Source organism: Stenella coeruleoalba (assembly GCF_951394435.1).
Source record: "Stenella coeruleoalba genome assembly, chromosome: 9".
Taxonomy (NCBI): domain Eukaryota; kingdom Metazoa; phylum Chordata; class Mammalia; order Artiodactyla; family Delphinidae; genus Stenella; species Stenella coeruleoalba.
The window spans coordinates 98747978-98803695 of record NC_137155.1 but is presented as its reverse complement, the minus strand read 5'-3'; the positions used below and the strand labels follow the sequence as shown (position 1 = coordinate 98803695).

General features: G+C 44.4%; 3 protein-coding genes and 1 pseudogene across 11 annotated transcripts; 3 read left to right on the top strand and 1 right to left on the bottom strand.

The window, feature by feature from the left end:
• The first annotated feature begins 324 nt into the window (after positions 1 to 324).
• GIMAP2 (GTPase, IMAP family member 2) lies at positions 325 to 4874 on the top strand. 5 transcript variants are annotated; one of them, XM_079932408.1, is made up of 3 exons: positions 325 to 1339; positions 2224 to 2259; positions 3266 to 4874. In XM_079932408.1, exons 2-3 carry the CDS (start codon positions 2232 to 2234, stop codon positions 4225 to 4227), a joined length of 990 nt encoding a protein of 329 aa, XP_079788534.1. In that variant the 5' UTR covers positions 325 to 1339; positions 2224 to 2231; the 3' UTR covers positions 4228 to 4874. The 5 variants fall into 5 exon arrangements, with proteins under 5 accessions (XP_079788534.1, XP_079788533.1, XP_079788532.1 ...); XM_079932407.1 differs by having other exon boundaries at positions 1295 to 1339; positions 3263 to 4874; XM_079932406.1 differs by lacking the exon at positions 325 to 1339 and adding an exon at positions 1606 to 1954.
• A 9145-nt stretch (positions 4875 to 14019) lies between these two features.
• On the top strand, positions 14020 to 29801 carry LOC307192013 (GTPase IMAP family member 5-like). Of its 2 annotated transcripts, none has more exons than XM_079932411.1 (3): positions 14020 to 14456; positions 24937 to 24985; positions 26902 to 29801. In XM_079932411.1, the coding sequence occupies exons 1-3, from the start codon at positions 14451 to 14453 to the stop codon at positions 27786 to 27788; spliced, it is 942 nt and encodes a 313-aa protein (XP_079788537.1). In that variant the 5' UTR covers positions 14020 to 14450; the 3' UTR covers positions 27789 to 29801. The 2 variants fall into 2 exon arrangements, with proteins under 2 accessions (XP_079788537.1, XP_079788538.1); XM_079932412.1 differs by lacking the exon at positions 14020 to 14456 and adding an exon at positions 20848 to 20999.
• A 5183-nt stretch (positions 29802 to 34984) lies between these two features.
• On the top strand, positions 34985 to 35462 carry LOC307192017 (ubiquitin-conjugating enzyme E2 C-like; annotated as a pseudogene). The gene has a single exon. The product of its transcript is annotated as a ubiquitin-conjugating enzyme E2 C-like (transcript).
• A 7349-nt stretch (positions 35463 to 42811) lies between these two features.
• On the bottom strand, positions 42812 to 52839 carry GIMAP8 (GTPase, IMAP family member 8). Of its 3 annotated transcripts, XM_079932403.1 has the most exons (6): positions 52731 to 52839; positions 52119 to 52304; positions 49809 to 50469; positions 48135 to 48180; positions 45260 to 45886; positions 42812 to 43565 (listed from the first exon to the last, which is right to left on the bottom strand). In XM_079932403.1, the coding sequence occupies exons 3-6, from the start codon at positions 50418 to 50420 to the stop codon at positions 42889 to 42891; spliced, it is 1962 nt and encodes a 653-aa protein (XP_079788529.1). In that variant the 5' UTR covers positions 50421 to 50469; positions 52119 to 52304; positions 52731 to 52839; the 3' UTR covers positions 42812 to 42888. The 3 variants fall into 3 exon arrangements, with proteins under 3 accessions (XP_079788529.1, XP_079788528.1, XP_079788530.1); XM_079932402.1 differs by lacking the exon at positions 52731 to 52839 and having other exon boundaries at positions 52119 to 52543; XM_079932404.1 differs by lacking the exons at positions 52119 to 52304; positions 52731 to 52839 and having other exon boundaries at positions 49809 to 50767.
• Positions 52840 to 55718: the final 2879 nt, after the last annotated feature.

Genomic DNA, 55718 nt, shown 5'->3' with positions numbered 1-55718 from the left:
TTGTTTGTCAGGATACTTATCCAATAACTTTCTTTTATAAACCAAAAATATTTGGGGTATTCAAAAGAGCAATATTTTAAGCTTTTGTTCTGAAAAAAAAGTTTTTATATAGGTACTTTAGTGAATTTTACATGTGATTTAGAAAATCGATGGGCTTTGAATTTGATATTGCATTATTATATTATTATATTATATTATTATATTATTATATTGTGTTTTCATAAAAAACAATAAGAAATAGGTCCCTGTTAGTATTTTGACACAGAATCGTTTGTTTTTAGGAAGAGATTACTGATATTAAGTAGAAGATGCATAGTAAAGGATGTGGAAGAATGCAAAACGGTGATAATAGTTAGTGTGTGACGAAGCAGTGGTGTCCACCCGTGTCCCGGGACTCCACTGCGTTTCCAAACCTCTCCTATAATGAGGTCGGGGCCTCTGATTGTTTCTCATCAGTGGTTGGGAGAGAAAGCAAAGTGCACCACTACTAATCTGGGATATTTAAAGGCTATCTAAGTCCCACATTTTCTCTGCCCCTGCTGTGGTGAACGTCATATAAATAAGGGAAAAAAAGCATTTGAGTGATTTCAGCTTTAACCCCTTGGGTCATTCTTCCTGAATGTAGAGACTCAGATTATTATTGTAGACACTGCCTAGATCATTGCTTCCCAGGGGTGCCTCCCTGACATTGCAGAACTGGACAGGAAGGAAAAGCAGGGAAACCATGAGTGAGTTATTTCCAAGTGCTCTGATGGACGTGACTGTTACAGTCAGACAGACATGGGCTTCTCCCGGGTTCCCCTTTCTGTACCCTCCCCGCTCTGCACAGTGCCCTGTCCTGTGCCCCTCACACCCACGCTCTTTCTGCCCCCAGCCCAGCGGCACTTGCCTTTAGGACAGTCACTGCTACGGTGTGGATGAGGTGTCATTCCTCCTGGGAGGAGTTGAGGGGTGTTCATTCAGGCAAACCTGTAACTGCGGGGACACAGCCCGGGTGGGAAGGAAACAAATCTACCCGCATCCCTGGCGCCCCGTTTCTTCCTGTCCAGTTTAAATGATTCAAACATTGTTTTTTTCACTATTGAGAAAAGACAGTCCATGCGACAACAAATTATTCATTAAACTTTGCCATTTTAACTATTTTTAAAAAGAGAATCAGACACAGACATGTGCTGGGGCTCACTTGCAGTGAGGAAACTCAGTGGAGATTCGAGAGAGGAAGAAGCAGACTAGGTTTCCGGTTTTCTGGTTTGTTTGGTTTTTTTTTTTCTCTTCAAGCTGAACGGGCAAGTCACAGATTTCACTGGGGAGGCTTCTGTTTCTTTCAAAAATAACTCAGGTAAGTCCACACTCAAGAAAGTTCTGCAGTGTTGATTTCTAGTTCCCAGGCTAAAGAAAAATTTTTTTAACAAATTTGCCCTATTTTCAGGGAAACAATTTAGAGTGATGGCATCTGGCTTAAGTGAAGCCAGTTTACAGGACCTGTCAACTTCATGGAATTTAGATTACCCATTACTGGCAAAGAGAGCTTCGTTTGCATAGAGCCAATAAAAAGTGCTAACTGGGAAGAATTTGGTCATTAACTCATGCATTTTCTCTGCCTTGTCGCTTGGTACCGGCTGCCAGTTTTAAGAAACGTTTCTCTGAGTAGGAAAAGGAACTAAATGGCAAGGCTTCTACGTGGAAAGAGGAAAATTCAAGTAATTAACGGATCAAATGAAGTGTATTTCTGGTTTAAAGGACAGTGTACTTTTCTGGAGTCGTGTTCTTAATTCATTGAGCCTCTCAGCAAGGACGCAGCGTGGAGGGAGGGGCTGGGCGAGCTGGAGAAGGATCGAAAGAAAGAGCAGTCTGAACCTGGGACCCAAGGCAGACCTAGAAAGGACGCAGAGGGAAAGGAAGGTGTGTGGCCACGGAAAGCAAGAGTGGGCGCAGAGGTCCTTCAGGGAGGAGGGTAAGTGGAGGAGAGGTGGGCATGCAGATAAGAAGAAGTAGGTGGGGCGACAAGCCAAACCCATCTTCTGACTCACTGGGTTGACTCTGAGCAAGTGACTAAACTTCTCTGTAAAAGAGAGATAGTACTTCTTTCCACCCACCTCCTCAGCTTTGTGTAGACAAATGAGGCATGGTTGTGAACGTGTTCTAGAAATATAAGGTTCTCTCATGAGTCGTAACTCAAAAATGATAGTTTTTTAATTGGTCTCTGGTCTCTCTGTCCCTCAGGAACTGCCATGGGCCGAAAGGAATGCAGTCACTCTGGTAAGAAAGTGACTTCCTCTCTGTGCCTGTTTACCCATCCTGTGCTTATGTTGTATAAAAATCATGCTATACTTTGAAGCAAAGCATAAGTGAGCAGCAGTTTCTTCACTAGAGAGGATCATTTCACAATGTTCATTTCAGTATTTTCCTGGTCTAACCATTTCGCTGGTGGTCGGGACCACACCTCTGCCCAGCCACGGTCAGAGGAGCCGTCTCTGGTCCTGGAACAGTCAGGTTACTTTCCCCACCTGAAGACGGAACCCACTGTCTTGGCTACCCGTCTCTCATCTCCAGAAAATTTGCCTTTTACAGGGCCAGAACTGGATGATATAGGCAAATTTTGAATGACAAGGTATGTTTTTAATTCTAACTCATCCTCCAAATATGTTTTTCTAGGAGCCAACATGGCAATGCCCTGCAGACCTAGAGAAATCTAGAGTTTTAAAAATCATTATTTTATTTGATAATAAAGTTAGCTTCTATTTCAGAAATACCATACATTGTGAGAGTATCTTTTCCCAGACTTTTCCTTATCATTAAAAATATTCCATTGGCATGATCAGTGTGGGAATAACGAAGCAAGCTTCTTCTTTTTTTTTTTTACCTTTGTTTTTTTTAATTGAAATATAGTTGATTTACAGTGCTGTGTTACTTTCAGTTTTACAACAAAATGATTCAGTTATACACACACACACACACATACGCATATGAATAGATTTTTAGATTCTTTTCCATTGTAGGTTATTACAAGATATCGAGTATAGTTCCCTGTGCTATACAGTAGGTCCTTGTCGGTTATCCATTTTATATATAGTAGTGTGTATATTTTAATCCCAAACTCCTAATTTATCACTCCGCTGCCTGTTTCCCTTTTGGTAACTGTAAGTCTGTGAGTCTATACCTGTTTTGTAAATGAGTTCATTTGTATCATTTTTTTTAGATTCCACATATAAGCGATATCATACGGTATTTGTCTTTCTCTTCTAAGTAAACTTGCTCTTAGCAGGACCATATACAAAGAGTCAACAAGCTCAACATGCCGGAGGATCAGAGCTGAGAGTCATTCTGGTGGGCAAAACAGGAACCGGCAAAAGTGCTACAGGGAACAGCATCCTCGGGAAGGAAGCATTTGAGTCCAGACCGAGTGCCCAGTCCTTGACGAAGACTTGCAGTAAAAGTCGGGGAAGCTGGGGAGACAAAGAGATGGTTGTCATTGACACACCAGACATGTTTTCTGGGAAGGACCCCTCTGAATCCCTGTACAAAGAGGTACATAAGTGCTACTTACTCTCCGCACCAGGACCCCACGTGCTGCTCCTGGTGACACAGCTGGGCCGATTCACCACGGAGGACCAGCAGGCTGTGCAGAAGGTGAAGGAGATCTTTGGAGAGGATGCCATGAGGCACACAATTGTCCTCTTCACCCACAAGGAAGACCTCAAGGGAGGCTCTTTGATGGATTACATCCATGGCTCAGATAACAAAGCCCTAAGCGAGCTGGTGGCTGCGTGTGGGGGGCGAGTGTGTGCCTTTAGTAACCGCGCTAAAGGGGGCAATCGGGATGACCAGGTGAAGGAGCTAATGGACCTGACTGAGAGCCTAGTGATGGCGAAGAGGGGTGGCCACTACAGCAATGGGCTGTACAGCCTAGTAACAGGGTCAGAATGTGCAACTGTGCAGTCAGAGGAAAGATTACAGGACTTCAAAGAGAGCTTTGTGAAGTACACGGAAATTCAGAGACGTCCAGCCATGGCCAAAGCCCTAATCCTAATAGTGATGTGTATTCAGGTGTTTGTCAGATTGCAAACTCTGTTATTTCGTGTCTTGCACGGAATGTGCAATTTCTTTTACCGCTTACTGTTTACCATGTGCCATTTATTCTGTCGCTTACTGTTAATTATACCCCAAAAATTAATGGTAATTTTTAGAAAGATCATTAGACGGGAATGCAAGACTCCTATATTATAGTTACAATCAGTGGTTCTCTATCCACTGTCATTTAGTGGGTGAATCACACACTGTACCTCCCTGTAGAACACAGTGCCTGACAGCACCAAACATTTGAGATTCTGTGAAGTGCTTAAATCTTAACATCATTCTATTTGTCAGTAAACCAAATGATTTTAAAAGTTACTGTTTGTATTGAAATATAGCTTTTGATACTTGTAAACATAAAATTCCTCTCATTTGCAAATCTCTAAAGTCAGTTTTATGTCCCTAAAAACTCCTTTTCTTCTTTATACTTACTATTTCTACTGAATATAACAAAAATAACAATACAATTTCTACTGGGTACAGTACAATAACAAGTAAGCTGTAGAATTCCTGAGATCACATGTCTTTAATTCTGTGCTATGGTTCTATCCTCAGAAGATGGTAAGTGAACACGTGGCTCATTTCTGTAACACAACCAATGCGTGCTCAACAATCACACGCGGACACACTCACACATCAATAGTCTGTTTTATGTGCATCAAATTTGCTTAACATTGAAAGAGGCTCAGCCAGACTTTACCCCTGGTGCCCATTCCCAGTTAGCATTGAAACTCACACAGACGCTTACGCTTCAGACAAGATGGTGGACTGAATAGTTTGGAGCACCATCCTGTTAAACGCAACTAGAAGTTTTAAAAATAAACACAGGGCTTCCCTGGTGGCGCAGTGGTTGAGAGTCCGCCTGCCGATGCAGGGGACACGGGTTCGTGCCCCGGTCCGGGAAGATCCCACATGCCGCGGAGCGGCTGGGCCCGTGAGCCATGGCCGCTGAGCCTGCGCGTCCGGAGCCTGTGCTCCGCAACGGGAGAGGCCACAGCAGTAAGAGGCCCGCATATCGCAAAAAAATAAATAAATAAAATAAAATAAACACAATCTTTATGACTGATGAGCTCACTAGGAAAATTAGGAAAACTCCAAGCATGAAGCAGACAATACACATAAAAAGGATGTGGAGCTAAAAGGGGAGTTGAGAGCCATGAGGACAGGCAAACCCAGAAGGCAAGGTTGACCTACAGACAAACGCCTACATCAATCCCAAGATGAAGAAACTCAACCTTGGACTGTTGGTAAAGTTAGAGAGCTGATTCTGAGGTCTCTGATCCCCAGACCCAAACCTATATTAAACTTTCCCTAATATTATAAATTCTAATATTATAAATTAAATTTAAAGTATTTTTTAACCAAATGTAAAATATTCTGTTTTTTTATTTCTTCTTATGTTCATTTTTGTATGATGTGCTTTTCAAGGAATTTTTCCATTATACTTAAGTAGTTGAATTTATTTGCAGAAACATAAAATATTTTATCATCCCTTTAATATGTACAAGAGCTAAATTATTGGGTTGGCCAAAAAGTCCGTTTGGGAACCCAATACTTGTTCCTCTTCGAATTCTGATATTGGCAATTTATGATTATTTCTTTTTGTTTGATCAGCCTGGCTAGAAGTTTAATTTTATAAGTTTTACAAAAATCTAACTTTGATTTTCTCCTTTATATTTTCTCTGTTCCATGCCATTGAGCACTTTCAAAAATGTCTTTTGCCCAGAATGTTTTAATTTCAAAGAAGTTCAACTCATCAATTTTTTCTTTCATAAATCATGCTTTTAGTGTTTTATCTAAAAAGTCATCACCAAACCCAAGATCTCCTAGATTTCCTCCAGTGTTGTCTTCTAGGAATTTTATAGTTTTAATTTTACATTTATATCCATGACCTCTTTTGAATTGATTCTTGTGAAAGGTATAAGGTCTGTGACTAGATTCTTTTTTTTTTTTTGCATGTGGATGTCCAGCATCATTTATTGAAAAGTCTATGCTTTTACAACCTAAGTGCCCATCGACAGATGAATGGATGAAGAAGATGTGGCACGTATATACAATGGAATATTACTCAGCCGTAAAAAGGAACGAAATCGAGTTATTTGTAGTGAGGTGGATGGACCTAGAGTCTGTCATACAGAGTGAAGTAAGTCAGAAAGAGAAACACGAATACCGTATGCTAACACATATATATGGAATCTAAGAAAAAAAATGGTCATGAAGAACCTAGGGGCAAGACGGGAATAAAGACATAGACCTACTAGAGAATGGACTTGAGGATACAGGGAGGGGGAAGGGTAAGCTGGGACAAAGTGAGAGAGAGGCATGGACATATATACACTACCAAACGTAAAATAGATAGCTAGTGGGAAGCAGCTGCATAGCACAGGGAGATCAGCTCAGTGCTTTGTGACCACCTAGAGGGGTGGGATAGGGAGGGTGGGAGGGAGGGAGACACAAGAGGGAAGAGATATGGGGATATATGTATATGTATAACTGACTCACTTTGTTATAAAGCAGAAACTAACACACCATTGTAAAGCAATTATACTCCAATAAAGATGAAAAAAAAAAAGTCTATGCTTTTAGACAGACTCACAATTATAGAAAATAAACTACTGGATACAGTGGGGAGAGGGAAAGGGGGTACAAAATAGGGGTATGGGATTAAGAGGTACAAACTATTATGAAGCAAATAGATAAGCAACAAGGATATATTGTACAGCAATGGGAATTATAGCCATTATTTTGTGACAACCTTAAATGGACTATAATCTATAAAATACTGAATCACTATGCTGTACACCTGAAACTAATATAATATTGTAAATCAGCTGTACTTCAATTTCAAAAGTAAAAATAAATAAAAAATTTAAAAAGACTATGCTTCCTCCATTAAATTACCTTTGCTTCTTTGTCAAAGATCAGTTACGTTTAAAATAGCTATAGCTGGGCTTCCCTGGTGGCGCAGTGGTTGAGAGTCCGCCTGCCGATGCAGGGCACGCGGGTTCGTGCCCCGGTCCGGGAAGATCCCACATGCCGGGCAGTGGCCGGGCCCGTGAGCCATGGCCGCTGAGCCTGCGCTTCCAGAGCCTGTGCTCCGCAACGGGAGAGGCCACAACAGTGAGAGGCCCACGTACCGCGAAAAAAAAAAGAATTTAAAATAGCTATAGCTATGGTTGGATTTACATCTACCTTTACCATCTTGCTCCTGCTTCTTATTTGCCCCATATTTTCTTTTTTTTTTTTCTTTTAACAAGTTTATTTTCATGGACGTTGCAGAGAACCCTCAGAAGCTCCTTGCTGTTCTTGCTACTCCTCCTTCAAACCTGGGTCTTCTGTCTCTCCCTCCCCTAAGAGCTGCCTTTGTTGAATGGTGGCTGTGACTCAGACACTAGGCTGGGCACATCATTCCTCATTCCTGTATCACTTGTTTATTGATGGTGACGGTGTGCCAGACACCGATAGGCACTTTAGATATGCTTTCTCGTTCATCCCACAGGGCAAGCCCTAAGGGACCAGTTATTATTATCCCGTGTGACTAGTCTGGCCTTCTGCAGGGCTTGGGTTGCTGATAAAGTACTGCTCCTGAGCCCCTAGAGGCCGTGCATTATCTGAGTCCCCTCCCCTCCACATGCCCATCTATTTGTCTTCTCAGCCACACAGTAGGATTTTGTTTTATTGGAGTATAATTGCTTTACAATGCTGTGTTAGTTTCTGCTGTAGAACAAAGTGAATCAGCTACATGTATACATACATCCCCTCCCTCTAGAGCCTCCCTCCCACGCACCCCCCATCCCACCCCTCTAGGTCAGCACAGAACACTGAGCTATACAGCAGCTTCCCACTAGCTATCTACTTTACACATGGTAGTGTATATATGTCAGTGCCACTCTCTCAGTTCGTTCTGCCCTCCCCTTCCCGCACTATGTCCACAAGTCCGTTCTCTACATCTGCATCTCTATTCCTGCCCTACAAATAGGTTCATCTGTACCACTTTTCTAGAGTCCACATATATGCGTTAATATACGATATTTGTTTTTCTCTTTCTGGCTTACCTCACTCTGTGTGACAGACTCTAGGTCCATCCACGTCTCTACAAATGACCCAGTTTTGTTCCTTTTTATGGCTGAGTAATATTCCATTGTAGATCTGTACCACATCTTCTTTATCCATTCATCTGTTGATGGACGTTTAGGTTGCTTCCATGCCCTGGCTATTGTAAATAGTGCTGCAATGAATATTGGGGTGCATGTATCTTTTTGAATTATGGTTTTCTCTGGGTAAATGCCTAGTAATGGGATTGCTGGGTCATATGGTAGTTCTATTTTTAGTTTTTTAAGGAACCTCCATACTGTTCTCCAAAGTGGCTGTATCAATTTACATTCCCACCAACAGTGCAAAAGGGTTCCCTTTTCTCCACACCCTCTCCAGCATTTATTGTTTCTAGATTTTTCGATGATGGCCATTCTGACTGCTGTGAGGTGATACCTCATTGTGGTTTTGATTTGCATTTCTTGAATAATTAGTGATGTTGAGCATCTTTTCATGTGTTTGTTGGCCATCTGTATGTCTTCTTTGGAGAAAGAAGTCTACTTAGGTCTTCTGCCCATTTTTTGATTGCATTGTTCTTTTTTTAATATTGAGCTGCATGAGCTGTTTATATATTTTGGAGATTAATCCTTTGTCTGTTGATTCGTTTGCAAATATTTTCTCCCAATCTGAGGGTTGTCTTTTCGTTTTGTTTATGGTTTCCTTTCCTGTGCAAAAGCTTTTAAGTTTAATTAGGTCCCACTTATTTGTTTTTATTTTCATTACCCTAGGAGGTGGGTCAAAAGGATGTTGCTGTGATTTATGTCAAAGAGTGTTCTGCCTATGTTTTCTTCTAAGAGTTTTATAGTGTCTGGCCTTACATTTAGGTCTTTAAGCCATTTTGAGTTTACTTTTGTGTATGGTGTTAAGAAGTGTTCTAATTTCATTCTTTTACATGTAGCTGTCCAGTTTTCCCAGCATCCGTTATTGAAGAGGCTGTCTTTTCTCCATTGCATATGCTTGCCCCCTTTGTCAAAGATGAGGTGACCATAGGTAGGTGCGTGGGTTTACCTCTGGGCTTTCTGTCCTGTTCCATTGATCTATATTTCTGTTTTTGTGCCAGTACCATACTGTCTTTATTACTGTACTTTTGTAGTATAGTCTGAAGTCAGGGAGCCTGATTCCTCCAGCTCCGTTTTTCTTTCTCAAAATTGCTTTTGCTATTTGGGGTCTTTTGTGTTTCCATACAAATTGTGAAATTTTTGGTTCTAGTTCTGTGAAAAATGCCAGTGGTAATTTGATAGGGATTGCACTGAATCTGTAGATTGCTTTGTTGCCCCATATTTTCATTGTTCCTCTTTTATTCATTTTTGTGTGTTGATTTTTTCAAAATTATTCCATTTCCTCTCCTCTTTTGGACTTTTTTTTTAAAGTGATTGCTCTCAAACTAAAGTATTTATCCTTAACATATTATTCTCTACCTTGACCTAAGAGTGGACCACTTCAAAGAAGATATTAATATAAGAACCTTATGAAAGTGTACTTGCATCTAATCTCTACCCTTCCTTTGTGATATTGTCATTTTTTGCTTCTCCATATGTTAGAAACCCACAATAGGTTATTAATATTTTGCTTTAGTCTATTTCATTTTTTAAGAAACTAAGCAATAATCAAAATAGCAGTCTTTTCATATTTCCCACATATTTAATTTTTCCAGAAAACTTTATTCTTTCCTGTCGATCCAAGTTTCTATCTGGTATCTTTCTCCTTCAGCCTGAAGAATTGTGGGACAAATTTTCTTTGGTTTTCAATCTTAAAATGTCTTTTTTCAATCTTCATTTTTGGAGGGTAGTTTTGCTGGGTCGATCTTTCATTTTCCTTCAGCATTTTAAATATTATTGATATTCCAGTGTTTTCTGGCTTGCATTATTTCTGATAGGAAAGCAGCCATTATTCTTATATTGTTCCCCTCTGTGTGATGTGTCTGTTTTTCCTCCCCTAGTTAATTTTAAATTTTTCCCTCTCTCTCTTTCTCTTTTTTTGGCTTTTGTTTTTAGTAGTTTGACTCTAAAGTGCCTGGATTTGGGGTTTCTTTGTATTTCCCACATACAGTTAAAATTTTTGGATTTATGGGTTGAAGTTTTTCATCAAAATTAAAAAATTTTGGTCATTATTCCTTCAAATATTTTTTCCTACCAGTTCAGTCTTTTCTTCTTCTTCTTGGATTCAATTACATTAGACTGCTTGATACTATCCCAGTGATCACTAGTGCTGTGTTTGTTTATTTTTTATAGTTTCCTTTTATGCTTTAGTCTCAATAAATTCTCATAGGTCCTTTCTTCAATGTTCAATATGTTATGAGGTCCATCCAATAAATGTTTTCTTTTCCAAATATTTTATGTTCTATTTCCAGAATTAATACTTTTGAGTTTATATTTCTCTCATGAAATTCTTCAATTCTTAACCCATTATATTTATTTTTCTATAAATTCTTTAACACTTTTATGATAACTATTTTAAAGTCCTAAGTTCCAATGAATGAGTCATCTGTGGTTCTGCTTCTAACGTTTAATCTTTTGATTATGAGCCATATTTTCCTGACTCTTCATATGTCACATAAATTTATATTGCAGACAATAAAACTGGTCTAAAGTTTATGTTTCCCCAGCTTTGGATTATTTCATGGATAGTGCAAGTTCATTTATCTGTCTAGTGATTACTCTGATCACATCATTGGCTCCAATGCTTGAGTTGAAATGAGAATGAGCCAACATGAAATCGATTAAGTTCACTTCAGATTCATACTACACATAACCATCTCCTACCTAAGCAACATTTTATCTAATCAACATTTGAACTGAGAAAGGTGTAAGGCTCTAATCTGAAATGGCTTTACCTCACTAGCAGGGCCTAATGGGATAGAAAAATTTCTCATTATTTTCTTGACCCTTCTCCATTGCTGCTTTCTTAGGAAAAAATATTGCGATGAGAACGGGAAGAGTTTTCCAGATAGACAATTTAGCATTGCCTTTAGGATCATACAGATTCCAATCTATTTAGATAACCCACATTGTTGTCAAATGATCATCTGACTTCTCCTCCACTCTGCAAAATCTGTCTGTGACAAGCCAATACCTCCAAATGTTTATATCCACACCAAGTACTTACCCCAGGTATAGAAGGCTCCCCAGCTCTCTCCTCATCTATAAACGGCTCTTTCATATCTAGAATTCAGTTCCTCAGTGCTTCCTTGCTTCCACCATCCTTTGACATAGAGAAGTATATTTTCATTCTGTCCAATTTTTGTTGTCAGTGTGGAAGCTGAGGGCTTTTGAATCTTTCTCCAACTTAACCAGAAGCAAAAATCCCCCATTTTAATGGATTCTTTTTCTTTTCATATTTTCTATAGCTTGTCTTTAATAACAACACACTTTTCAGCTAGCATTCCACTTTTCAAACATTTGTACTGTTTTCCTCTTAATGGTTCCAGAACTATAAGGCCTCTGGTGTTCTGTTCTCAGTCCTTTTTTCTTCATATCCTACACATTTTCTCTGAGTGTTTTTTGCCCATTCTTTTGTTTTCTGGCACGCTGGTATTTCTTCAAATACACACCCTCCCAGTCCTTTCTCCTGGTCTTTTATTAACTGAAACTCATCCTAAGTTCTTGCACAAGTCTCCGTTTGTGTTAACATTTGCATCTCTCTCACTCGGAACTTTTATTTTCTATCTTGGGCTCCAGTGTCCCATTGTACATAACATTGGAATATGAAACACACAACATTTTAACTTCTGATCGGCTTATAAACTTTCGTCTCCTTTTATGTTATGCTATCAAACTAGGAAGCTTGCCCTGGTGCTTGTCCTATGAAACTGAATCCTGGATGATGCCTACTTCACTGGTACTTCTAACAAGTAAACCTTGGTTGCCACAAACTCTCTCTCTCCCACAAAAAAGAAAGTAGGATCTACATGACGCTAAAATAGTCCTTCTAAATGCTGGTGCATAGTGGCACCAACGTCTGTCAGATAGTCAGTGTTTCATTGAAGACGTATTTCCCTATAATCTCCTCTCCTGAGATGCTATTTGGGTAGTTCTTATTCCTTTGTAGCCCTGGGGATGCTGAGAGTTGAGCTCTGGCTATGTCAAGAGAACGCAGGGAGACATCAGGCATGAAGAGTGATCCCAGAAGGTTTGAACTTATTATTCTCTTCTGAAGGTCTGTTCAAGAAGGATGTTTTCCTTCTGCATAATTTTTACTGGATTTATAAGGATAGAGAAGAAAACAATGAATATGCAAATCTGAAAGGAGAAAAAAGAAGTGTGGAAATAGGGAGGAGAGGAAGCCGGAGCCCTGGATGGTTCTGAGACCCGGGAGTCTCAGGGCCTCAGCCTTGGATAGGTTTCCACAACCGATGGCAAGTCAGAGAATACCAGGGGACCAAGCCCAGAGACAATGGCAAGTAACCAAAAGCTAATCTAATCAGAATGCAGAGGGAAATGGAGACAGACAGTTACTTTGGGGTAGGAAAGCGATCCCAGAAAGCACTAGTAGGGCCGTGGGAATGTGAGACAGGGAAGGGAAAGGAGCCGACCCAGGTTGTGTTGATGAGCATCTGACCACTGTAGACAATGATAAGGGGGTTTCCACCACAGACAACTGGGTCTCCGTCCTGCCGGGGACCACAGCAGTTGGTCCAGAATATACCTCAGAATTATCTCACTTGGTGGGCAGTGCACAATTTAATAAGCAAGGAAACTGGGGTATTTACCCACTAACTTCTCACTGTCACAGATTGAGGTCTGCTCCTGGGGACCTCAGCTCTCTGATGAGTTCAGGCTGCTCCGTGCACTAGCCAAGCATCTTCCTGTAACCAGATGAATCCTCAGGCAGAGAGTCACAACTGGTTGAAGGAAGACACCACATGCACGCATGAGAACACTGAACGGCAAGGAGATGTCAAAGAGGCACTGAAAGCATCTTCATGAAATGTACATGTTGGGTGTGAAAGACTTAGTCAAGATTGGTCTATGTGGCTTGGACCGGGGTGAAGCCAGCGAGGAGACATATGCACCTCAGTCTTCAGGAAGTGCTCACTTCCAGGGCCATTCACCTGTAGGGTTGGCACTGGAGAGACCTTGGTAGTGACTGCCTCCTTCAGGTTTGTGCCCCGGACACCAAACTTGCCTCACACTAGTCCTGGCACTGCTTATCTAGTGGGAGAATGAGAGACTCCTGGCTTCAATGATGCTGAATGGAAACAATGGGAGTGTCGGTAATTCGAGAGATTCTGTCCCTGAAACAAAGAATGGAAAATAGTGGAAGTTGGGTCTCTTTCCTACCTGAAAAAATGGGCTGGAAAGAAAGATGAAAAAGCAGGTCCCAGTCAGTAGATTAGGGCTCAGGACAGCCCTCCTTCCCACACATAGGGACAGTCAACTCCAGAAAGTTTGAGTTAGGTTGGTGACCTGACCAGTCCTAGGGCCAGTCCTTTTGTAGCCTGTTCACCACACCATTGGCTCTTTTGCTGACCTCACTCTCATGACCCTCTTGAGAGAAGACAGAACAACTAGAACTGGTGACACCAGCACAGAGGAGCAGACTAAGCCTCCTCCTAAGGCTAATTCAGGAATTGTGTAAAGGTACCCATCCTCAACATACCGGCTAGCTTCAAGTCCTTCAGTAGCTGAGACTTCCTTGCTCAGATAAAACTCTGCTTCTGGATTTTTCTGACAGACTGGACCCCAGAGGAGCCCTGGCCACATGGATGTCCAGTCAATGGACAGCTGTTGAGAAAAGCTATCATGTTCTTTGTTCTGGGCCAGGAGGCTCTCTGGACTTATTTGATATGGGGGGAAAATGCCTACAGGGTAAAAAGTCATTGAAGATTAGATCACTAAACAGTTCTAGAAGGAGAGTCAGGCCTCGGGGTCCTACAACACCCTTCCCTTCCTCAGGTATGACAAGATATTTGGTATCGAGGGGCCCTGCTGGAGACACACACCACATTAGTCACACCAGGAGGGAGGTTTTGTAAGGGAAATGCTTTAAGCCCACAGTGAATGTTCCTGTCTCTTTAAGTCATCACCACCACCTAACCCTCCCTCTGCGCTTTCCAGAGCTCTGAGTCTCAAAGGTCTGAGACTTCCTCTGTGCACACTGGGAGAAAACAGCCTGCAACACTCACAACCAAGGGGAAAGCAGAGATCAGGGCTTTCTCAGATCACCTGTCAGAGTCTGTCACCAGGAAAAGCGAGCCCCGGCAAGGGACAGGAGCTGCAACCAACCAGAAGGAACATGGCTGTGAGGGCATTTACTGTGTGAGCACCTGGGTTCCACCAGGCACCATGTGGGTAAGTGAAAGCCGGAGTCATTAAGATGGGGCGTCCGGATTTGTAAAGATGTCACAAGTTTCCAGTAGAGGAAGTTCGAAAGAAGGTTTATGAGCATATTCTCCAGTCTGGAGGGCACACATTCCTGTCTGCTTCCACACTCCCTCCATACAGTGAGAGAAGTGTGTGCTGGAACCACACCTAGGAATAAACTACGTTTTCAAAGGCATTCAGCATTGCCCAAGCGGCATTTCAGCACAGACAGAAGATACTTCTGTGGCCCCGAAAGCAGTCTAACTTCAGAGCAAGTTACAATGTGGTGAGTCAGGATACCATCAGAATTCACCCCCCAGATTCTCCCTCTCCCCTCTGTCCCACAGGAGGGGACCCTCCAGAAATTTAAGAGGCCCAGAACTAGGTCTTCAACCCCTCTCCGTGCATGACCCCTTACACGTCTGCTCCCTAATTCAGGTCTCTCCCACGCCAGCTGCAGGGACACCTCAATTTCATCATCTGTACAGTGAAGGGGTCTGAATAAATAGCTCATTTCCAAACTCTGATTTGTGGACTGATTACATCAGATACATCAGGTTCATAAATCGGAATTTCTGAGCATGGTCCCCCCAGAATGGACATTTTTAAAGAACACTCAAGTAATTCTGAAAAACAGCAAATCTGAGAGGCACTAAACTACATGAACTTTGAGTTTTCAGACGATTCCGAATACAGGATTCTACACGTTTTTTTGTTTGTTTGTTTTTTGTTTTTGCGGTACACAGGCCTCTCACTGTTGCAGCCTTTCCCATTGCGGAGCACAGGCTCCGGACACGCAGGCTCAGCGGCCATGGCTCACGGGCCCAGCCGCTCCGCGACATGTGGGATCTTCCCGGACCGGGGCACGAACCCGTGTCCCCTGCATCGGCAGGTGGACTCTCAACCACTGCGCCACCAGGGAAGCCCAGGATTCTACATGTTTTACGTAGCTCAATAACTAAGAACCATTTGTCGTCCCAGATTGCAGTGGGAGCTCACCTCCTTCTTGAAAATTATTTTAAATGATTTTAAACCCCATTTCAAACGATATGGAAAGTCCAGTTGCCTATTCGAGAGTTCTGTGGATTCCCCATAACCCACTTCCTCATTTCCAGCTTTGACAAGGACATCTTGCTTCAGCTAAATTTTTCTTCTTGGCTCTGAACCTTGTGGCCTCTTTCTTCATTTCTGCTCTGGTGTCAGTTATGGGAGTTTGTTGATTTCTAGACACAAAATAAACTAATCATATTATGTGATTAGTAAACTTTACAGTAAAGTTTACCTGGGGTAAACTTTACAGAAAGCTTTGGATGGGGTGTAACGGGGGGCGGGGTGACAGGGGTGGGGTGGGTAACGGGGGGTGGGGGCGGCGGCAGGAGAGTTACTGCAGACACACTGAGAGCTTTGGCTTGAGCTCTAGGCAAACCTGCCATGTGAGTCCTTTGGCCAAAGACAGGTTACTCAGCCAACCTCTCCCTTTGTTTTTGCGTCGTTGTTGGTGCCAATAGGGGGAGAACACAGTTACCTGTAGGAACCAGGTGGGCGACATGAAGAGGTAGAATTTGAAACGGACGTTGAAGCACAGACAGGACTCAGGCAGAAATGTGCGGTGGGATGAATGGTCCACAAGGTGGGTTGGAAAAGGCCCTGAAATCTGCTGTTTGTGGAGGGGCTGACTGGGGAGGGGATTAGGTGGGAATGAGGCTGGAGTAGACTGAGGGGAGACTGTGCTGTCGTGTTCAGGCACTCGTGTGATCAGGCAAACTTGACCACAGAACGTTTAATTGTATTAAATAATGTTGGAGTGGGTATTCTACTTCAAAAAGCCTCAGGTTTGAGGCAAGAACATAAAAACCTGGAAGGGAGCATCCCACTCTCACCCTATTTAGACATATTAGGACGAGCCAAATCATGTGGTTTTCTGAGAGCAGGAGCTCTCCAGACCAGTTTGGGAAATACGTCTGATTTCCGATTTCCAAAAACAAAATTCCAATTTTCTTCTTGTTTGTTTCCCAGGCCAACAACCCTAAGGTAGGTCCTAAGTCAGTGAGCAAACTTTCTTGTTCTCAGGGTTTTCCAAAGCCCCCCACCCCACCCCTGGCTGCTGAATCTCCTGGGAAAACTTATTTTCTACCACTTATGTCACTAACATAAAATTACCTGGGAAAATTAATATCTAAAGCTTACTCATTGACATAGAGTATTGTCAAATGCACTCTGCTCCGTGCATTTCAAGGTCCTGAAAGACAAAACAAGCTCGCCAAGTGTTCTCACAGTATCATCCCAGCCCCAGACCAGGCTCTTCCAATGTCTTCCCTAAATTCTGATGCTCGGAGAGGGCAGGAACTATGACATTTTCACTGTGGTGTCACCAGCTCTTTGGATTTTGCCTGGCACATTGGAGGTAGTTATACTTATTTGATGAATGAATGATTGAACAAATGGTGTTTGGGACTCTTTCAGTTAATCATGAGAGGACAGAAAACAGCAAGAGATGAAGAAAATGACTATGGTAAGAACACGCCTCACAACATGTGTTTGCCCCCAGGTGTGAGCTCCGGGTAGCAAGGGGGATGGGCTATCTCAACACTGAATGGAGGGAAGCCCCAGAGCTTTCTCGATGCTGGGATGAAACAGCAAGAGCCCTGGGGCTGGCATTTGACCTAGATCTCTGCCCCTGACCTGCTGTGAGATACTGAATTCTTTGACGAACCTGCACCTCTGTTCCCAAAGTAAAATGAATAAACCTCCTCTGATCTCCACAGAAGGGGATGTAGAGGGAATCCAACTATATACTAGAGGGAACATGACTCACCAGGTAGAAGGTGTTAGGGAACAAGGATGGAGGGTTAACCAGGTATCTTATTAGGCAGCAGGTCTAAGAGAGAGGAGAGGAAGAGGAGGGAAAGAGGGAGGGGAGAAGAGATGGTCTCATCTTATCCTCCCAACAGCCCTATGAGGACGGCGCTACATTAATGATCCCATTTGTGCAGAAGAGGTTTAGCACTTAGATTAAGCATCTTCCCAGGGTTACACTGCTGGCTGGGGGTGGGGCTGTGATTCAGACCGAGGGTGTGGGACACCAGACAGCCCTCGTGGCCAGGCCCACTGGCCCTCCTGCCTATCTTCGGTAAGAGGGTATCTGGGGAAGTAAGGCAGAGGCCACTGAAGTTGTCAAAAACGGTCCAGCTCTGCCCAGTGTGGATGACAGATAATTTACAGCCTTTTATTTGAAGAGGAAAGTAATGTACTGAGAGTCAAGTGATTTTCTAAGGGTAAAACATGGCAAATCAGAACTGGAACTTATTTTTCCTTACTGTCCTATAGGAAGAGTTTCCTTAACCAGATACAGAGTCAAAATACCAAAATTTCTCAAAAACTGTCTAAGTGAATATATATGTATACATATTCATATCAACCACATACATCTCCTCTCACCTTTTCTTTTATCTCTTCAAGCTTAAAAATTCCTTGATCGTGTGCTGATGAAGTTTCTTTCATATTTCCATGCCCTGTTGCCTGGATCTGCTCTCATTTTATCTAAAGAGGTTCATATTTGGCTTACTTACGAGAGTTGTTTTTGGCCATGATGAGTTTTTCAAACAGAAGATTTCAAACAATGCGTACCCTCTTACATAGTCTTGTACAATATTCAGTATTGTACAATATCCAATATTGTGGTACAATATTCAATATTCAACTGCCTGGCTGGGCAGATGCCACTACTCTTTCCAGAGAATACCCAATGGATTGAATTCCCTAGAAGAGGAATTCCTGTAAGTCCTTGGGGAAGCCAGAGCTAGGCTATGATTCAAGACTCATTTTTTTTTAAGCTTTTTTTAAATTTATTTTAAAAAATTTTTATTGGAGTGTAGTTGCTTTACAATGTTGTGTTAGTTTCTGGTCTACAGCAAAGTGAATCAGTTATGCGTATACATATATCCCCTCTTTTTGTAGATTTCCTTCCCATTTAGGTCACCACAGAACATTGAGTAGAGTTCCCTGTGTTATGCAGTAGGTTCTTACTAGTTATCTATTTTATACATACTAGTGTATATATGTCAATTCCAATCTCCCATTTCATCCCACCCACCCCCATCCCCCCTTGGTATCCATATGTTTGGTCTCTACACCTGTGTCTCTATTTCTGCTTTGCAAATAAGTTCATCTGTACCATTTGTCTAGATTCCACATATAAGCAATATTATACAATATTTGCTTTTTTCTCTTTCTGACTTACTTCACTCTGTATGACAGTCTCTAGGTCTATCCACATCTCTGCAAATGGCATTATTTTGTTCCTTTTTATGGCTGAGTAATATTACATTGTACATATGTGCCACTTCTTCTTTACCCATATTCCTCTGTCTATGGACATTTAGGTTGCTTCCATGTCCTGGCTATGGTAAATAGTGCTGCAATGAATATTGAGGTGCATGTATTTTATCTTTTTGAATTATGGTTTTCTCCAGGTACATGCCCAGTAGTGGGATTGCTGGGTCATATGGTAGTTCTATTTTTAGTTTTTTGCGGAACCTCCATACTGTTCTCCATAGTAGCTGTATCAATTTATATTCCCACCAACAGTGCAAGATGGTTCCCTTTTCTCCACACCCTCTCCAGCATTTATTGTTTGTAGTTTTTTTTTTTTTTTGGTACGCGGGCCTCTCACTGTTGTGGCCTCTCCCGTTGCAGAGCACAGCCTCCGGACGTGCAGGTTCAGTGGCCATGGCTCACGGGCCCAGCCACTCCGTGGAATGTGGGATCTTCCCAGACTGGGGCACAAACCCGTGTCCCCTGCATCGGCAGGCAGACTCTCAACAACTGCGCCACCAGGGAAGCCCTGTTTGTAGATTTTTTGATGATGGCCACTCTGACCGGTGTGAGGTGATACCTCATTGTAGTTTTGATTTGCATTTCGCTAATAATTAGTGATGTTGAGCATCTTTTCATGTGTTTGTTGGCCATCTGTATGTCTTCTTCAGAGAAATGCCCATTTAGGTCTTCCAGCCATTTTTTGATTGGGCTGTTTGTTTTTTTGGTACTGAGCTGCAGGAGCTGTTTGTATATTTTGGAGATTAATCCCTTGTCGGTGGCCTCGTTTGCAAATATTTTCTCCTATTCTGAGAGTTGTCTTTTTGTTTTGTTTATGGGTTCCTTTGCTGGGCAAAAGCTTTGAAGTTTCATTAGGCCCCATTTGTTTATTTTTGTTTCCATTACTCTAGGACGTGGGTCAAAAAATATCTTGCTGCAATTTATGTCAAAGAGTGTTCTGCCTGTGTTTTCCTCTGAGAGTTTTACAGTGTCCAGCCTTACACTTAGGCCTGTGATCCATTTTGAGTATATTTCTGTGTGTGGTGTTAGGGCTTTTTTTTTTTTTTTTTTCTGCCCCGGGAGCCTTCATCTGATAGTGGCAATGTTTGCCTTTTCTTATACAACTGCATTTGCGCTTGCTTATTCCAGCAATAAAATATTTTGAGATTTTTTCTAAATTTGTCTTTTACCTCTTTTTTTTTTTTAAGTAGTTGTCTTCCAAAATGATGTAGTATTTTGTTTTAATCATTATTTGGGGTCTTCATTATTTTTATACCTTACATTCAATCTCCTTCTCGGCCCAGTTCTTATTTATTTTATATTTCCTTTCACTCTACACCATTAATTTCAGGCACTCCTTTTTACTTTGGAAATAGTGTTAAATCGTGTATATCCCTTGATTTACTACATCTGAAAACACCTAAGATCTATTCTTCCACATGCTGGCGAAATAGCTCATGGGTACGCTGAAGAGAACTGCTTACCACTCCTCAAACATCACACACACACCCCCAAGAAGAGACACCCAACCCCAAGAAACAAAAGACAAGGGTAGTCACTTTCTGCCTCCCAGCCCTGGGGAGTTTCTGGAAAGGAGGAAGGCTCCATTCTAACCTGTTCCACATCTGGGCTCCAGCTTTGCACGAAGGTAGACAAGTCCTCCTTCCTGAGAAGCCAGTGATTCTTTCCTGTGCCAAAGAAAATAACTAATTTTCTCAGTAGATCTCTTTGTAGGTGCTTTCACAGGGAGACTCAGGTCAGCGTGGTCTGTGTTAGAGTGAGAGGTACTTGGACTCAACAGGAGAGATGAGACGTTGATCTTCCGGGAATGGTGGCCGGAGAGCACGACACGCCCGCGGAGGCAACAGGGGTCTTTAGCAACGGGGGAACTGGGGGGATTGGGGCCCGTGTTCTTCTCTTTCACGCTCCAAACATCACTTCTTTGCACACGTCTTAAAGAGGAAATGGGAGTGGGCGAGGGGCTCGCGGGCTCCGACAGGAAGCATCCCATTAGGGGGGAAGCACGCTCCGAACTCGCTGCTTTCCGGTTTCCGCAGCAGCAGTTTCGCCCCATCCGGAGGGGGTGTCCCCAACTGCGGGGACAGGGGGCGCACTCCGTCAGCCCCATTTTCCTTCTTGCCCTGCAGCCGTGCCCTGGAACCTTCGGCCGCGCGCTCGCGCCGACCCGCCGGCACCCAGCCCGCAGCGCCGCGCCTGGTAAGGGGAACCCGGCGGGGGTCCCAGCGTCCTGGGTGGAGGCCCGGGGAGGAGGGACGCGTCCTGGAGGCCGCGGCTGAGTCAGGGCTACTGATTTCTCGTGGGATCTGACACCGGTTACCGTACTTCTGGGCTCTCCCATCAGTGAAACGGGGCGCCGATGGTGAGCGTTATGGGCAACCGCGGATTCCTAGCGGGAGGGAAGCGGCTTCGGGAACCGCTCACCCCGCGTTCACGGCCCACAGCTTTCCACAGCGTGGAGGTCTTTTCCGTCTAGTTGCCTACTTCTTTAGCTCTTCTGACTTTCATAAGCTTCACGGGGTTTCATAAAGCTTCACTAAGATTCTCAACCCATTTGACAGATGAGTAAACTGAAACTCACCAGGTGCCCGAACTAGGTGGGGCGGACGTCTCAGTTTTAGCTCTTCACTTCCCCGCACCAGCCCCGCCCCATCCCTGACAAGCACCACGCCCCCTGAGGCCTGGGTACCGGGAGTCTATTCCTAGGGGTCCACAGGACAAGTTCAGGGTCATTATGTTCCCGCCCTCATTGAGCCACGTGCTCCAAACGGAACCTCTCAGTGAACATTGTTCATTGATCTTCTGAAAACCAGCCCATTCTCCCCCAAATACCCACACTTTTCCTACGACACGATGTCGAACTCGACCGTATGGCAAACAGATTCCAGTGTGTACAGGAACCAACCCTTTGCTAAAGCTCCTGTGAGAGCCGCGTTATGAAATGACAACGCTAAACTCTGACACAAGTGATACCAGGAAACAGCGGGAGGGGGCAGGTGGGCGAAGGAGAATATGAATCAGGCAGACAGAAAGTATTTTTATCTTTCCTAAAACAGCATGAGAGAGCCTGCTTTCCAATGGTTTGATAAAGTAAGGTGCCGTCAAGATAAAATCAGGCTCGTGTAGTGTACAAATCAGGAGGCACATTATATGCTCATTGGCTTCAACCTCCTACCTAAGCTACATCCTCCTGCTGCTCCTGTCAGATACTCTTATAATCTCTGCCCGCATACTGCCCGCGACTCTCTCACGATTCCTGATCCCACCTGGGGGAAGATTAAGAGGGTTTTCCTTGTGGAGAAGAAATCTGCCTCCACTCGCGATTCTCCCTCTTCTGTCTACGATGTGATTGACACGTGTCACGTTCCTTCGAGTTTAGGATGTTTCCCGATCTTTTCCTAGGCTGATTCTATCCTTTTAATATTCTATGACTCATTTTAGCATCTCCATCAATATCCTTTCTGACTAGCCTCTGCACACTTTATTATTTGTTAATATCTGTCCAAAATAATCTACTCCTCGGTGGGACGTGTCTCCCCCGGCAGCCTGACCCACTCAGAAGACGGTTCAGGAGGACCGTGCGCGCCTCTGCTAATGTAACCTGAACTTTGACTGGCTTTTGTGAGGCCACAGAGCTCCATTTGGGTCACACTGATCATCAAGTCATGGGAAAACACCAGATTGCTTTAAACTGAAATACTTCCATTCCGAGCAACTTCTGGCCCTGCGATTTTACCTTTGAATAATCTTTTTTTTGCACTCAAGATTTTGCAATACAGTTCCCTTTGTTAGTTTTAGGGTAAGCTTCCAGCCTGCCTGCCTCAGTTTATGTCCTGACCATGGATGGCAGCATGGTATGTGGTGTTCCAAGAGGTTCATTGACTGTATAATCTCTTCTCCACCCTGATAAATCTAGGAGAATACACAGGCAAAATGAGCCATGTTTTGGTCTTAGCTCCATGGAAGTTGTGTGATCGTGGGCAGGTCAGTTGAGGCTCAGTTTCCTAATATTTTAATAGAAATTTTAATACCTATCTTGATCACATCATAGGGAATTTAGGAGAACGATTCAAAGAACGGACATGAAAGAAACTTGAAAATTACAAACGGCTGCACAGAGGATTATTACCATGGTAAAGTTATCATCAACATTGTCACCACTGTCGTCATCGTCTTTACCACATCGATATATTGATTCCAATATATAGCAACTGCCGTCTGAAGTAGAAAAGATGTCAGAGGATTTGAGCAGTTTTAGCAAAAGCTGGAGTGTTATTGACCAGAGGCCAGGACAGCGTGTGGGAGAATGTGGTGAGGAAAATGCTCTTCTCTGGGCTTAAGGAAAGGAAAGTGGTGCAGAAGGAGAAGGAAAGGAAGGAAGGAAGTTGCCTTAATAAATTCTGAGCATGTGCCAAGGGCTGGTTTCCCTAATGAGGGCCATTTCTAGTCTTCCCTCCTGAGTGAACAGAAGCATGTGAAAGAGGCAGAAATAACAGAATCGACCTGAATAGCAAATGAACTATGAAAACCGTTTTGAATTCAATGTTAATCAATAAAATGCACCTTTAAACCAATTAAGACATCCTAAGATACGCCCATCAGGGTGACCAAAAAATTAAAGATCTAATATCACCAAGCGTAGGTGAAGATTGGGGGGATTCTCACCCATGGCTGCTGCCAGCATGACTTAGCACAAGCTTCTTGGAGTCGTATTTGGCAGTATCTTGTCAGGTGGAAGCTATATATCCCAGAGCAATCGTCCACGTGCACAAGGAGACGTGTAGGGGGATTCTTCTGCAGCGTGGTTTGTAGTAGCAAGCACGTATCTTTGCACACCAAGTGTTTGTTAATAAAATTGAGTTGGATAAAATGCTACATAAATAATGTCACTGACATAAAAGATTAAAATGCCAAAAAGTACCATATATTACCTATACATACATGTGTATCTCAGAATATTGGTTGCCTCTGAAGGGAAGAGGGAGAATGAGACGGGTTGGGGGGAGTCAAAAAATAAATAAATGGAACTATATGTGTAATGTTTTAACTTTTTCAGTCAAACCAAACAGCAGCAGTGAAAATGCCAAAATACTTAGATCTGTTCACTGCAAGTAGTGGGCATTTGTTTCATTACTCTGTGTATTTCTCCCCTTAAAATGTTTGCTTCAGAACTGCATAATCTTTAAAACTGAATAAATAAAATACAGTCTCGGACATCATCTTAATTATAGTGGCACATTGCATGCTTGCCTTTTCTAATGCATGCTCACCTTTTCTAGCACCAAGAAGAACGACACAATATTATGTCTCATCTGAATGAAACATTTATCCCCATAGTTTTGCCAATTTCTGGGTATATCTACTGGAAAATTTTTTAAGTGGTTATTGGGAGACCCACAAGGAAAGACATGTGGTTTAAAACTGAGCAGGAAATGAATTTATCTTGAATTTGTCCTGAATGTTGACTCTGTCCCTCAGTCATGGCAGCAGCTTCTCTCCACCAGCTGCTCAGAGGGGAGGGAGGGTGGTGGCCGTGCTCCTCCGTCTTCTACCTCGTCCTCTCATGTCCGTCCTCACAGGAGCCCTGGATCCCCAATTCCACACTCCCATTGGAAGGAACATTGTACTTTCCTCCTTGCCACTGGGATATCCATCTGGTACAAAGAGTTTCTGGGGCTGGAAATGGCCAGTACTTCAAACAAGCCAATGTCATTTACAGCAAGGCAATTTTTATTCTCTAGTCTAGCAAGTTTGCTTACTTTGATTCCAATAATAATAGTAATAATAAAACAATAAACAAAATCCTGCTTCTCATTCCACAGAAGAAGACTTTCTTTATTTCATGCCTTTTCAGGTAGAGGGGAGATAATCAACTGACTTGTTTTCAAACATTTCATGCTTTCCTATAGGATGAGGAAAAAGCAGGAGTTCATTGTGTTAATATAACCTAGAATCACCTGGCTTGCTTAAAGTTATATATGGATATTTGAAAGTAAAATATAAGTTAAAAAATTAGCGATGGAAACGGCTCATCTAAGGATAATTATTCTTGGCTGTCTGAATTGGAGGTGTTCTCAGGCCTTACCAAGTCCCATATGGACACCTGCTTTTTATTCCTTTCCTTTTTTTATTCCAGAAGAAAATGGAAGGGCTTCAGAGGAGCAGATACGGGACTATGGCTGAAGGTAAGAAAGCCTCCAAATTCTCAAGAGCTCTAGGCATCAGGGAAGAGTCACTGTTTTCTCTCCTCCTCTCCCTCACCTCAAACACAGTGACAGAAAAGAAACCCAGTTGTTTTCCACTGCAGAAGAAAAGGCAGCTACCACGTTCTTATCTTCCCCACCATCATCACAGCACACACACCCGAGTGTGAAGCTCTCCCCTGTGCTGTGATGTATGGGAAATGAGGAAATGAAACTTCAAGTCAGAGGTCAGGGGACTTGGAAACGAACTGTGAAAATGATATCCTTCCCTGCCTGCACTCAACTGAAAAGAGGAAAAGTTCCCCATAAAGATTTAGTAAATGGTGTTTGCTAAAAAAAAAATCCAGGATACTTAAGAAAGGGAAGAACCAACACAGGGTAAAAGGAATAACAATAACAGATTTTAGGAGACTAAAATGAACTTAATTCATCTGAGCTCCTAAGAACTCCAGAAATCCTCGGATTCTCACTCTCTTCATCCCTTGAAGATTTTAGCTCTTGATGCAGGGTCACCCTCGACAACACCACTTTTGTTCTAATTTCCTGTCATTCTATCAGCCAAATTGACGATCTTTCCAACGCATGTGTTTCTTACACATGATGGTCTTATCATTTCTTCCTCAGCCACCGATCCAGGGTCATCTGTCAGACTGTTGCGGTCTCACACACACCTGCGAACTTCCCTCGGAGAGGAATCAGAACCAAGACAGAACACCAATATCCAGTGCAAATCCAAAGTAGATTAGTGATAGGCGTTTATTACGCACAAAAGCGCAAACCGATCGGGGCCTCACCAAAAGCAGGGTGAGACCCCGAGTCTTGTACGGGTGTGGTGTTTATATCCCAGGGTAACAGGATGTTCGTTCTAATTTTGAACTATTGGGTCGGCCATCCGGAACCCAGCGTCTTCCTGTTCACATTATGCTGGCAAGAAAAGCTCAATTTCACAGCAGCCAAGTCAGGCGGTTAGCAATAAAAGCAGTTACGGTGCAAACAGTTTTAAACCAAAACATTCCATCATTAATTCCAAGTATTACAATCGAAACTGTATGTTCTGGGACAGCATGTCCCGTCACAAGACTCCGTCCTTGACTTTAACGACAAGTTTTCTGTAGGCTCACGTTCAAACATCCAACTCCCCACCCAAAAAGAGGAAACCCAGGGCCATTCAGCTGGTCCTCGGTGGTAGGTCAGTGGAGCTCTTGACCTCTGAGACTTCCTTTACCCCGAAGGTTCAGATGAATGTGATTGGCAGCCTGTGTACCTGGGAATTAATTGGTGGGTGAAAGAGAGGTGATCATAGTTTCTCACTGATGACTTCTCATCCTCCACCTCTTTCTAATCTCACGTTTATTTAGCATGAAACTGGGCTAAGCACCTTCCCTGGAAAAGCTCAGGGACCAGCTTTCTGAAAGCTGTGTTTTCCCTGGTCCTGACGAAGTCCCTGGAGCATCCTTCACAGTGTAGCGGTTCTTACTCCTGGCTATGCGTCCAAGTTCGGGCTCCCAGTGTGGGCTTCCTGCCATTCAAGAGTCGCCTCAAGTTGTCTGCAAACATTTGTATGTATTTAAATATCACTGTTTGGCAGGGAGAGAGGTCCATAGCTTTCATGAGATACCATGAAAGGTCCGCGACCTAAAAATCTTAAGAATCACTAACTTTACCAACAAGGACCTACTGTATAGCACAGGGGACTCTGCTCAATATTCCGAAATAACCTAAATGAGAAAAGAGTTTGAAAAAGAATAGATACACGTATATGTATAGAGTAATCATTTTGCTGCACACCTGAAGCTAAGACAACATTGTTAATAAACTAAACTCCAAGATAAAATAAAATTTTTTTAAATCACTGACTTAGTAAAACTCGAAAAACTCTTTTTTTTTTTTTTTTATAGGTGAGATAGAACATAAGCTGTTTGCAACCTCGTCCTCATTGAGGATCATCCTGGTGGGCAAAACAGGCAGTGGGAAGAGCGCCACCGGGAACAGCGTCCTCTGCCAGCCAGTGTTTGAGTCCAGGCTGGCGGCCCAGTCGGTGACCAGGAAGTGTCAGGGCGCACCAGGCACGTGGGATGGGAGGAGCGTCCTGGTGGTGGACACGCCCCCCATCTTTGAGGCAAGGGCCCAGGACCAAGAGGCGTACGAGAACATCGGGGACTGCTACCTGCTCTCGGCCCCGGGGCCTCACGTGCTGCTGCTGGTGACCCAACTGGGGCGCTTCACAGAGCAGGACGTGGTGGCCGTGACCAGGGTGAAGGAGGTCTTTGGGGCGAGAGCCCTGAGACACACGGTCATCCTCTTCACCCACAAGGAGGACTTGGGGGACGGATCCTTGCATGACTACGTAGCAAACACAGACAACGTCAGGCTGAGGGCCCTGGTCCGGGAGTGCGGGCACAGGTACTGCGCCTTCAGCAACCAGGCCTCCGGGGACGAGCAGAGGAAGCAGCTGGCCGAGCTGATGGCCGTGGTCGAGGGGCTGGAGAGGGAGCTCCAGGGCGCCTACCTCAGCAACGACCTCTTCTTTGATGCACAGCGGCTCCAGCAGGGCGGGGGCGACCCCCATGGAGAAGGTCACGTGCGCTACCTGGCCAAGGTGCGGTCGCATATTGCAAAGCAAAAGCAAGACCTGAGAGAGGCCCAGAGAAACGGCGCCTTCAAGGCGCTCCTGCGAGTCAAACACTGGATCGTTTCTCACATCGGAATATTTGCTGTTTTTGTTATATGCTTTTTGAGTTTGCTTGCCATTTTAATTAGCTTGTGTAGCACTCGCGAATGCTGAGCATTTTCAGATGATACCTGCCATCAGCTTCCATTTTTTCAGAGTCAGTAGCTTTGTCTATGTTGATAAGGAACTTTATTTGCTTTTCGTGTAGTTTCACTTTCAATTTCCCTTCCTTGCACCGGACACACCATCCATTTTCTTCAGTTGCTTTATATTTTCTATCCACCTGACCCATCCATGGATCAGTCCAGAACAGGCTGTTGTCCAATGTCTGGAAACAGTTCTTTTACACAGGCATACCTCGGAAACATCGCAGGTTTGGTTCCAGACCACCACAACAAAGTGACTATCAAAAGTATCACACCAAGTTCTTGGTTTCCCCGTGCACATAAAGGTTATGTTTATGCTACACTGTAGTCTATTTAGGGTGCAGTAGCATTTTGTCCAAAAAACAACGTATATACCTGAGTCTAAAATTACTTTACTGCTAACCATCATCTGAGCCTTCAGTGAGTCATAATCTTTTTGCTGGTGGAGGGTCTTCCTCCATGGTGACGGCTGCTGACGTTTGGGGCAGCTGTGACAATTCCTTAAAATAAGACAGCAGTGGAGTTTGCCACATCAATTGACTCTTCCTTTCACAAATGATTTCTCTGTTGCACACAATGCCATCTGATAGCATTTTACCCACCGTAGAACTTCTTTCTACGAATGGGTAGAAAGAAGAATTGGAATCAGTCCTCTCAAGCTCTGCTGTTGCTTTATCAATTAAATTTACGTAATATTCTAAATCCTTTGTTGGCACTTCAACAATGTTCACAGCACCTTCACCAGGAGTAGATTCCATCTCAAGAAACCTCTGTCTTTGCTCATTCATAAGAAGCAACTCCTTATCTGTTAAAGTTTTATCATGGGGTTACAGCAATTCAATCACATCTTCAGTCTCCACTTCTAATTCTAGTTCTCTTGCTGTTTCCACCACATCTGCAGTTACTTCTCCACTAAAGTGTTGAGCCCCTCAGAGTCGCCCATGAGGTTTGGAATCAGCTTCTTCCAAACTCTCGTTAATATTGATGTTTTGACATCTTCCCATGAATCATGAATAGTCTTAAGGGCTTCTAGAATGGTGAGTCCTTTCCAGAAGTTTTTCAATTAACTTTGCCCAGATCCATCAAAGGAATCACTATCGATGGCAGCTATAGCTTTACGAAATGTATTTCCTAAATAATAATACTTGAAAGTCAAAATTACTCCTTGATCCATGGGCTACAGAATGGATGAAATCTCAAACTGCTTAGAACTGCTTTTACGGCATCCCATAGGTTTTGGGTCATTGTGTTGTCGTTGTCATTTGTTTCTATGTATTTCTTTATTTCTTCTTTGATTTCTTCAGTGATCTCTTGCTTATTTAATAGCGCGCTGTTTAGCCTCCATGTATGTATGGCTTTTACAGCTTTTTTCCTGTAATTGGTTTCCAGTCTCATAATATTGTGGTCAGAAAAGATGCTTGATACGATTTCAATTTTCTTAAACTTTCCAAGCCTTGATTTGTGACCCAAGATGTGATCTATGCTGGAGAAAGTTCCACGTGCACTTGAGGAGAAAGTGTATTCTGCCACTTTGGGGTGGAATGTTCTATAAATATCAATTAAATCTATCCGGTCTGTTGTGTCATTTAAAGCTTGTGTTTCCTTATTTATTTTCATTTTGGATGATCTGTCCATGGGTGTAAGTGGGGTGTTAAAGTCCCCTGCTATTATTGTGTTACTGTCGGTTTCCCCTTTCATGGTTGTTAGCATTTGCCTTGTGTATTGAGGTGTTCCTCTGTTGGGTGCATAAACATTTATAATTGTTATATCTTCTTCTTGGATTGATCCCTTGATCATTATGTAGTGTCCTTCTTTATCTCTTGTAACAGTCTTTATTTTAAAGTCTTTTTTATCTGATACAAATATTGCTACTCCAGCTTTCTTTTGATTTCCATTTGCATGGAATATCTTTTTCCATCCCTTCACTTTCAGTCTGTATGTGTCCTTAGGTCTGAAGTGGGTCTCTTGTAGACAGCATATACATGGGTCTTGTTTTTGTATCCATTCAGCCAGTCTGTGTCTTTTGGTTGGGACATTTTTTTTTTTTTTTTTTTTTTGTGGTACGCGGGCCTCTCACTGCTGTGGCCTCTTCCTTTGCGGAGCACAGGCTCCGGACGCACAGGCTCAGCGGCCATGGCTCACGGGCCCAGCCGCTCCGCGGCATGTGGGATCTTCCCGGATCGGGGCATGAACCCATGTCCCCTGCATCGGCAGGCGGACTCTCAACCACTGCGCCACCAGGGGAGCCCTGGTTGGGACATTTAATCCATTTACATTCAAGGTTATTATCAATATGTTTGTTCCTATTACCATTTTCTTAATTGTTTTGGGTTTGTTTTTGTGGGTTTTTTTCTTCTTTTGTGTTTCCTGCCTAGAGAAGTTCCTTTAGCATTTATTGGAAAGCTGGTTTGGTGGTGCTGAATTCTCTTAGCTTTTGCTTGTCTGAAAAGCTTTTGATTTCTCCATTGAATCTGAATGAGATCCTTGCTGGGTAGAGTAATCTTGGTTGTAGGTTTTTCTCTTTCATCACTTTAAGTATATCCTGCCACTCCCTCTGGCCTGCAGAGTTTCTGCTGAAAAATCAGCTGATAATCTTATGGGGATTCCTTTGTGTGTTTTGTTGTTGTTGTTTTTCCCTTGCTGCTTTTAATATTTTTTCTTTGAATTTAATTTTTGTTAGTTTGATTAATATGTGTTTTGATGTGTTTCTCCTAGGGTTTACCCTGTATGGGACTCTCTGTACCTCCTGGACTTGGGTGACTATTTCCTTTCCCATGTTAGGGAAGTTTTCTACTATAATCTCTTCAAATATTTTCTCAGACCCTTCCTTTTTCTCTTCTTCTGGGACCCTTATAATTCAGTCAGAACACACACATTTATCAATTAAGTTCACTGTCCTATATGGGTGCAGTTCGTGGCACCCCTAATCAATTATAACAGTAACCTCAAAGACAACTGATCACAGATCACTGTGATGAAAGGGGGCATGGGGAAGTCATTCTGGCTTATACGTGATTTAACTTGAACTTTATGCGAGCTAGAATAGCCTGTTTTGTGGCGTATTAAATGTACATTGTACATCTGCTTTAACCGTTAAAGAAAAGAATGCATTTAAAAATCACAATGGAGGGAATTTCCTGGTGATCCAGTGGTTACGGCTCTGCACTTCCACTGCAGGGGGCATGGGTTCAATCCCTGGTCGGACAACTAAGATTCCACAGGCTGCACAGTGCAGCCAACAAACAAATAAACAAAAATAAAAATAAAAATGGAATAACTGTGGTTCAGGTATTCAAAATGGAGCCGGGTGGCCATCGTGGATGTGGTATAAGACACACTCTTGCATCACTGAGAACTTGAATCTGCTGAAATGTATCAAACTCAAGGATACCACCAGCTGTTCTCAAAATATATCTGCTAGCCACTGCCAGCTGCATCTTTATGGCTTCAAGGTTCCCCTTGTAACTATGAAACCATTTTGGTCCCCAACCAAACCTTGCTTAACAAGTGCCTTTACTTCTTGCCAGCTCCAATTATAATTCTTGACAAACAATTATGTAATTTTACGATTTTTGCCTTTTTAAGCCCCCCATTTTGTAGTAGCAGAACACAATTTGTAGCAGAACACAATTCAAATGCCTTTGGATCTGTGTCTCCCAGGCTATAGTTCTCAGTTTGGCTCAGATAAAACTCTTTTCTATTCCTATTGTAGACTGTTTATGGATTGCTCCCATCAACACCATAACAAATACAATAATATTGAAAAAAGTTATAAATATTGTGAGAATTACCAAAATGTGACATAGAATGAGCAAACACTATTGGAAAAGCGGCACTGATAGACCTGCTGCACGCAGAGTGGCCACGAATCTTCAATTTGTAAAAACCACAATATCTGCAAAGCACAATACAAAGAGGTCTGCCTGCATATCTTTCTCTAGTTTCCTGCTTGTTAATGGAAAAAGGTAAATAATAATACGAGTTACTCCATCATAGCCAAAACCAGAAGACTCCTCCCTCATTTCCTCTTTATGCCAAGTATTAATTGAAGACACTAGACATTTGTACTATTGACTTCCCCACATTCTGAATTTTGCTGCTTATATCGTTATGATGTCATTTAACGTGTTCCTCTGCCTCACCATTTTTGTAAACTGGAAGTTAGTTGTGGTTAGTTTGATCAGACAGATCAGAATAAAGTTCAATTTTTTTTACAATGTTACTTAGAGATGATAGTTTATATTTCCATAGGGGATACTCAATGTCTGGTTTTCCCTCTTTTTATGTTACCACTCATTGGTGATCATTGTGTAGATCCATTATTTTAATAGGTATTAAAAATGGTGATATCCTGGGCTTCCCTGGTGGTGCAGTGGTTGAAAGTCTGCCTGCCGATGCAGGGGACACGGGTTCGTGCCCCGGTCCGGGAAGATCCCACATGCCGCGGAGCGGCTGGGCCCGTGAGCCATGGCAGCTGAGCCTGCGCGTCCGGAGCCTGTGCTCCGCAACGGGAGAGGCCACAACAGTGAGAGGCCCACATACCAAAAAAAAAAAAAAGGTGATACCCTATTCTAAAATTTCTTTTTCATTAAGTAGCTAGAATATTTCTATTAGGATATTCTTTCCTTCTTCATGTATTTAGTAACCTGAAGTATAGTTTATGCAGGAAAGACAAGATAAATGCTTGATAAGCACCAGGATATATTACAAATGAATAAATGATTTAAATGTTAGCAAAAAGGAAAATTTTAAAGTCCTAGAAGGAAACAGAAAAGTGTTCCACTACATGTAATCTGTACATGTGGAAGGTCTTTCTAATGGTGACTCAAAACCCAGAACACACAGATAAATTTATTGATTAATTTGCCTATATAATAGTGATACATATCTACATTACAAAAGTAAAATTTGGGGGACTTGCCTGGTGGCGCAGTGGTTAAGAATCCACCTGCCAATGCAGGGGACACAGGTTCAATCCCTGGTCCGTGAAGATCCCACATGCCGTGGAGCAACTAAGCCCGTGCACCACAACTACTGGGCCTGAGCTCTAGGGCCCGCATGTGGCAACTACTGAGCTCACGTGCTGCAACTACTGAAGCCCGCACACCTGGAGCCCGTGCTCTGCAACAAGAGAAGCCACCGCAATGAGAAGCCCGCGCACCACAACGAAGAGTAGCCCCCGCTCACTGCAACTAGAGAAAGCCCGCGTGCAGCAACGAAGACCCAACACAGCTAAAAAGGAATAAATAAATTTAAAACGTTAAAAGGAACATTTTTTAAAGTAAAATTTGAATGACAAGCTAGAAAATAGTATTTGTAACTCATCTAATAGGCAAATGTCTAGCCTCTCTAACATGCAGAGTTCCTAGGAAATTGAAAAATAAAAAACCAACAACCCATTGTAAAAATGGACAAAACAATATAAAGAGAATCAACAGAAAAACAAATATATTAAACATATGAAAATAGGCTTAATGCCACTCACATGGAAAGAAGGGCATAGCAAACAGTTCTTCGATGTGATTTCTCTCCTATTTGGTTTTCAAAACTCGAAAGTATGAGACAAACAGGTGCCTTCGTACTTCATTAGTGAAAATACAAAACTGCATAACACGTGTGTAGGGAAATATAGCAAAGAATGCAATATTATTTCAAATAGCAAAGGTTGGAACAATCCCCAAAGGGCCATCGACTGAGACATGTGAAAAAATAACCCCCTGCATAACTACACAAAAGACTACTATGCAGCTGTATAAAATGAATAAGCAAGCACTCTAGATACTGATATGGGAAGATCTCCATGACATATTGTTACATGAAAAGAACAAGATGTGGAGCTGTAAAAATAGTACACCACTTTTTACGTTTAAAAAGGAGAATAAATTAAGAATATATACTCAGATATGCTTATATTTGCAGAAAGAAACAGTGTAAGTATACACAAGAAATAAAGTGATTAATTTTAGAGAACTGTGGGAGAATCAGGTGGACAAGGTAGAACCCGAATCTCTTAATATATGCTTTTCCATAATTTTTTATTATGGTAAAAAACACGTAACATGACATACACCCTCTTAACAGATTTTTCAGGGTATAGTACGATATTGTTAACTATAAGAACAAGGTTGTGCAGACCTCTAGAACTCTAGGTATGAGAGCAGGCTGCCCCAATAACCAGAGGTTATTATTATACCTACATAAGATTATTCATACGGAATTTGATTCTCAGATTGAACCTCAAGACTTTTACTATCTGTTTTATTTTAACTCACAGATGTAAGAAAAAAACATGGATTTTTCAGAAACTATCACCCATTAAAACCTTAAGTCTAACACAAACATCAGAAGCCCTAGAAATCATTAAAAGATTTTTGTACTGGAAGGAATTAAGTAGTTGGTAGCTGGATTAATTCCTTAGTTCATTCATTTTTTTAAGAAAGGAACATATTATAATGTAAACAGTTGAAATCAGAGCACATTTTTTTTTTTGCGGTACGCGGGTCTCTCACTGTTGTGACCTCTCCCGTTGCGGAGCACAGGCTCCGGACGCGCAGGCTCAGCGGCCATGGCTCACGGGCCCAGCCGCTCCGCGGCATGTGGGATCCTCCCGGACCGGGGCACGGACCCGTGTCCCCTGCATCGGCAGGCGGACTCTCAACCACTGCGCCACCAGGGAAGCCCCAGAGCACATTTTGAGGAAGACAAATGAAACTGAAATATTTTGATAAGTTCTTGCAGTGCCTAGGCCACCAAACATGACCCCTGACAGCCTTAGAAAAACCTTAGCTTGCAATGCCGTTGGCTTCGTGCAAAACCATTTTTTAAAATATTTGAATCTGAATGTTACCTTGATTTTTCTCTTTGCTTTTCTCTTGTAACTAAACATATCTTACTTCCCTAAGGACAGATGGGTGCCTCAGACAGACTTTACCCACGTTCACGTGCTTAGAAAGACAAAATAGTAAGCGTGTTAATAAAATTTGAACTACTATTCACATTCCAGATGTTACTGTTTAGATTCAGAGCGTCAATGAGCCCCTTCTTCCCTCCACAGCTTTGACTCACAGCCATGCATACAAAGAACTGGCACCGCAGCCCTGCAGCTCCTGTCTTCCTAGCAGCACTGCCTGGGCCTCCAGAGGCAAGAGGCTATGGCAGGAGCTGATGACCCTCAGAATGTCTGATCTGACAGAGGAATTTCTACCTTCCCTGAAGCAGACAACTTTTTCAAATGGGTGGGGACCATCCATGGCACAGCTGGCCAGTATATGAAGACCTGAGGTATATGCTCTCCCTGGAGTTTCCCAGGGGCTATGTGTCCACCACAGTGACGGTCCTCAAACCCTGCTACCACCCCATCGGGGACACACAGGGTAACATCTGTCTGAACATCCTGAAGGACAAGTGGTCCATCCTGTACGACGTCAGGACCATTCTGCTCTCCATGCAGAGCCTGCTGGGAGAACCCGACACCTATAGCCCTTTGAACATATGCTGGCAACCTCTGGAAAAACCCCACAGCCTTTAAAAAATACCTGCAAGAAACCTACTCAAAGCAGGTCTCCAGCCAAGAACCCTGACCCAGCTGTCTGGCTGCTCTCCTTGTATTGTCTTTTTGATATTTTCCTTAGATGGTCTGTCCTTTCCTTGATTTCTGTATAGGACTATGTATCTGAAACTGTGCTGTTGAGGATAGGTTGGGACCTGGGACGCTTTACCAAAGTGCTTGCACTTGGCCCTGGACAAACAGCTACTGCAGCAACAGCATACCAAGAAACTATAAGGAAGTAAAAATAACTGCACGCATGTGCAGTCGAAGTCGGGGCAATTATGAACAATACGATACACTTCTGAGTAGGGTGCTGGCATGATCCCTGCACACAGCATCACCAAGGGGGAGGGCAGACCACCTAAGCCACCCCTCCAGCCCGACCCACTGATCTGCCTCTACCCTCACCACACTTAAGGGACCAGCATGCCTTCCTCGGAGAGTGAGCAAGGGCACCTGTTTCTTGTTCACACTCCCTCCTGCTGTAGCACGAGTCCCAATAAAACTTTGCCTGAGTTTCTCACCTGGCTTCTTATCAGTTTCTATTAATTAAAGTGTCCAAGGACCTGGGTTGGTAACAGTGTCATCTTTGTTTTGTTTCTGTTTTTTGTTTGTTTGTTTTTGTTGTTTTGCTGTCTTTTGAGATGATTTTTTTTGAATTTTATTTATTTTTTATACAGCAGGTTCTCATTAGTTATCTATTTTATACATATTAGTGTATATATGTCAATCCCAACTCCCAATTCATTGTTTCTGCTTTTTAATTTTAAGTCTCTGGTTGAGGCCTTGTGATGAATATATTAAATCAATACATTTTGGATTTGGAAAAAAAAAAAAGACGAGTCAACTGGGCCAACTATCACCTTTTCATCCAAAGCACAGAGCCCCCTAGTGCTGGGGTGAAGAAGTGCAGCAGGAATCAACGGTCATAATGGCATTTCGCAAACCACCTCCCTGAATGGGAGAGGGCTGGTCCAGAGCTGGTCTAACAAACATCCAGGCCATGTGAGACTCAGAAGAGTAAACCTGAGGAGGAGAGACTAACCTGAGTCTGCCAGAAACAGATCTTCTCTGGTCAACTTAGAGCATGGAAACAGGGAGCACCAAGCAGACTGCACATGGGCACAGGGGGACCCAGGAACACAAGAGAGGGGATGTGGAGCCTGCTTCCTGATCTGAGGCAAAGAAACTGTTGCAGAAACTCAGCCTCTGTTCACCCGTGCCGAATAGAAACGCGGAGACAGGGTTTTGGGTGACGTAGAAAAGAGTAGCTTCTATTGCTTTGCCAGGCAAAGGGGGCCACAGTGGGCTAATGCCCTCAAGACTGTGTGACCCACCCTGGAGGGGGTAGTGAGGAGTTATAGTGTTCAAGGAGCAGGTGTGATCGGCTCATGGACAATTCTCGGATTGGTTGGCATCAAGGTGAAGTTTCAAGCATCGTCAACCTTCTGGTTCCAACCAGTCTGGGGTCCATGTGCTTGTGGTCAGCAGTTTTCATCTGGTGGGTCAGCTTCCTGTACAAACAACTTAGGGATGTGTGTCAGGACTTTATCTATGTCTTTCGGGGAACTGGGAGTTCCGTGATTCTGCAATGTGGCAGCATTATAGTCTAAATTGTTACCAGTTCCCCAGCCCAACAGCTATTGTCTCTACGTCTTCACATTTCCCAATCATTCACTCTTGAGTCAGCATTTTGCTTCAAAAGACAAGGACTTCTGTACACGGTTTCAAAACACTAGTCCAATGTCTGGATCAGTGGATGTCAGGCTTTCCCCCAAGTTCTTCCCCCTAAATTACTCCTCATTCTATGAGAAGGAGTGAATACTCTTCCCAGGGAGTGGAATTTAAATACGTATTTCTCTCCTTTGGAAACTGAGGTGCAAGCAATTCTCTCTGAAAAGACTAGGGGGTTCTTGGAAAGCTGTTCTTTGAACAGTCCCTCTCAGAACCCAGCTGCCATGCTATGAGAAGCTCAAACTGTATGAAAGACCACACACATGTGGGCCCTAGGGTAACATCCCAGGCATCACTGACCAGCCATGTGAGTGATGCCTCTTGTACATTGCAGCTCCATTGAGATCCCAGATAACTGCAACTCCAGCCAACGTCACATGGAGCAGAACTAGCTCCTGTCAATCCACAGATTCTTGAAAGATAATAAAACGTTGGAAATGTTATAAATAAATTATGACCATATTAGATTATATATTACATATAAATTTAGTTGGCAAAAAAGATCAATGCTTTTGTATTATCCCCAGGACCTCAACCGTACAATCGGATGTATGTTCCCGAAAATAAGGGTACGCCTTATTTTATTAGAGTAAATCTGCACCTGACTTTGGTGGATATCATGAAACTTTAGCCACAAAAGTGTCTACAGCCAATAAAAATTCAGAGCTATAGAATGTAAAACTACTGCTGTGCTGCTAATAGCTAGCACAGATGTTGACAAAACAACAGTTTCCAACTGTGGATAACAAACATCCTTCTACACTGCAACAAATGAAGCAAGTGCAGTAAAGCAACTACCAAAACATGACCCCATTCATGAGTTTGACCTTCTAGCCAAACTCTTGTCAAAGCAAAAATGTGCTTGTTGCCACTTGCTATGTGATTGTAAATCTCACTTTGGAACCGGTTTTGTAATGCAGTCTAGTGAAAGCTTTCATACAGCCATTAGTACTAGATGGGTTTGGAAATCAAGGAGACAAAGGGAGGTGCGGGGTGTAAAGAAAGATATTTTCAAACCAGTGGCCTGTACTTTACAGACTCTGCAGATGAGGAGGGGCACAATGTAACTGCCTTCTACCAGCTTTGTTTTGCATAGGCACAACCTGTAATCAAATGCAGAAATACAGCCGCTTTCTTAGCAAACATTTTCTTAGTATTTCCAGTGGAATCAGTAATTTACAAAGCAGTTCTAAGTGAAGTACCCAGTGAAGAGCTTGGAATGACTTTTAGAAATTCAGCTCTAAGAAACAAACAAGTACTCTTCTCAAGCTGCATGAGAAACCACCCCAGAATATGAAACCACAAAGGCAAAATAATGAGCCATTATCATAAACAGCCCCTACAAAATAAAGAAGAATGAGGCCGAAAGCTGCAAAACAGGAAGCACCTCGCAAAATATCTTCTCTCAGTCAACATCGTGAGACCCTGAGATAGAGGGGGAAAAAGCAGGAACCTGGAGAAGAAACTGAAAGTGTTACCGACCAGGGTTCTTGACCTTCCCCAGTCAATAGAAATTGACCAGAGGCCGGAAGAGAAATTCAGGCAAGGCTTTATCGGGGCCCCTGCTGCAGCAGGGGGGAGAGGGGGAACAGACAGCAGGTTCCCTTGCTTGCTCGCTCCCGAAGGGGGGCAAGCTTGTTTCTTACGTGGGGTGAGGGTAGGACTGTGTCTGGGGGTCGGGCCAGAGGGGTGGCTTAGATGTTTTGCCCACCCCTCTGGTGGCGTTGAGTGCAGGGGGCATGCACAGTGGCCTGCTTTTGCTCCCAACACCCTGTTTTTGCTCCAGGCTCTTCAAAAGTGGCAGTTGTGGGTTTTTTGGTGTTTTGTTCCTTTTTTGGTCTCTTTGTATCCTTTGGGTCCAGAATTTGCCCCAACTGGGCATGCACGCAGTTATTTTTAGTCCTATATAGTTTCTTTGTATTTTGTAGCTTGAGGAGAGGTGTGTCCAGGTGCAATGTTTGCAGCATTGTAGCAAAGGGTCTCAGGTCCCAGGAGAAGGTCTCAGGTCCCAGCCTGTCTCAAAAGCAATCAAACAACTTGAAACAACAGGCAGCAAACAGAAAAAAACAAAAAAAAAAAACAGTTGGAGAAAATTCAAAAAGAGACAGACCTTCTCCAGGAGCTAGAAGATTTAGAATTGAGTCTTTTAAATATTCATAGAAAACAAGTTGGATACCAGAAATAAGTACAAATATATCTTCTTGTTAAACCTCATGGAGTACCTCAAATATTCTTTGGCCCACATTTGATGTTCATCTCAGTTTATTTAATATTCTGAATACACGGGAAATGTTTCAATGTTTGTTCAATTGATTTTTCCAACCTTTCAATATAATGTGGGAAGGATGAGGAGTAAGGTTTTTTTTTTTTTTTGCTGTACGCGGGCCTCTCACTGTTGTGGCCTCTCCCCTTGCGGAGCACAGGCCTGGGACGCACAGGCTCAGCGGCCATGGCTCACGGGCCCAGCCGCTCCGCGGCATGTGGGATCTTCCCGAACCGGGGCACGGACCCGTGTCCCCTGCATCGGCAGGCAGACTCTCAACCACTGCGCCACCAGGGAAGCCCATGGGTTTTTTTTCTATATTGACTTGTATGATTTCTTTATGTATTTTGAGTAATAACCCCTTATCAAGCACATCATTTACAAATATCTTCTCCCATTAAGTAAGTTGTCTTTTTGTTTTGTCGATGGTTTCCTTAGCTGTGCAAAAGTTTTTAAGTTTAATTAGGCCCCGTTCGTTTATTTTTGCTTTGTTTCCCTTGCCTGAGGAGACAGATCCAAAAAAATATTACTAAGACTATGTCAGAGTGTCCTGCCTATGTTTTCTTCTACAATTTTTATGGTTTCCTGTACTACATTTAGACACTTCATCCATTTTCAGTTTGTTTTTGTATACAGTTTGAGAAAATGTTCTAATTTCATTCTTTTACATGTAACTGTCCAGTTTTCCCAATGCCACTTATTGAAGAGACTGCTTTTTCCCCATTGGATATTCTTGCCTCTTTTGTTGTGGATTAATTGACCATATGTGCGTAGGTTTATTTTTTGGCCCTCTCATCTGTTCCATTGATCTATGTGTCTGTTTTTGTGCCAGTACCATACTGTTTTGGTTACTGCGGCTTTGCAGTATAGTCTGAAGTCAGGAAACGTGATACCTCCAGCTTTGTTCTTTTTTCTCAGGATCTTATATTGTAGGGTAGCTCTGCAAGTAATAAATTCTTTCCACTTCTCTTTATCTGGGGATGTTTTAAATTTCTTCTTAATTTTTGAAGAACAGTTTTGCTAGATAAAGAATGTGGGGTTGATAGTCTTTTCTTTCAGCATTTTGAATATACCATCCTATGGACCACTGGCTTCTATGGTTTCTGATGAGAAATCAGATGTTAATCTTGTTGAGGGTCCCTTGTATGTTATGAGTCACTTCTCTCTTGCTGTTTTTAAGATTCTTTGTCTTTTGTAGTTTGATTATAATGGGTGTGGGTCTCTTTGAATTTTGAATTTATCCTACTTAAAGTTCATTGAGTTTCTTAGATGTGTACATTAATGGTTTTCATCAAATTTTGGAAGTTCACAGCCATTATTTCTTCAAATATTCTTCCTGCCTCTTTCTTCTCTCCTCTGGCAATGTACATCACATGGCTCAGCCCACACATTCCCCACCTCATGCAGGTCCAGTGTCACCTGCTCGATCATGGGTAGCACTCTGGGATTTGTTCCTGCCTTCAAGCTGAAGGGAAGCTCTGGGAAGAGGCACAGAATGTCTTCTAGACTTCATTCTTCCCAGGTACCTGGCTCCAACACTGGTTACATCTGTTTGTCCTTGCTGTAATGACATGCTCAGAGTAGAAGATTCCTGAACTGGCAGAGGCCTAGTGAAGTGACTGTCACCCAGTTTAAAGGTCTTCAGGCATCAAAGATGCAAAAACTTCACCAGAGTCAAGGGATTTAAACATTTTCATTTCCTCTCCATGGAAGCATGCTCTTCCCCCAAGTCAGAAAAATAGAAATCAGAAGGAGGAGGTGAATTCATAATATAATTCATCTTTATTATTTCACTCAACTGAATATATTTATACACACTTACCAGAATCTGTCATATTAAGGGTTATGCAGAGTACAAAAGTATTAATGGTGACAGTCCATGCTCTTATAAATGGGTTAATCTTGAGGTAACCTGATACTTTGAAATTTTTAAAAAGCAGATGATGACATAGATCATGTCCTCAAAGCATGTGTAAAGCGGTTAATATTGAAAACATCTGACCTTACATCTAACTGGGAGAAGACTCCATAGTTCTCACATGTCACCCACACCAGGCAGCTCTCAATATAACCTGCTTAGCCGTGAGTAGGACGCCACCATCTTGGAACCGTAAGAAGCAACCTTAAGTATGGAGGCTGCATGCCGATGGGTGGGGGCAGAAAGGCAGAAGGAAGCTGGAACGTTGATGCCACACTGGTCTCAGACTGCCTAGTCCTGGACTTCTTAATGTAAGACACTATAAACCCCTAATGTGTTTAAGCCATTATTATTTGACCTCTTGGAGTTTTTTGGGATTTTTTGGTTTTTTTTTTTAGCGGTACGCGGGCCTCTCACTGTTGCGGCCTCTCCCGTTGCGGAGCACAGGCTCCGGATGCGCAGGCCCAGCGGCCATGGTTCACGGGCCCAGCCGCCCTGCGGCATGTGGGATCCTCCCGGGCTGGGGCACGAACCCGTGTCCCCTGCATCGGCAGGCAGACTCCCAACCACTGCACCACCAGGGAAGCCCCTCTTTGAGTTTTAACCTAATTCCTAAGCCTCAGGGACAAGGAGGGTGGGGTAGAGAGGGAAAAAGAAAGGGAAAGAGAGAGAGAAGTATAAAGGAGTTCTCAATAACTTTTTCTAGAGGAAATCTAGAATTTTACTTAGAATTTTAAATTTTTGCAAGATCGTCTAATCTTGGCAATTTTACCATGCTTCTAATTTTTGTTCTAGTCTATTTCACTGTGAATGATTGGCAATAAAATCTTTTGATACTTCACAGACTCCTGTTCATTTCCTCAGGGACAGCAAAGGAAGGTAGACTAGGTCCCACTTTCCATTCCAGCTTGGACTGGGGAAAGAAGTAAGGAGTAGCCATCATGTGAAGAAAGGAAGGCCCTGAGTGCTGCCGCGGTGGAGATGGAGAGCTCAGGGCACCTGGCAAGCAGTGCTGGGCATCAGAGAGGCCCACAGGAGTCCAGCTTCTCCATTCTGCCACACCCAGGAGTTGACTGGACATTGTCTTACCTTCATGTATCTAAATCCTCTGGTTCTTGTGTGACTCTCTGTATTCTGACCCCAGGCTGGCCTTGGCCTCAGTCCCAGTGTCTGTCCTGACTCTGATCTGTCTACACAGATGAAGTGATTCTTGTGACTTGATTCTGATCCTTAATATCAGCCTAATTAATCTCTGAAGCCCTTGCTCAGATTTTCCCACCTTATTTTTTCTTTCTCCTTTATTATCCCCTACTACCAGCCCCAGCCTGACAATTTATTTACCTACAAAGAGCTGAAGCACCACAGTGCGATGTGCATTCACCTCTCAAGCCCTCAAAGTCATGGACCCTCTTCCCATCCCACCAGTCCTACCATTGCCCCCCACCCCCCCCCACCCCCCACCGCCCGCCATGCTTGTAGCCTGAGGGTATCTCTAACTTAAAGAGACCTCAGGCATTTCAGCTTGCTATAGCAACTTACCTTTTAAATTATTTAGTAATGTGGGGCTTCCTACACTAACTTACCCTTTAAGTTATTTAGTAATTTTATAGTAATGTACTTTTAAAATTATTCAGTAATTTTAGGGGCTGAAAATTTTTCATTGTTTTGCCTACATTCCCCCATGGATGGCGATATTCATGCTCTCCACGGCACTTTATCAGGTTAGTAACCTCTGACAAAAGCTCTCTTGCCTGCTCTTCCCTGGCTTGGCCAGTTTCTCTGTTATTAAAAGCACAATATCTCCCCTTACATTTTTCAGTTATGTCCCTAAGATATCTGTTATCTGTGTTTTTGACATAATCTTCAAGCTTCCCAGTCCCTAAGTCTTCCTTCCGGGTAAACAGCACAATCGTGTATTTCATAACTTCCTCTCCAAAGATGGTCTTTAATTCCGCCACTGCCTTTTTGTCCTCTCGCGTGATCCGTCCTAGCTGTAATACCAGGAGCAGAACCGTACTCCCTTCTTTATAGTAGGACAAACAGCGTTTGACCTCCTCATCGACCTGGGATGGATCCCCTTCAGCTCCAGACACCAGGCAGGGCAGGGGAGTGTCCACAACCACAACATCCTGCCCATCCCACACCCTCCAGCCGCTCTGGCATGTCTTGGTGACCAGCTGTGCTCCCAGCTGAGATAGGAACTCCGGCCTCCCGAGGATGGTGTTCCCACTGGCACTCTTCCCAGTTCCGCTCCTCCCCACGAGGATAATGCGCAGGTACTCTGCAGAAGAGAAAGCAGGAAAGATTCGTGACCATGGGCTGATCTGGCTACAACTTTCATCTCAAGACTACTGCCGTTAATTACAGCAGAGGACGCTCAGAAAGTTCCACCCCCAAGCACTGGCACAGCCTGTCACAATTACACAGTCTGGGGCTTCCCTGGTGGCGCAGTGGTTGAGAGTCCGCCTGCCGATGCAGGGGACGCGGGTTCGTGCCCCGGTCCGGGAGGATCCCACGTGCCACGGAGCGGCTGGGCCCGTGAGCCATGGCCGCTGAGCCTGCGCGTCCGGAGCCTGTGCTCCGCAACGGGAGAGGCCACAACGGTGAGAGGCCCGCGTACCGCAAAAAAAAAAAAAAAAAAAAAAAATTTCCCTATAAATGAGATGATAGATGCAGAAAGATCTTGCAATTTGTATTACTGGGGTTTTCCTTATGACTTTGCACTTGTACTGTGATCTCTCTCTTCCATTCAGGTCTCACAGTTCTCGATTGTGAGTTTTTACCAAGTTACTGATACCTGCCTCAAAACGAAGAGAGAGGAAAGCCCATCCCACGTTCTTCCTTCTGGGAGAAATTACTCAATTGCTTATCCTGAACCCACAATCTCATAGTTAAACATACAGGATTAAGTCCCTCTTCCATGCCCTCGGACAGTGTGGTTCTCACCCCCTCTGCAATCTGGTCTAAACTCCCCATCCCACATCCAGAGGTGTGAGCCCTCATCTCCATCAAGACCACGCCCCTTTGTCCTCTCACAAGTAGACGCTCAGTTCTGCCTCCTTGCTTCCAGTTGCTAGTGTACTCTCTGGAGCGCTGTACTCAGCCATGCAAACTCTACCCATTCTCCAAAGCCTGTTTCAAATCGTGCTTCCTCCACACAGCCCCTCCCGACTTTCCCACATGTCTGTGCTTTTAGGAGGCTGCCCAGCACCCGGCTCCCCATTAAGAATGTGAAAGGGCACAACAAACAGATACGCCCCTTTTGGTCTGATGTTCTTCCCAGGTGAGGATCTTTGAAGCAGAAGAGAACGGGATGAGTAGAATGGGAAGAATCTCAGCTCAGGTCAATAGAATTTGTAGCACTGAGTGGACTACAAGGGGGCTTCTGCTTAAGCCGTAGGTAAGGCAGTGTGGCTGGACTAATAAAGCCCACCTAGTGCCACGTGGGGCATGACCATCATGAGGATTCAGGCTCCCTGTCCTTGTCCAGTCAAAACAGCCCCCCTTCTCCAACAGAGGGAAGAGTAAAGAACCAAGAGAGTAAACAAAGAGGTCAAGAAAGGCGGAGGGCAGGGAGGAAAGGAAGAGGCAGGGGGTGGGGGAAGGGGAGGAAGAAGGGAAGGGTAAAACCAAGGAACCAGGACTGTCTCAGCACCACCACTGAGCGCTAAGCCCCGGGCAACAGATACGCTGTGGGGAAGACAAGAGACCGGAAAAGGCCAACTCCTTCCCTCAAGATGCTCACCACCCAGTTGAAGAGATGGGAGAAAAGTCAGGAGAAGATTATAGACCAGGTCAGGACAGTGCACGCACAGGTACATACATTTAGTAAAATTTGAGACAGAAAGGAGAAAGAGTCGGCTAACAGAAGAGACCTGTCCTTTGGGCCTCCGCGATGCCCTTCAGAAAACAAAGTTCCTGCACATTTATATCTATTTTTAAGTATGCAGAAAAGGTTTTCTAGACAGCGTTTACCTTTCCCCCTGAAGGTGCACGGCTTGCCCCCATGCTGCTGCACCACGCTCACAATGTTTTGCAGGAGCTCGTCCACCTGGCACTGTTCCTGTTCTCCCGTTGCTCTATAGTTGAAGATGCTGCATCGGTTTTTGCATTCCTCGATGAGCTCGTAGAGACGTTCAGCTCTGGTTTTTAAGAACGTATCTAGATCCTGATTCCCTAGATCTTCCTTCCTGGTGAGGAGAACAATCATGTACTGAGTGACTTTATCTCCAAAAATTCTGTGGATGGTACTCAGCACCATGAGATCTCTCTCATTGAAAGAGCCCAGTGGGGTCACCAGCAGGAAGGCATGGGGACCTGGAAAGGTGTTGTTCCAAAGGTCTTGTTCAACATCCTTTGCAGATGAGAGGTCTGGAGTGTCAATGATCAAAACTTTCCTCCCTCTCCAGGTTCTGCTCTCGGAGTTACACCTCTGGGTTACTGGCTTTTCGCTGTATTGGGTCTCAAAGACCCGCCTCCCCAGAAGGCTGTTTCCGGCTGTGCTTTTTCCCACACCACGCTTCCCCACGAGCAGGACCTTCAGTGCTGACAGCTCGTGGTTCGGCTCACATCCTGTAGCCTGGTGATGCTCCGCCCCTGGCCCTGGGACAAAAGGACAGATTCAGAGTCTCTTCTTACACTTGAATACAGAGATGTGGATGGGTTTTAGGATTTCTCATATATCTCTTTTGAGATTTTAGAAATCTCTTGTCAGATTTTATAGAGAATGGCAGTGGTCCTCTGAACCAGTAGAACTCTAGACCCAGTCAGAAGCTACCCATCAAAGTGAAAGCCATGAAAAGGGCCATGAACAACTTAAGAGAGGTGTAAAGGGCTTCAGATTTCCCAGGAACATGAAAATGTTGAACTTGGCCTTCACTGGTCATGAGCGTCAGGATCTCTCTTATTTTGCTGCAGAAGTTAACTACTGGGGTGTGAAGCTCATGGGCTAAGGCAGAACTGGGGAGAATGAGTTTAAAATGCATCGTAGTGGGGGGCTTCCCCGGTGGTCCAGTGGTTGGGACTCTGTGCTTCCACTGCAGGGGGGCACGGGTTCAATCCCTGGTCAGGGAACCGGGAGTCCCACATGCCGTGAAGGGTGGCCAATCCAAATAAAAAAATAATAATTCAATTTTTTAAAACTTAAATAAAAAAATGCATCTCAGGGGTATGTTCATAAAATAGAATACAACTCGGCAAGTTAACAAAAAAGTGATGTACTGACATGCAGCCTGGATGGATTGCCAAAACATGCTAAGTGAAAGGACCCAGACACAAAACCACATGCTACAATGAGGTCATTATCTGAGGTTGAAGAACACACAAAATTAATCCATGCTGATAGCAGCCTGGAGAGCGGTTCCCTTTGGAGAGGGACAGTAAGAACTTCTAAGGTGATGGAAATGCCCTCTATCTTTATCTAGATGACGCCACATATGTGTAGATACGTAAACAACCCTTGAGTTGTACACGTAAGATTTGTGCATCTCACTCAATGTAAATTATACCTCAGTAAATTACTGTAATAACCTGCAGCACAAAACTGTCTCTCCACACGTACACTGTCCCCACCACTTCTCCCATGATCCCAAGTCAATACCAGACCCACTGGGCACATGGCGGAGCCCACAGTTACGAGGACAGTCACCGAGTCTGTATCACCCAGGGCGCTATCAGAGCGGATGATACTCAGCGTCTGAGCCCCAAGTCTGGGAAGGGGAAAGAACACGGCATTTAAAGAAAGCAGCTGAAATGCTAGTGACACCATGTCCGTGTTATGCTGCCTTGGGAGGGTTTCTACTTCCCCCCAAATCACTTCACACAAGCCCACATCCTATAAAAAGTCTTCGCCAACACCCTCATTCTGAGATGCTCCTTGGTCCCCATGATGTGCTATGTTCCCTCACTGCCACAAGTCATTCCACCCAGTTTTGTTCAGTAACAGGAATATTCCTGGGGGTCTTGGCTGACGGGCATCCACAGAATTTTAACTCCCTACTGCTGTCTAAGTTCACGTGTTTCTGGCTAAATTTACTCAACTGTAAAACGAAAATAACACCGTCTTTATAGGATTGTTATTAAGGGCTATATTGTGAGGTTATGGGGATTATATATTATATGCTACTAGGATTGAATAATTTATATTCTCTATATGTATATATATATATATCCCAGCATATAATGTCAGTTGCAATAATTATCATTAAAATTTTAATTATTATTTTGGGAAGTCCTACAAGGACAGAGATCTCATCTACCTTATTCACTACGAAATATTCAGTTCTTGCACAGAGCTGGCCCGGAAATAACCCGAAAGTCCAACAACAAAGAGATGGGTGAATCTGTCACGTATGCGCGTACCATGGACCACGTTACGTCCACCGAACAGAACAAGGTAGATCTAAGTCTATTGACGTGTGCAGTGTGCATGATACACCATTAACGGCAGTCATCACACAGATACTGAGCTCCATCACTGAATTCTGCAGGTGTTATTCTGTTTAGTGTTATCCATGAAGAAGTGATTTCTGCCTCCCGGTAGGAGTCCAAAATTGGGTAGTGCTGGGTCCCAGGCTGGGGAGAAGAGGCTGAGTCAGGAAAGAAGCTGCAAGGGACAAGCCCAGCTCTGTAACATTTCAGGGAAGGCCGGGGACACCCGCACGGGTGCCACACCTACTCACAGGTGTTAGCAGTTCCCTGGGAGACAGACTGTGGGCACCAACCTGAGCCAGGGCTCCAGGGTGCATTTTTGTTCTGACTTATCTAGATAATTTTTCCACTTCATTTTGATGCATGATGCATTCAAAAGAATACAGATACGAGCTTCACAGTTTTTTAAGAATTATCTTACCATGTGGACGGTCCTCCCTCTGAGACGTAGCTTCATTCACACAATCCTAGAAAGAAAATAAAGAGGAATATGATGCACACAGACCTAAAATCTCAGCTTTTCACAAAGTAAAGGAACGGAGACACGAGTATATAATTCAGAGTAATTCGATGATTAGGATGTGGTCAAATGAACGTCATGGTCATGGTCATGGTCATGGTCGCTGCTGGCACGTGTAGTCCTGTCCATGATGAAGCTGACCTTGAGACCCCGCTGCTGCTGCAACGGATTTCCCAGGAGTAAGAAGGTGGGTTTTGTTCTCACTCAGAGGAGCCCCACAAATGCCATCTAACCCAGGCATCGTTCCTGAAGCACTTTCTAACTTTACTTCTCCGCAGCCGCCAATAGTAACAGTAATTCTTTCCAGTGTCTCCCAGAGTTCCTGCTATTCCTGGAGAAAATCCAGACGCTTAAGAAAAGCTTCTGGACTCCCTGGAAGAAGAAACTAGTCAAATGATGGACGTGCGGTGCATTTGAGGGACAGGGGAAGGGAGGAGATTGGAAATCAAGCTCCCCATGTATCTCCAATGTCTTCTTCCCTTACTGCACCCCCACTATAGAGATGAAGCTTCTTCAAACGTGAGATCCAGTAAAATTTGGAACGTTCCCCATCCACATGGGCAAATGGAGACAATGAAGGATGAAGAGCTAAACACATAATTAACATCCCCTTCACCTGCCTGGGGAAGCCTCACTCCCAACATTTAAATTGGCATGAAATCAGAAGTTTTAAAATCAACTAAAATATCAATCTGGCTATTGTGTGTGAAATGGATGGGGGTGGGGAGGGTAAGGCACAAGAATAAGTGAGGGGGAGATTGTTATGCAAATATGTGTAAAATAGTACAGGCAAGAAAAGAGGTTGCCCTGGACCAGATGGTGGTAGTGGAGACAGAGAGAAGCAGGCGGATTCCAGGTGCCTTAATCACACAAGACGATGATCTCCTGGAAGTCAGATGCAAGCTGGCCGTGGTATCAAAACTGACATCTGGGCTTAGGTTTGAACAGCATGATGGGCAGGACAGCCATTGACAGAGCTGAGAGGAAAACTGAAGTCTCAGAGATTCAAGAGGGAAAAACAAAAGTCTGGACGTGTTAACCCTGAGATTCTTTAAGAGAGCGATGTCAGATAGCAATTGGATGGACAAAGGAGTCAGAACTCAAGAGGAAAGACCTGGACTGGAGTTACTAATTTGGAAACTGTTCGCAACAGATGAAGCTCAAAGCTGTAAAAATGTGGAATCACCTGAGGACACAAGTATAGAGAAGGGAGGAAGGGCGAGAACAAAGCCCTGAAGATGCCAGCTGTCGGGTCATTAGAGGAGGACTCAGCACTCTCTGGAGTAGCAAGTGAGGACGAAGAAACAAGAAGAGGATAGTTTTACTGAAGCCAAGGGAAGAGAGGGTCTAATGAGTCATTTATGTGTCTGATACTATGAGGGGTAAAGTCAGATAAGCTCTTAAATATATCCATTAATTTGCCAATAAAGTATAATACTCAAAGTAGCCTCATCTTTCCAGTTTACAGATAAATATCCCTTTAAACAGAGCCTCTGCAACATTTCACTTATTTGTGCCTTTATCCCGCTAGCTCTAACAACAGAGACCCTTGGAGACCTTCACAAGAATCCTCACCTGGAATCCACTGTCTTCATTTCTGAAGTTCACCCAGTATGGTCCTTGGTTCTCATCCACCAAACACTGGACCTTGCAGAGGAGGTCCTTCACCTGGGCGTCCCGCTCATTCTCACTTGCCTTGTTGTTGAAAGCGCAGTATCGGCCGCCACAGTTTTGAACCAAGTCCCTAACAGACTCGTCACTTTCAATGTAATCTTCCAGCAAGCCATCCATCAAATCGTCCTTCCAAGTAAAGACTATAATGACGTGCTTCCTGGCTTTAGCTCCAAACACCTTCTGGATGCCCTTGATTGTTTCTCTGTCCTCCTCCTTATAATGGCCGATGGGAATTACCAGAAGCAAGGCGTCGAGGCTGGGAGCTGAGAGCTCCAGGCAGCGTTCAATGTAGCCTCCCTTGTCATTGGCACAAGCTATTGAGGAGAAAAGGTCAGGGGTGTCGATGACCACAACCTCCCTCCCCTGCGTGGCCCCACTCTCTCTCTGGCACGTTTTAGTCACCATCTGCTCACTGAACCTGGACTTGAACACAGCTTTGCCCAGAATGGTGTTTCCTGTGGCACTTTTCCCTGCGCCATGTTTCCCTAAAAGAAGAAGCCTCAGTTCCGACATGGAGCAGTCTGGCTCTGGCTCTCTCTCCTGACACAGGTTTCCACTGGTTCTGTTGGGACAAAAAGCAACACAACAATGTTCAACTCACAAACAGAGTGGATAGAGGAACAACAAGAAAGTACCTTCTGGGCTTCCCTCGTGGCACAGTGGTTGAGAGTCCGCCTGCTGATGCAGGGGACACGGGTTTGTGCCCCGGTCCGGGAAGATCCCACATGCCGCGGAGCGGCTGGGCCCGTGAGCCATGGCCGCTGAGACTGCGCGTCCGGAGCCTGTGCTCCGCAACGGGAAAGGCCACAGCAGTGAGAGGCCCGCGTACCGCAAAAAAAAGAAAAAAAAAAGAATTACCATATGACATAGCAATCCCACTACTGGGCATATACACAGAGAAGACCATAATTCAAAAAGACATGCACCCCAATGTTCATTGAAGCACTATTTTCAATAGCCAGGTCATGGATGCAACCTAAATGCCCATCGACAGACGAACGGATAAAGAAGATGTGGTACATATATACAACGGAATATTACTCAGCCATAAAAAGGAATGAAATTGGGTCATTTGTAGAGACGTGGATGGACCTAGAGACTGTCATCCAGAGTGAAGTAAGTCAGAAAGAGAAAAACAAATATCGTATATTAACGCATATATGTGGAATCTAGAAAAATGGTACAGATGAACCGGTTTGCAGGGCAGAAATAGAGACACAGATGTAGAGAACGAATGTATGGACACAAAGCGGGGAAGGGTGTGGTGGTGGGATGAATTGGGAGATTGGGATTGACATATATACACTAATACGTATAAAATAGGTAACTAATAAGAACCTGCTGTATAAAAAAATAAATAAAATAAAATTCAAGAATTTTTTAAAAACTTCAAAAAATGAAAGAAAGAAAGCTTTCTCCAGAACTCTTGTGAGACTCTAAGGCAGCCTCCACCTTCTTCCCAGGATAGAGCCCAAGGGGGACAAGGCTTCAGGCACCCAAGCAAAGCTTCCAGTGATGTAGGGATTCGTCCAACGTCAGGGGCAGTTCAGGTGCACAGAAAAAGGTGGTCAGAGAAGCTTCCGGAGCCCGGCCTGGAGAGAACTCAGTCCCAGCCCGGCAGGAGGAAGGAAGAGAGTTCATGGGTGAAAGCCCAGGAGGCTTAAATTTAGATGAAATCAGAAAGAGTGTTTTTGGCAAACACTGACCACTTTCAATGATCAGTTAATGGAATCCTGATTGTGCAAGGGTTGGGAAATATCGCGAGAGTGAATGTGGAAAATCAGTGTCCAAACGGCCAGCTTCCCTGCCCGCTTCTGCTCAAGGAGGCAGGCAGCTGCTGCTGACTTCCCCGGGGTGAGGGGGGGAGTTTGCTTTGTGTCACAGTCGTGAAGTCAGGGGATGCCGGAGGAGCGGACCTACCCCCCTTTTTCTTCCAGGCCTTCATCTCAGCCCTGGGTGGGGCGAGCAGCCCCCTCCCAGACCCGCCTCTTCCTAGGAAGGCTGCGCACAGACACGACTCCCCGGGGAGGGGGGTGACCTCTGTGTCCCCCCCCCCCAGGTTGGGGAGACCTGCGAAGGGGCGGGAAGAACACCCCAGAGCCCCTGAAATCAAGCCTTCCAGGTGGCTGTCTCCCCTCCCTGCGTCGGCCGCCTTTCCCATCCTCATGTTCACGTGTCCAGCACAGAAACCGCCACCACGCACACACGTACCTCGGTCCTGTCCCCTGAGCTGTCACAGTCTCAGAACCTCCAGGTTCCGCGTGCCTCCGTCTCTGCGTCGCTCGGCTGGGCGAAGCGGCTACTCTATCCCCTCAGAGGATGGAGCAGCGGCGCGGGGAGAGGAAAGCAGGGTCTGGACCAGCTTCGCAGGGTCAGGATCTTCCTGACACAGTGTTTCTGAGGAGGAAGAAGTTTTTAGAAATAGGTGTCCAATGCAGTCGGAGGGGAAGTTCAGAAGTGATGACAGATCACAGGGCGAGAACGTCCGGGTCACGGCCGTCGGAGCCAGGAAGGGACCGCGCCCATCTACCCGGCGCGGTCAAAGGCTGGTGCGAGGTGGAGGGCGGAGGCTCCGCTGGGGTTGAGGGGACCCGGGCTGAGCCCCAGCCGAGCTTCGGAAGTGTCCCTCGAGAAGGATCGCTGTGCCGACACAGGCGGCCGTGCGGAAAACAATCGGGGGCCTTTCAAGGCTTTGCGCGAGCTGGCGGTGGGGGGAGGGCCCGGAGCCCGGAGCAGGTGTTTCTGCCCCAGCAGGTCCCAGCCTTCACCGCTCAGCCCTGCCCTTTCCCGAGATTGGGGTGAAAACCGAAAGACATAGTTTACCTTCTCCCACCAACTCCTCGCCCTCCGTCTGCCCTGCAGCAGCCCGTACAGCTTCCTGTAACAGCTCCTCTCCTGCCTTCCAGAGGTCTCTCCCCGAACGCCCCCTCCGGATAAACTCGGGGCCTCGGACAAACGCTGCTTCCCAGGAGAAAGTGTTCTTTCCCGGAGCTAGACAAACATTTGAAATGCTAGAACGTTGATGCTTTCCAAGAGTTCATAAAACGAAACCCTATTGTGAGCCGTAAGCGTTCAAAGCTTCCTTCTAGAGAAGGAAGTGAAACACAGAAAAAGACTTTATTTTATTTTATTGTGCTAAAGAAAAGACAACCACACATGTAACATTGCCCATCTGAGCCGTCTTTAAAGGTACGGCTCAGCAGCTTCAGGTGCCTTCTCGACATCGTGCCGAGAGAGTTCCAGAACGATTCCATCCCACAGCCTGGAGCTCCGGCCCATTAGATGCCAATACTGCTCCCCCCTCCCCAGCCCCTGGTAACCACCGTCTACTTTCTGTGTCTATGATTTAGATACTTCCTGTGACTGGAATCAGACAGTATTTGTCCTACGTGACTGGCTTTTTTCACTTAGCTTAATGTCCTCCGTGTGAGAGGACTTTCAATCACGGTGCAGAGGCCCTTGAGCTCACACTGTCACTCCAGGCTGGGTCTATGAATGGTCTGACGTGGGGCTGAGCCTTCCAGAGACCCCATGGAAGGAGGAGCAGTGGGGGCTGGACTGGGCTTTGAGGGGCTGCCGTGTCTCCTGGGGGTCCCCCTCCCCTCTGGTCTTCAAGTTCAGTCTGCTGCCACCGCTACCAAGGGCTGGGGTGACACGGCTACACCTTGGAGGGGAAACCAAAAGAGGTCTCCCATGCCCCCACCCTCTTAGTAAGGAGGACCAGGTCCAGGAAGAATTCCCCACCCTCCCTGGGGCACTAGATCAATTCACATAAGATCAACACATCAAAACCATCAGACAGGGGCTTCCCGGGGTGGCGCAGTGGTTGAGAATCTGCCTGCCGATTCAGGGAACACGGGTTCGAGCCCTGGTCCAGGAAGATCTCACGTGCCGCGGAGCAACTAGGCCCGTGAGCCACAACTACTGAGCCTGCACGTCTGGAGCCTGTGCTCCGCAACAAGAGAGGCCGCGATAGTGAGAGGCCCGCGCACTGCGATGAAGAGTGGCCCCCGCTCACCACAACTAGAGAAAGCCCTCGCACAGAAACGAAGACCCAACACAGCCCAAAAAAATTAATTAATATTAATTAATTTAAAAAAACAGCCATCAGACAGAAGCCACATGGCCAGTCAGTCATCCCAGCTGTGTCACTCCCAGAAGTGGAGGTCAGGTGAAGCCAGGGTCACAGGCCTGGCGGGATACCATATCCCCAAAACAGAGAACACAGTAAACTGAGATCAAGAAAAGCTCCCTCTTTCTTAGATGAAATATGAAGCTTTGGGGAGCACTCTGAATAAAACCAAAGCCTCAGGTAACTCTTCGATGAGTCAGCAGGTGATGATTCGCTGAGTCAACGATTTTGCAAAATGACCCTCAGCACATCAGCTTTTGGAGAACGGACTTCTGTGGGGAAGGCGGCTGATTCTGGTTAGGCCCGGATCTGGGGAAGGATGGGGCTTTCCTGCCCCCTAGTGGCTGTGTGGGTAATGACAAGGGCAGCAAAAGCCCTCCCCAGGTGGCTCTTACAAGGACTCTGCAGGTAAGACACCCCACTTTCCCCTTCCCCTCCGAGACTCTCAAAGGGGGCGGGAGGGAGAGGGACTGGATTTCCAGAAAGTACATATGTAACATGTGTACTTCCTCCTGGAAGGCACAAGTTATGCGAACAAGGAGGAAGCTACCAGGACCCAACACTGTATCAGACACAGAGGCTCAAAGACTCTCCAGACACATCCCTGGCTCAAGGAGCTCAATCAAATGACGGGAAGAGAGACTAAAGCTGTGGATATGAAAAGTGTACATGCGCTGCCATGGAAGCGTGTTCAGGAGGCCATGGGAGCAAAGAGGAAGGCTGTCAACTCCGCAAGAGGGAGAAACAACCGAGTGGGAAGCAAACTTCTCAACAAACCCATAAACCAGCCCTTTACTGTGCCAGGGACTTTAATGGAGGAGATCAGCAGGCACAGTAGAGGCAGAAGCTACACAGGGGAGCTTAAGCCTTCCCCGCAGTCTTGAAGGGCAGGTAGAAATTTCCCTGGGAAGGACACTCAGGCAGAGGGAGAGTGGCAAATGCCACAGGCAGTCAGAGTGATGAGAGCAGCTTGGGCACGTGGAGGAAATGGAGTCAGGCTGCAGGACCACCGAGAGGCTACTGCAATCGTCCAAGCTAGAAACAAGGACATGAACGAAAATAGTGACAGTGAAAATGGACGTGGAAAAAGGAACAGATTTATGATAGATTTAGGAGCTAGAAACAGCACAAGAATAAAAAAGAGTCATTCAGGGTTGCTTTTACAAGTGTTCCAAGTTGTCACATCAAAGGGAGTGCTACTCACAACATAGACATTCCTTATTTCGAAAAAAAAATTTTTATAGGTTGTTTTATTTCCAAGATAGGACATGTGTGCTTACTACAATTTTGACAGATGGCAGTAAAAGTTTCTTGTAACTAAATTTGTACATGTTGACAGTTTCCAGATGTAATTAAAATGTCTTATTCAAACAGACTCCTTGTTTGTTACAATATTTATTATTAAGAAATAATATGCAGCCCTGAACCAAGATGGCGGAGTAGAAGGACGTGCTCTCACTCTCTCTTGCGAGAACACCAGAATCACAACTAGCTGCTGGACAATCATCGACAGGAGGACACTGGAACTCACCAAAAAAGATACCCCACATCCAAAGACAAAGCAGAAGCCACAATGAGACGGCAGGAGGGGCACAATCACAGTAAAATCAAATCCCATAACTGCTGGGTGGGTGACTCACAGACTGGAGAACACTTATACCACAGAAGTCCACCCACTG

Bases quoted from the DNA above. Each gene is read 5' to 3' on its own strand.
- GIMAP2 (XM_079932405.1), top strand. From the start codon at position 1,717: ATGAAGTGTATTTCTGGTTTAAAGGACAGTGTACTTTTCTGGAGTCGT. The intron at 1,955-2,223 runs GTAAGTGGAGGA...TCTGTCCCTCAG, and splicing joins GAGGTCCTTCAGGGAGGAGG to GAACTGCCATGGGCCGAAAG. The intron at 2,260-3,262 runs GTAAGAAAGTGA...ACTTGCTCTTAG, and splicing joins AAAGGAATGCAGTCACTCTG to CAGGACCATATACAAAGAGT.
- LOC307192013 (XM_079932411.1), top strand. The intron at 24,986-26,901 runs GTAAGAAAGCCT...TTTTTTTTATAG, and splicing joins ATACGGGACTATGGCTGAAG to GTGAGATAGAACATAAGCTG.
- GIMAP8 (XM_079932403.1), bottom strand. From the start codon at position 50,420: ATGTCGGAACTGAGGCTTCTTCTTTTAGGGAAACATGGCGCAGGGAAA. The intron at 48,181-49,808 runs GTGAGGATTCTT...TTTTCTTTCTAG, and splicing joins ATGAAGACAGTGGATTCCAG to GATTGTGTGAATGAAGCTAC. The intron at 45,887-48,134 runs GTAAGATAATTC...CTTTTGTCCCAG, and splicing joins GAGGGAGGACCGTCCACATG to GGCCAGGGGCGGAGCATCAC.